Below are 50,761 nucleotides of genomic sequence, written 5' to 3'. Positions count from 1 at the left end.
CCCGTGAGAACGTAAGCTTATATTGCCTGTGCAATGTGCATTACAACTGTCAATAATGCCTTGCCTTGTTTCCATTTAATCGTAAGTGTCGTGAACATGTCAAGGTGGCTTATGTGATAGAATATTTCTATTTGTGTGCAGTCAACAACGACCGTTTTAAATACAGAAATGAAGACAAATATACATCCGGACTTATCCGGACTATTTCTCATCGGTGAGAATGACTTGTTCACGACATTAAGGAGTAAATGGAAACCGAGTAGGCTTCACCCGAGCTCCGACTGACACAGTCCAGTGATATATGAATAATTGAATAATTGAGTATTTAAGCACATTAGTGACACGTTTGTCAGCGAACTGATTATCAGTGACAAAAGCGGGAATTACAAGAAACTCACTTTCAGAGAAAGAGTGCAACAAATTACGGTAAACGTGCTAAAGTTAACAATTAAATTCTGTTCATACGATCGGATCCAATTCACTTCTGAATGATGTGTCATTGAATTAAGAGCCTGTATGTCAGCGGTTTTTGCATACTATATGCTGTATACAGTATACATATAATTTGCACATTATAGGCTACGTTGATTTGCCCGCTTGGATTTCACCCATCGAGATATTAACTTCCAAATAAATTCAATTGTATATGAACAAAATATATTGCCTAGTGTTCAGTGTATTCCTAGAGTTTCAACGTGCAGAAGGCGAGTCCACGTATAAGTGTCTATGATTAATGCTCTTTAGCTACGCTTTGGAACTTGAATTTCTTTGAATCGATCAACATAAAGAAGAAATTTCAACAAACTTTGTCATTTTCCGCATCTGATACGACATGAGCATTTCCGTGATCGTGACCATTTAATCCATTTTATGCATGAGCTTAAACCCAAAGCCTCATATGCACTAGCTGATATAGCCTGCATGGCAGGCAGTTAGCTGCTGTATAGCCTGCATGGCAGGCGGTTGGCTGATGCACTTTGCAAACATACATGTCACTCTTGATTACTCGTCGTCTCTATATGTGGTCAATGTTTACAAACCCATATGCATGCCCCATAGAGACGAAAAAGTCCTTGCAAAGTTTTATTTGCTCGTGTGTAGGGGAAAAGTTGACAAAATTTCCTTGACCAGGAGCCATGTTCAAAAGCTAGTCATGCCAGCTTTTCAACAAGGAAAAATGCTCGGGCGTGTGTGACGGCCGTCAAGGAAACTTGACAAGGAATTGCGCTGTAGGAAACAGCGCAACAATCTTCGAGCCAATCGAGTTTTATCATTTCTGTTTTTTTGTTGATTTGGTCGTATACTCATTTTATCATGGCTGAATATACTCATAGTGTGATAAATCTTGTTTTGGTGTTCTTTACAATACAATACAATACAATACAATAAACTTTCCAGCTTTAATCTTAATAAAATCAAAGCTTCCCAGCCTCGAAATGATTGATACAAGCATGATGCGCTAGCTTGCAATACCGAACACCACAATTCGACAAATGTTGTCTTCCGTCTGGACACGAATCACTGGTTTAGCTTGGTTTAGCGGAAAGGCGATCGAGTCCAAGTGTCTAACATTCTTTCATTGTTGTCACATATGCAGCGATTTAGAACCCGAATTGGTTTGACTGAAATATTCTCTGATTCGGCAACTTGACTTGAGCTAAATTTTCGTGGTCTAAACGCATTTTCACGAAATCGTGACTGGAGGTACTCCAAGTCAACAGTTATAATAGGCATGGATTAACTGGCTGAAGACTTGCCGAAATCCGTTACAACGCAAAACTCACGGAAGTTCACACGCCTAGTTCAAGCGCCTTATTAGATTCTTATAAAAACACGGCATCAGCTGGTTGAATTTCGAAAGGAAACTTAAGAAATTTTGAAGATGAAACTTTTTTGTCTCCTTGACTAATATATAAATTCAAGATTAGTTATTTACTTAAGCAATGGAATTTCCATACCTCTGAAAGCAAGCGAAAGTTTAGGATTTAAGTCGATTTTCTTCTCCTCTTCTGATGGTTCCGCCTCCGCTGTTGTCGCCGGTTTCTCGGTGACATTTTGCAAATCTTTTACAGCGACTTGGGTCGCAATCAGTCGAGACATCTCTACGTCGTAGCTAGCTTCGTTACGGTCCAAATCGCTGTTTACGCATGTATAAGCGAAAACAAAGCCAGGCACTGGATCGCACTTATTTTCATTCAAATTACGCACTTATAGCCTGCATTAACATTTCAATGTCTCTGTCAATTACCCGCGGTTGAATTGTACATGCCCCTCGATGCTGGCTAATATCACTGGAAAAGCCAGTGAAGCGATACGAAATGGTATTGGATGCAAATTTGGTATGATTTACATGACTCTTAAACTGTATCGAACATAAGCTTGTACTCGTCATTTCGTCGTACTAAACATCAAAATATCATGTCAATAATGAGCTATGATTAGATTACATTCGTATAAAACTGGGCCGTGGCTAAAAGCGTACGTATAGCTTGCTTGGATGCATGCACATAATCATACATTCGTCCTATGCTCGACTGATTTCTCTTGAAAGCGATAAGGTTTTATAAACAGCTGAACACAAGCTCTTGAACATAAAAGATGTATTTTTAGAGGTTTTCATTTGTTTTGGATGAACTTTCGTTTCGTGGCTGCCGCGGTACTGTAATTTTCTTTCTCTCAGAGATTGCTAAAAGTATCTTTCGTACCACCCAACCAGAGCGGGCGTAACTAGAGCGATAATTGGGGAGATGAATATTAATATATCCAGTTCTGCCCTACGGATTTCTTTTGTAAGTGCAGTGCAATAGCTTACAATAAAAAATTCATCGGGCAGAACTGAATATGTGAATATTTATCCCCCCAATCATCGCTCTAGTTACGCCCTGCAGGCGACAAAGGCCGGGCAACACCGAGCGTCGGGTTTTACGATTGTAACATTTTGTGTTTTGTAACAATCGTTGTGACACTTAGATCAGTTTGCCTGGCGTCTGTTGGAAAATAATTTTCCTATAGATATTATAAACTTTTAACCTCTAAAATACTCGCCGCGCCGCTTTATCGAAACGAAGCAGGGTATCATTTGCCGAATTGCTCGGTCGAATGGTTTGGCGTCTATCGTTTCGGCATTTAATCCGGATGGTTGCAGCCGAATAATCAGCTGAAACAAAGCTGTAATTGGCTTCATACAGGAAAAAAATGCTTGTGGTAAACCGACTTTAAGAAACCATTATGCGCAGAAATTACTGAAGTAAAGATTGCAAAATATTCTTGCTTCAATCCTAGAAGGACATTTCGATCGAATTTAGTTTCTTTCGGGTAAATTTGTCTGGTTTAAAGCGAAGAAAATGATAACAAAGTCTTTGTTGTGAGTGTAACAACTAACAATTATACCACGAGTTCGGGTGGTATATTATATTGGCTGATAGCCGCTGACGAGTTTCGTACGTAGCTCAGCCAAAAGCATGCAGCTTTCTTGTTCATGCAGATTTCAAAACGTATATTTAACAAAAAGCGCTGATTTTTGACAGGTTCAATAATCCCAAAAGATTTTTCTTCTATTTTGTTGATTTCAATGTACTTTAAATCTATTGACAAAAGTGTTTTAATTTCTTCTTCATCAACTGAAGTTCGCAAAACTGTCGGCCATTTTGTTTTTGCTACTCACCCTATATTGGCTGATATACAGTGGATATCTCGACTAATCAGATTGCAGAATAGCTTATATAGGCTACAGTGAGTAGTTATATTATAACACAACACAATATACAGCTCTTAATCCGTACTGTATAAAAACGCGAGTGAATTCATGTATAACGTAATGCCATCATAGGCAAAAATAGGGACCAATATTTTTCACACGAATAACATTTCCCCTCTTATCAGAGGCTGTCTACATGTCCCCGGTTAACGGAGATTTTATTTAACCAAATGATTTTACTTCAGAAATCTTTATATAACCAAACAAACACATGATATTGTTGTGATGATTACACAACTGCCAGGATCATGTTATATAACCATTTCAATACCTGAAAGTTATCACGCGCCTTGTTGAATCTCGGCTAAGAGTGACCATATAAACAGCCCTTATATATTATGCTAAGGGGGCTGTTCATATGGGCAAAATTAAGTTTCCGACCGACCAAATTGTTTTGTTCGGTTCTGAATCGACAGAAAATCACCCCGGCAAAATGGCATGAGGAAAAACGAAACATATTCTCTCGCTTACCGAGATCTCGGAAAGTGGGAAAACTAATAGTGACACATGAACGCAAGCAAGTTTTTGGTATTATTTGTTAATAAGCCGAGATCTCGTTTGAGAATTTGCCGAAAATTTCCCTCGCTAACTGGGAAAATGTTGTCCACTTGAACAGGCCCGAAGTCTTTACGTGCCTTCCAGGAATTTGCAACGTGACCGTTATAAGGCAACAAACTGCCTTGGGCACGTCAAATCGTCAACAGCCGCGAGTGACGCCCATATTTCTTTCGCTATTGAGCAAATCACCCTGAATTGGGCAAGGCATAAATGAAAAAAAGAAAACACATGAATTTTCACAGCATGTTTTATTGGCAGTGGCCACGTTTTTTCCGCATTACACTTTGTTACAGGCAGCTGAGAATCCTGGTACCCACAATACAATTCTAATCACTACATAGTACGCAATCATATCCACAATTCACCCCACATGTACCCAGTGCATACACGAGGAACCCGGATCTTTGGCAAGGGTGAAACACAACTAAAAGGATCCCACGCGAGACATTTGGTATTGTGGCATGACGTCATCGTTGCTTACGCCAAGTCGTTTTTCACTAGTTGTAGTCGCATTTTTCTGGACTAGTCGACAATTTCCTCTGAAGTATTACTGACTTAACTATAATCTATATTACAACTGGACTCGTTGACTATACTTGCCAAAAATTCGGGTTGGCAGTCCAAAGCACGATTAACTCTAAACTTTTTTCTAGTCCTAAAAAAATTGATTTTATCGTTTAAGTATTTCTCATCGGGTGTTCGTTTTAAATTTTAAATCAAAACCTTTATAGATAGTTTTCACATGACCTCAGAGTCATCTCTTCTTAAATTTTCACCGACAAGGCGGATCTTAGACGTAAATGAGAACAATCTATCAGACCAAACCATTAAACATATCTCACATGATTAAAAAGCAATAGGTAAAACACAATCTCCAGATTCGTATTGATAACCCTGAGGTAAGCTAATCGGCTTTGAACCATCAGAACCAGAATATTTAAGAATTCTAGTTTGGTAATACAAGTTGTTATATATAGGTCCGTTGGGGAGACCTCAAGCATAAAAAAAAATCCCACAGTACTGTGTGGACGTTTTAGATCACAAAAAGTTTTTTATCACGATTTTTTTGGTTTTCATGAAGTTGAAATTATTAAAGGTTCTTCAATAGGACACTTCCACTTAACGAAGGTTATTAGCAGGTGACCAAACACCTCCGCACAGTACTGTTTGAGTAAAATTGAAGACGCCAGACCTTAGAATAGGCAACATACCCCATAAAAATACCCAGGAATTAAAAAATTCCACATGTCGGCCTACAGGTGCCACTCTGTGCATATTCTATTTACAAACCGTTGACAATTCATTATCATATTGAAACAATACACAAGGACCAATTATTTGAAAGATCTCTTCGCAGTGCCTAAAGAGTGGGTAACCAGGTTTTCAGCTTGCAGGGGAAGGTTAATGCTTCAGCGCACCACCGTCACCCTCACTGACGAATCTCTTTCTTCCCCTAAATGCAAACGATGGATTTATGAGTTTATACTGACTCCGGGGCAGCTTGTCGATAAAAACTCACTATCCACCGGATAGTGATTTTTTCAACCTCTGAAAAAATGCCGGAAAGCACTAAAACAACAGGGCTAACCAACATTTTGGGCTAACAATGGGCGACTTGCGTTTTAGACTAATTTTTGACCGTAACTAGAAGTAACTAGAAGAAAATAAATCATCACAGCTAGAAAGATCTTACTTAAATTAGTGCAAATGCAAAGTTTGGCTGCGAAATTTTGTAAAATATGGAAAATATAGCCATGCGAAGTTGGCAAATTTTGTATACTTTTGTATGTGTAACTAGATTAAACCGCATTTACACTAGAGGCCTAGACCTGGCCTGGACAAGTCTAGGAAAGTGTGCTACGTTCACACTGTCTTTCTTGTTGATGATAGTCGTTGTCACGACTTTAATTGAGATTGATTTAAAACCTGACGGAAAACTAAAACCCTAAAACTATCAAAATACATAGACACCAGTATAAGAACTGCTAAAATGGTTTAAAAACTAACATTACGTTTTGCCTCCTCACCAAGAGATATTTTAAGAAATTTACACTGGGGGGCCATTAAGCTCAAAAGAGCCCGTCAGGCGTGAGCCATGTGGAAAAATTTTGAAAACTGAAATCTCCGAAATGCTATTTGACGCAATTTAATACAATTCTTGTGATTTTAGCAGTTATCTGATCGCCATAGTTCTTTTGTTCTTGAAACTTACAGTCTTACAAACACCCAGATGAATCCCTAAAAATCTTTGCCACCATTTTCAAAAGTACAACAGCCTGCATAAACCTAGAGACGACCGCACGTCGAGACCAAATGGGTCCAGGAAGTGGCGGGGCCAACAAGAGGGCCTGGGGGCTCCAGTATATAGTTAAAATATGCCATGTCCCTTACCTTGCCGGCATTTTTCTCTTCAATTCTTCAGTGATGACATTCTCCCGAAGACAATCGCTGCAGAAAGACTCCAGAATCTGATACGCGTGAGGTGAGTCCAGACTCAGATCCTCCATCGAACGATAGATTCGTTCAAATCCCTATGCAACAAAAATGAATTAAAACAACCTGCATGCGATACCCACACAATAGGAGGTTCACAACATGCCTCTTAGAGGGAAGAGCGGGAGAGTTTACCCCAGGCCTAAATGGGCGCAAGGCTTAAATGGGGCAAAAATGAGGATATACTGTAATTGTATGCAATAATAACGAACTGCCCATGGGGGAAAGAGTTCCCTAAATTGACATTTTTCACGGACCAGAAGTTTCCCTGATTGTGGGTTAAATTTGATCCAGGATTACAAAGGAAACTTGTAAAACTAATTTCAACCTACCGAAGTGAATTGATCAGGTGTGACAATATTACTCAAAGTAAACGCTTTGAACAATTTCACCATTTTCTTTCCAACTCTTTGGTCCTCTTTGTCAAGCAAAATGACCATGGCCTAAATGCAAAAATGCAAGCAGCAATTAGATTTGAGCTAAAAGATTGGCTGAGAAATATCATGACGTAGGTATCAAATTATAAAAGAGGGTCTCTTAAAGCCTAGTTTCAATTTTGTCCTTCGTAATTGCTTTAAACAATTTTTCGTACAGGAGGAATATTTCAGTACATAAACCACCTTGACATGCTCACAACTAAATGTGAAATAAGCTAAAATGTTTTAGGAGAGTAAATTTAACAGAACAGGAGCTAACCTCGTAGATAAGTTCATGGTGGAAATGAGGCACCTCCAGTTCCTCCAAACAACGACTGGCCTGCAAGGGTAAATACGCTTCCATAACTTCAAAATACATACAGTGGAAAGGCAGACGTATATACTTGGGGGGGGGGGTGTTAAATTCCTGGTTTATAATTTTGTCTTTACAAATGACTGGGGGTGGAGTACGAAAAGATGAGTGAACTGTTCCTCAAGCAATTCTTACAACCTACATAGGCTAGATAGCCAAACGATGTAGATCATTGATTAACCCTGTGGTTGATCATCTTGCACCCACTGATCTCTATAGAAGCCTGAATGTATAACCTGAATGTTTCTCAAGAAAGAGCATGGTTACCCATGCTGGTTACAAAATTACCTCTTCGATGTCTTCAGAAGAAAGATACTCTTTCAACAACAACACCATTTTCTTAATCAGTTGTTTCACTGGTCGCCGTCCACCTCCAACGCCCCAAACATTGTCGAGTCTCACCATACCATGTTTCATCTTGAGCAACACATCAGCTCGACTCAACGCTTTTCTCTGAAGTGATTCGGCACCAGTGTCCTCGGTGTAGTTCTTCACAAATGCTGGAGGAAGACAATCATCTGCCACAGCTCTTGCTATGAACTTCCCCAACACCTGAATAGAAAAACCCCGTGAGGAATTCTGAAGACCTTTAAACCATCATTTTACATCAAGTGAAGTGTCACAAATCGTAATTGATTTACAATGGGTATAGATTAACAGCGATCAGTATAAAGTTACTATACAATATAACCAGGGAGCAGCGTGGCAGCGTCTTCAAATAACTTAGCATCAAATATGGTAAAACAACTGCCCAAAATAGAAAAAAAAACAACTTTTTGATGTTTCGACCTAAGGGCCTTCGTCTATTAACTTTCCTGACGAAGGCCCTTAGGTCGAAACGTCGAGAAGTGTTTTGTCTATTTTAAGACCCATTTACACTACGCGATTTGTCGTTTATGATTCGTACCCTGGCGTATGTGAACGTATGAACACACGTACAAACGTGACACTTTAAATTCCATTGAACAATATGAATGAAGATTGTGGCATAGGCCCTCTTTTGCATCCGTCAGAAAGTTACTATGGGCTATCATGTACTGCGAATTCTGATTAGCTACGCTAGTAGTACGCTACTAGTAGTAGGCTGCCCAAGTCCACAATCGAAATCATCCTTTTGAAGTATGGTTTTTGCAACAACAACGTTTGGCACGAAAATGGAGAATTTTGTGTTTACTCCGAAATTAAACCAGAGAAAATACTCCAAAACCATTGCATAAAGTATTGTATATGCCGTCCACATTTTAACATTTGAACTGTTTAAAGTTTAAAAATGTTATTGAAAGAGTTTTTCAATTTTTGCACGAATTTCGGTCTGACAATAAATGTGTTTTTAACACGGGCCGGCGAATGAAGTGTGCAGGTAAGGTTGTCGCTAAACTAAAGACGTAAAGACTAAAGTGAAGATTTTATAATGATAATAATAGTTAAAGGATATTTTATTTTTTTTAAAGCAAGTAAAAAGCGAGTAGCTAAAGTGAAGCAGGCGTTAAATTAAAAAAAGTGATTTTTCTTACTTCTGGGGCATCAGGGGTGTCCAGGGTGACATCTTCCAAATCATCCAAAACGTCCATAAACGCTAAAAGTAAAAAAGTGCTGTGTCTAGTGGCGATAAAAATCAAAGCAACTTATCAACAACAGTAGCTTACAATAGTGCAGTCTCAATAACAGCTAGCAGTAGACTATCATAGTACAGTCTCATTAACAACAGTAGACTACCACAGCGCAGCCTCCTTAATTATAACCTACACAGACTACCACAGCGCAGTCTCAATAACAACTGTAGACTACCACAGCGCAGCCTCCTTAATTAACCACAGACTACCATGTAGCCCAGTCTCAATAACAACAGTAGACTATCATACTGGAGTCACATTAACAACAGTAGACTACCATAGTGTAATCACATTAATCTACAATAATGCAGCCTCAACCACAGTAAACTAATAAGACCACAATATTCCACTTACATGCATAATTGCCTAAATGATTCTTCGGTGTAGAGCCAAAAAAGTCTGAGAATGGGCTAGATTCCAGGAATTCCAGGAATTTTTTACTATGTCTGGTACATATGATTTACCTTGGGAGATTTCATCTTCTGTCACGACCTCACCATAAAGATCAGATATCAGAATGGATGCCATTTCTCTTTGAGCATCCTAAACCACAAAGGGTACAGAAATATCAATATAATTAGTGAACTGGATAACAAATACAGGTCTATTACAGTATTTTTACATTTTAAGCTCTCAAATTACAAAGTCATAATATCAAACTTGTAAATATGTTTCTGTTTTACAAGCAGGTTTCTAACTGGTATAGCTTTTTTAATAATAACCTTCTTTTCCATTGCAAGGGTCACTGCCAATGCTAGGGTCTAAAAAAGAGAAATAAAATATGGTATAGATCTTTTTTGTAATTTGATAATAATCCAATGATATCATTTTTGTTCAAAATAAGCATACCTTGTGTTTCATAGATGTGTGGATGTTCAGTTCATTCAAGGATAACTGTTAATATAATGGAAAGGTGAAAAGAAAATTATCAGCCTAGTACCAAAAATGTTAAATATTAATTGCAGATCAAATATAATCTTGGTCTCTATCTCAGGCCATCTTGCAATGCTATCAGAGCAGGTGAAATATTGTAGGCATTAAAGAGGCTATATATAAAATAATACTTCAAAATCCTCCAAGCTATGTAATAACTCAATTGCAAACAATACTAAATTGTTGTGGCAGGCAAAGCCATTATACCAGGTGATTAAGCAAGGTTTAAGTGGTAGGTCACACAATATGCAATTTCATTTTCCAAGTACTGGGCATCTAAAATTGATCAAAAACTTACAATAACTTCTTCTGTGTCACCATGCTCATAATATTCCTAAACCAAGAATATTTGAAAGAAGTTTAAAGGTTCATGAACTGTAATATAGCATTAGCATACGCAGGTAAGAAAAATAATAATTATAATTATAGTTTTATGGATAGTATTAAAAAATTTTGGGAAACGTCTTTAGAAAATTAAAGGTCAAAATATAACAAAGGTCATTGCAAGTAGTCATAATGACTTTGCAGAGTGCATTCGCGTTCCATTTGACGAGACACCAATGAATTTGACCAGAAAACTTATCTTTGTTCAACTCTTATGCCGCTGTCTAAACATTGTAGAACCAAAGTTCATGAGTCTCAAGACCATAACAGCAGTGCCTTATTTACCTGAATAATAGGCTCCACAAATTTGATAAATTCCTCTTCGGTTAATTCTGGCTTAAGTTCTTCAAGATATGGTTCCTGCAATGAGTAGTAAATACTTGTATTTTTTTAGGTTATCTCTTAGAAACTACCCCTTTCAAACTCAAACTTCTCATATCATTATTTACAAATACTCGAACAAAAGAGAGAGCATTTTTGAAACACACATACAATGTAACCATATGTATCTGCATGAATATCAAATTAACAACAGTAAATTATAGTACCTCGGCTTCCTCGGAGTCATAGTTTGGGTCTTGTTCATCATTTACCATGTCCACATCATCATAAACTTCCCCTGGTTTCCCCCATGTCCCTTTTCCACCTGCACCACCTGAGATAATTCAATTGATAAAATACTACAGTCATTTGGATGTTTTGAGGCAAAACTTTCACTTAATTATTTTCCTAATATTTTCACATTTATTCAATATTAGTTGTTAGATGAACATAATTCCTGAATTTCAAAAGGTTTCACTCAAACTGGTCCCCAGGGTTGGTCTCCTGGTCCCCATTATCAGGCTTAAATTAAAAAAAAGTATACATATAGACTGAAAATTGAAGGTTATCGCTTAAATATGCTTTTAAGTTTGCCGAGTTTGTATCTCCATTTACATTGCTCTCCATTTACATTGCTCAAGAAAGGCCAAATGATGACTAAAATGACTGGAAACTGAAATGATGCACAAGTTTTGGCAATAAAATTGGTTTCTTCCAATAATCCATGGCCTCTGTAAGGATTCACGTATGTAAAAAAATCAGTAGTCATTGGCTTACTCAAGCTGTTACTATATTAATATATTCAATAACAAAATATGAATTAATTGCTATAACAAGCATTTACTGGTATTTTTTCATTTCTGTTAAATTTCTAGTAGTTCAACTATCACTTTTTCAGCAAGAAAAATCTTAGTTTATGAACTTTCATGATCCTATGAAATTTTACCAATATATCGGAATTTCCAAATATGATCATAGAAGTTTAGTTATAGCGGTCAATATATTGGGCCTTACAGCATTGGGCCTGAAGTATAGGATTTAAAATCTAAATAAATTCCCACTCACATGCTTTAACTCCCTAGGGGAGAGGAAATGACTGGTGATTAAAGGGATAATGTTTTTAATGTTTTTACAGGAAGACACAGGCTAATAAGATACAAAGAGAAACATTGTTAACGCAAAACTCACCAAGTTCAGTATGAAAAACAAATATCGCTTTTATAATAATTTGAATAAAACAACAATAAATTGGGTGTAACCACCGTACGAAAATCATGTTTCCATGCCATCACATTGTCAATTCAAACATGTAAAGTCATCGCCGCCTGCACAAATGCACGTTTTGCAAGAAAGGATTTTCCTAGGGTGAAATATTCGATTCAACTCTAATAAGATTGAAAATTTCAAATTAAAACATTGAACTGTTGCGATATTATATCAGAATTTTGAATTCCTCACAGCATTACAGCTAATTTTAAAGCTGTCTAGTCTAGGACTAAGGGTAATTGATTGATTATGTAAGAGATAACATGTACAGTAGCTCATATTCAAAAGCCATTTATCGCTTATCTTTTTTCTCAATATAGAAATGGAAAGTTTGGAGAGATGTGTTGTTGACACAGAAAACGACACTCGACACACTAGTGGAAAAATAACTATCGTTCGTATCCAAACCACAACGAATGACTTGGGTTAGAAAATTTGCATCAAATTAGGCGATTGTTAAACACGCAAATGTAGTCATATCCTCTTTGGGCTCGATGACATTGTCACAAAAGGTTGCAAGATATATTACAAAATATGTCAACATCGAAATATAGCAGCATCTTCGATTAAACCTACCTTTCTTCGGCTCCCCCTTTCGTCCGCTTCGTGATTTCCGATCGTGCTGTTTGTCCTTCGCAGATTTCACGAAAAGCTGGTTATCCGTCGTCGTTTTAATGCCGTTCAACTCTTTGCTGTTATCATGTGAAGTTTTGACTTTCTTCTGCTTCTGCTTATGATTGTCCACATGCCCATCGGTCTGCGATTGTCCATTTTTCTGTGGAGACCTCGGTTGCAGGGTCGTTGCAGTTGGGAAGGTATCAGCCATTTTCCAGCAGTTTCTCTACGTAAACCAACCCGAATTACTTCCAAACTATGACTCCGAGTTCATAAACACCCCCAAATGCAAATACACAAGCCTTTCGCCCCGCTTTTGATGTAAAAACTTTTCGCTTTCTACGAGCAAAACAAACTAAGCACCACGTTTTGTAAATTCGTTCTCCTACTGTTGTTGTTTCTCTCGATCGTCTCACGTGAGCCCGTTCCAACTCTGATTGGTCAAGTGACCTCAAGCAGGAGGGGTGTGATTCAATATTGCACCTGCCGTTTATTGTGCTGGTCGCACGTTTCTGGTAGCACTTTCACGGCATAAACAGCTGTGATAACATGCATTTATTGCAGAATAAATTTTAGTACAGTACAATGTTTGAAGCCTCATTAAACGCGCTCAAATCTCTTCATAGGGCCATGGATTGTGAAGGGAATTGTTTATTTTGCTATTTTTTACATAGGACACAGCATGATGCAATATCAGCCGTCATATTACGTCATTACAAATCTTTATACGTTTTTAGTGGCTTTTTTTTATATGGGCAACCGGAAATCTGTCCCTGACAATAACCACAAGTCGATCATTTATTCTTCGGTTTCATATATATGGAAAACAGCCGGTTTTAGTTCCTGGCCCACTCAAAAGTAGTTTCAAATTTTAATATCATGTAATAAAGGTAATTTACGACGTTAAGCCGGTTTTCCACTAGCGATATTTTTCGCGCGAAACGACATTTTACTTTTGTTGCAGAGCTCTCAACTGCAACCATCTGGAACAAATTGCTCAAATACAAAGAAATAAAGTCGCTTCGCGCGAAAAATATCGCTAGCGGAAAACCGGCTTTAGAAGCGCCCAATTACATATAATAGGAAGTTGAAACTAAGTCACCCCCAGTCTTTACACGCAAAAAGTCAAAAACAAACACGGGCAAAACAAAAGTTTTTTATTTTTATTTCGTATTAAAAATATGATAAAAACAACCAAAAATTTTTATAGGGAGATAAATAACTGATTTTGTTAGTATTTCCTGGCAGGTGAGACATTCTTGATGTTAGTGGAATGCATTTTATGGACCTATTTTTGGAAATGCGGAGTAAGACGTTCTTTGCTAGGAAAATGCGTAGAGCCTCGGGGCAATGATTTGTTTTACTCTATAATTAATACAATTTTTTGCCATCTAGTCACTTGGAATTAATTAAACATAAGTATTTTGCGATGAAATTTTAGCTTTAGGATATCCGTTTCGTACAAATATTGTTGTCGAAATTGCACTACTTGAGAATTTGTTTCCAATGCGATCGGCAACTCCATTACCTAAGGTATACTATATACGTGACCCGAGCTAGTGATGTACGTAATTCAGCGCGTGGTCAAAAAATATATTGAGACTGGCAAGAGTGTCTTGTTTCATCAAAAACCTGATTGTTGGGCACTTGGGCTACCTATGTCGTAATTTGTAAAACAGTTCACCTGGTTGAATTTAAGATTAATTCCATTATAATCCCATAAAAAAAACATTTAAAACCATGAAACGAAAAAAACAAAAGTTCTTTCAAATTCGCTCTGCATCTCCAGTGACACAGCCGATTTGGCCTAAAATATATTTGGCCTAAAAATATACTGCCTTCGTATACAAAAAATGGCCCATGTATACCCTTTTGCCACAAAATGCCATAAAATTTTCACTATTTTCTATATACCTTGATTTCTCAGTTCATAGTTCTAGAAGCCTTCTCTGAATCGCACTCCTCGTAGTTGTATTTCCCGATTTTTGTTGTTTTAATGGGTAATACTACAATTATATTCGATCAAAACGAAGCAATGTCGGATGTACTAATAAAAATTGTTGACAAAACGATGATCAAAAGGCCCTTGTCACCCGCGAATGAAGCAAAAAATTTGCGGGACTTTAGCGACTTTAGTCTTCAGGAAATTTTGGTTTCACGAAAACGATAAGGTAGCGCCGGTTCCTGTTATTTATAACAGTTAACCGAGCAAAAAATAGACATTATATACAATGGTAGTATATCATAGTGTCCATTTTTTGCATAATGTCTATTCTGTGCAAATGCCAGTTAAAAAATGGCGCATTCCAGTCTTCCACGTGATCATATTTTGCGTTAGAGGATAATAAAAATGATCAGGAAATCCGCAGCCATTGAATCCGCAGCTGATATTCTTAACCAACACTGGTCTCATAAATAGTCTGGAGTAACGATTGCTGAGCACAATTATTGTTAAATCCTATGAGTACTCTATGACTTTGATTAATAAACGCAAAACAAGGCCGTAAACGTTGATAAAAGAGTCTTGTTCATAGTTTTCTAGTGGAAACTCTTTCGTAGAGCTAAGTTCAATGCAAGGAAACATTTCAAACCAGGAAAACTTATTGTTAAAACCTAACATAAATTTATAAAACACAAAAATACCACCAAACTTTCCACTTGCATGTAAGAACTATTTACATCAAAAAATATTACCTCTCAATAATATGAACATAAACTTATGGACTGCTTTCTTTGGAGACTGGGCTCACTTGAATGAAAGCTTTGACTGCACATACAAGGTTGATTGAAGACTTAGAGATGAAAATAGGAGATAATTTCAACTATGGTCAAAACAGAAAAGTTGTCTTTACGTCTTAAAATTACTTGAAATTTTGCATATGACAAAACACATGCATTGTGTTTCTATATATTGCTAAAAAATTGACAGTCTAATTTAGTCTTTCAATGGTTTGATTGTACTCTTTTCTCTCATATGTGTTTCCTTTTTTTATGTCTTGTTAAATGGCCTGATCGAGTAAATCTCTTCATGCAAACATCACATTCATAAGGTTTCTCTCCAGTATGTGTTCTTTGATGACTAACCAAGTCACTACCATGTGAAAATTTCTTCTTACAAACATCACATTCATAAGGTTTCTCTCCATTGTGTGTTCTTTGATGACTAACCAAATTACTACGACGTGAAAATTTCTTCTTACAAACATCACATTCATAAGGTTTCTCTCCAGTGTGTGTTCTTTGATGACTAACCAAACCATTACTGTTAGAAAATCTCATCTTACAGACATCACATTCATAAGGTTTCTCTCCAGTATGTGTTCTTTGATGTCTAACCAAATTACTTCCACGTGAAAATTTCTTCTACAAACATCACATTCATAAGGTTTTTCTCCAGTGTGTGTCCTTTGATGACTAACCAAATGACTAACTTGTGAAAATTTCTTCTCACAAACATCACATTCATAAGGTTTTTCTCCAGTGTGTGTTCTTTGATGATTAACCAAACTACTAACCAGTGAAAATCTCTTCTTACAAACAACACATTCATAAGGTTTTTCTCCAGTGTGTGTTCTTTGATGTTTGACCAAACTACTACCCTGTGAAAATCTCATCTTACAAATATCACATTCATAAGGTTTCTCTCCAGTGTGTGTTCTTTGATGTTGAACCAAACTAGTACCATCAGAAAATCTCTTCTTACAAACATCACATTCATAAGGTTTCTCTCCAGTGTGTGTTCTTTGATGACTAACCAAACTACTACCACGTGAAAATCTCTTCTTACAAACATCACATTCATAAGTTTTCTCTCCAGTGTGTGTTCTTTGATGACTAACCAAACTACTACCACGTGAAAATCTCTTCTTACAAACATCACATTCATAAGGTTTCTCTCCAGTGTGTGTTCTTTGATGACTAACCAAACTACTACCACGTGAAAATCTCTTCTTACAAACATCACATTCATAAGATTTCTCTCCAGTGTGTGTCCTTTGATGTCTAACCAAATCCTACCTTGTGAAAATCGCTTTTTACGAAAATTACTTGTTTTAAATCCATATTAGCATTTAACGAGAATACTAAAAGGAGCAATATAGTAATTGTTCTGCTGCTTTATACTCTGAACCCAGAATGGCGCCTTCGGCTTTCAATAAATCATAAATCCATCTGTTCGATGATCACGTGTGACCACGTGATCATATTTTGAGTAACTGTACCTGGTTGTACCTAAACATCCCAGTATTCCCATTTGTCCCACAATATCAAGATCTCGTTTGTTTTGTTATTAAAATTTAAAAATATGTAGGTTTATAAACAAACATTTTGAGGCAAAAATTCCCTTTTATTTACACTTCATTTCATTAAAAAGGGATCAGATGTCTACAAAAGCAAAATGGCGAGCATCGTTTCAAAAGACAAGGTCAATTTCTCAAACATCGTTGAGCAATTCTTTGACTGTAAAATCCAGCCTCATGGATGAAGACGACCTGTCATTTTCCGATAACGAGTTAGAACAGTATTTAGGAAAAATGAAGGAAAAATCCGGAGTAAATCGACTAAATCGTTTATGGACTGGAAATACATTTGATAGAGTGATTGATAGGACACCAGATGTCTCAATTTCCTCTGTATCTGATGGAGAAGGTATAAAATAATTTCATTTGTATATAATTCACCGTAATCTCCGTTGTTGACGGTTGTTGTCGGTTATTAGTAGGACCGTAATCTCCAGCCGTTATTTTGGAAAAGTATTCGTATTGTGCACTCGTAGAGAACGAATGGTTTTCTGAAATAATATGCTACAGCGAATTTAAGTGTGTATATCTGTGAACATCATGCAATTAACTATCATCTCTACAGGTCAGTGGCGGGTCCTACTAATAACCGACAGCAACCTACAACAAGTTAATAATTAAGTAATTTAGCTTGTAGGTACACCATGTAAGTATCAGTGGGTAACAACCGAAAGCTTTGCAGTATTAAATTACAAGCTAAATTACTTATTGACTGTCACCATGCAAACATACAAGAATATTAAGTTAATAATTACTGATAGACAGTTTATAATCATTATTAACTTGTTGCTGGTTGTTGTTATTAGTAGGACCAGTCCGTGGCTAGTCAGGCCTGTTATTATACCACTAGTATTCATGATTAATATCATGCAGTAAACTACCTTGAATATAATAGATTTCCTGTATTTATTCTGGAACAATTACATTTTACATATTACAGCAAGACAGCACACAGAAAGGAGGAACATTAACTGTCAATCTAGTCACATGTTGATTACACTGCCAAGAATACCACATATAATATTGCATGCAACATAGTGTACCATTAAAAGTTAAATAAGAATAACTTACCCCCAAGATGTGTAAACAATCTGGACGAATCATTCCTGAGTTCTATATTCATACCATATATGCAGAGCAGCACACATTTAACCCAAGTTGCGCATTCTGTGTAGCATGTACATTATAATGTGTACATCTAAATACAAATGATTACATTGTTATGACCAAAGATCTTTGGTGTAGGCTACACATAATGCAATTTGGGTCAAATAAATGTTTAGCTAGCAGTGGTTGTGGACCCAGACTGAAAGCATGCAAATTTCACACCTAAGATTTTAAAACAAATGATAAATAAATAGAAGATGTTTTAAAAAATCTCTTGCCTGATTTCTTGGTTGTGCTTCCACATTGGTGAAAAAAAAGTGCAGTTGGCATTATGACAGTACACTAAGCATCCATTTAGGCTACAATTCCATGAATTAGTGATATATCTGTAATTTTTCTCAAGCAGGGAACTGCAGCCTAGACCAGTGGCATACATATCGGAGACAATAATGGGGGTGGGGGGGTGGGCACCTATTCATATATTCATGTTATCCCACCCCCCCCAATATAGTCTTGGCCTAGACTAGACTTGGTTTAATAGTAATCCAGGTTTTTTTAATATGCCAGGGTTTTTTAATATGTTTAGGCCAGGACAACTACCCATATTTAAAAACAGATTTTTTAACCGGTACAGGTCAAGGTTGTTTGCATTTAAAACAATAACTGAATCTACTGAATCTCAGCAATTAAACTTGTTTTGGCATCACTTAAGACTTTTTTGCCATAAATTTCTGTTGCAGTACTATTAAAATCTGTCTATGAGTCATTCATTATATTGTATTATACTTACTTTTTATTTTATCATTTGTCTTTTTGTCCCTTCATATACCACCATTATACTGTATATATATATATATATATATATATATATATATATATATATATATATATATATATATATATATATATATATATCCATGACATTTTCTTTCATTTATTCTGATCAATTCACAGTACATATTAACAGAGACTAATTCAAGTAAGAAAAATCAAACTGCAAAATATCAAGTGAAGTTGTATTAGTTATTAGAGAAATTGAGCAAGGAATGGATTGGCATACTCAACACTGTAATTGGCGAGCTAAATACTCAGTCCAGTGCATTCATACAGATCAGTGTCTGTGACCCACGTTTTTACTTAAGGGAACTGGGGATGAGGTAGATGTCCCTTATCTGATCTTTTTTCTCCATTAATGCATTTTCTTATACAGAAAGACTTACAAGTTAATATTCATTTATTGATTCGGGTAGCTCCAATTGACGAGGAAGCGGACAAGAATGAAGCAAGTGATAATGATTTTCTTCCAAACATTATGGCCCTGCCTTCTGTTGCAACAGAAGAAAACAAGACAGACGTCTCAGAACCGAGTTCCATCAGACCATTTCAAGCAGTGAACCTTATGCCGGACTTCGAGTTATCCGACGCTCCCCAAAAATTAACGAAAAACGTAAAAATGACTTTGAGCCAAGATGAATCAGAGGAAGTAATCGACAGATATGTTAGGTCAACAGGGAAGGATTTAACTTTAAGCAGCGCTGATTCTGAGGAGGTACACACTTTAGACGAAATCACAGAAGAAATTGAGGAAGATTTGAGTCAAGGCTCTAAACAAGATACAATATCAAGTAATTTAAAGAGGAATAATGAATCTCGTCGACAAAAGGATAGTCCGAAATCTGAGAGGGTTGTCTATGATGAAACAGACCAAAGTTTGCACAAAACTTCGTCGAAAAGTGGACACTCAAAGACGCGTAGTGATTCAAGACATTCTAAACCTAAGAGTAAAAAGAAAACTAAACGAAGCTCACAGCAAACGAGCGAGCACAGCCACAGCTCTCTTGATTCACGAAAAAAAAAGAGGACTTCCTCAAACCGATCCAAGTCGGACAGCAGAGGGCACGAAACTTCAAAGAAGTCTGAAGATTCCTACACAACTGATTTTTCTGATTCCGCAAGTCTTTCTAGCAAAATAAACGAAACTGGCAGCTACACTCAGTCTGGCTTGGACAAAAATTCAGTTGTTTTATCTTCTAAAGTGACCTCGGTTGCTGAAATAAGTAAAAAGACGAGTAAGGTCAGTATTAATTTAGTTTTACAAATTGGCACAATTTTTTAGCGTTTAGACTTTTTTAGCGTTTAAACTCATCTAATAATACACGGATGTGTGTTGGTATAATATCGCAGCTATACGGAACAAAACCGACGTCACCTGTAGCCCTAACCATTAAAATATACCTTTAGTCGTGAAGATCCTTCCTATCGCGGCAGTAACCTAACCACTTATTTCTGAAATACAGCATAAAATAAATGCGTGCTCTCACGATGTCGCTACACAAGTAAATATGGATGACGTCGGCGGACCAAAATTAGCTGTTGGTATGGCAACGCTCGGTCCATCACTTGGTCATCGTTATGTCGACCCCAGTCCTATCGCTCGCCATGCGGTCGATGCTGATGCCGTCGAAGGTACATTGTATCGTTCTGTCTCTACTCAATCACTCCAGTGTTTTATTTCTCCAGGTCCGTTAGTTTTCCAGCCTGCAACAAAAATAACCTTTGAGAATAGCACTAGATTGCCCGATGCACTGTACTATATAGAGATCACTGACGAGGAGTTTTTTCGGAATTTTACTTTTGAACAGCGGAACACTGGTTTTTAATAAGGTACTTAAGTGAGTTATGTCAATGGTCTTTCTATAAGTAAATCACCCACAGATTCACAAATAAAAGGTTTTTGCCGAATATATAGCGGAGATTTATCTATGTTTTAGTTTTGTTTATTATATCTAGCCGTTACTGCATACAACCCAGCGGTAATAGCCTTGACAGACATGCTCCGCCAACAGCTCAGTTTGGTTCAACAATTTGTCGACAACAGTCGACTAATGTACGAATCTTACACAAGAAACCTCGACACAACATACAGATATACGACCTTAGAAGACACTTTACAGGTATGCAACTAATATATGCGTGTTTCAGACAGGAATACCGTAAATAATTTTCGTCTATTCGGACGAGCACGGTTCTTCGTAGCTCTGTATAAAAATGTACTTAACTTTAGCTATATTAAGGGAGAGAAATGGACACTGTATAAGACTTTTATACAAGCGGTCTCGGGCCGTTAACCCAACTTTCTATTGTCTCGCAATAAAGCATTAATTACGACTAACTTGCATGATTTTGAGCTCTGAAATAAGTTTATGAATGTGGATCAACTTAAACATGGTATTGCCAAGATGGCCACACTGCTGCCTGAACCTTGCCCTTGTTTAAATGTAGCTAATACTCACTTATTTCAATACTTCAAATTAATTTCACGGTTCCCAATCTTGGGTAATCTTGGAGGATATAAACATGTTACCCCGTTGATTGGTAGCAGCTTTACAGCAATCGCAGAGGCGTAGCCGTAGGTTTAATTCCTGCCGAAAAACATGAGTTGCATTTCTCTCAATGTTTCTGATTTGATCCTAAAGTTTTCCTTCGGCTTCGATCAATCTTCTGACCAACATGTGAACATGGCAACGATGTACAAAAAGACGATGTTGCTGTTTCATAAATAAACCACAAAAATATTATCAAAATATTACCTTCTCTATATTATAGTACATTGATGAGAACAGAAACCGTCCGGATGAAACGTGAACCTGTTAATCAGAAATGAATGGACAAAGATGAACCAATCTCGCATCCAGGGGCATGAAGAATTGCTTCCAAACGCTTGGTGCGGGGTCATACTTGTCCCAAGAATCGGGGATCCATTATGTGTTGTCTATCCGATAATCACCGATTCTTACGATTAAACCAGGCGCACACGACACGATATGCTGCGATTTTCGTCTAGGTTAAATTATGGGTGTTCCAATGAGAGTTCTTATATCAGAGCATTCATAGCTATTTCCTCGTCTTCATTCATCAAAAAACGAAAATCGCGTGGATAAATTGCATGTGTAAAGGCCCCCACACACTGGACGTGATTCGCTAACGGGACGCGAATTTTTCATTTTCATACATAAATAAATTCAATTCTGAGAGAACGTTTTGAGAGAGTATGGTTACCAGACCAGTCAAAATACCATCAATCAGTAATTACCGAGAATACACAACATTGTCAAGGTTAGCAGCTTTTGAAAAATGAAAAATTCGTAAAAATCGCGTCGCGTTGTCGGATCGCGTCCGGTGTGGGTCTTTCTCAAACGGGTCTTTGGTCGTCCGATTTTAGTTAGTATCTTGGTCAAAGGATTTTGCCTCCCTGAATATCAATTGTTGAATAGAACAGAAATGTTATTTTTTTTAAATAAAGCATATTCTTTAAATTTACATTTTTGTCTAATTTGAAATATTTATGGTAACTCGATGCTAATACTTTTGCATATTTTCACATGGTCGTCACTTTTTCCCAAATCCCAACCACCAAAATGACATAACATCAAGGCAAAACGCCCTAACATTAACCCTAACCTCAACCCAGAGCTATATTATATCTTAATACCCTAACCCGCAAGCCCGCGAAACCGAGCATATAAATTAAAAAGACGCCATGTCATTTTGGTGGTTGGAAACCGGAAAAAACGTTTTCACATGGCTCGCATGAGAGTAAAATTTGAAATCCATTTCATTTAAGATAGTTCAAAATTGAAAATGCCAATGTTGAAGAGGACTTTGAGGTATTGAAATGAGTCTTTATGCACAAGCACATGCTATTGTTTGGGTGATTATACGACTGCCAGGATCATGTCATCTGCTCATTTCAATACCTCAAAATCATCTCGCGCTTCGTTGAATCTCGGGTAACCGGGCTCATGTAAACAGCCCCTTAGACTAATTTTTGATCGAAGTAACAAGAAGAAAATAAATCCCCACTGCTGGAAAGATCTTACTTAAAATTAGTGCAAATACAAAGTTTGGCTGCGAAATTTTGTAAAATACGAAAAATATAGCCATGCGAAGTTGGCAAATTTTGTATACTTTTGTATTACGTGCGCTAATGTGTAACTAAATGTGTTACACACACTTCCGACCGTAATACAAAAGTATACAAAATTCGTGAAGTTCGCATGGCTATATTTTCCGTAATTTACAACAATTTGCAGCCAAACTTGGCAGTTTTATTTCTTTTAGTAAGCTCTTTCAGAATATGTCCTTGTTATCGCCGAGGAAAGAAATTAGTCTAAAGCGCAAGTGACGCGTCCATGGGCGTTTTCCTCAACAAAAAATTTCGAAATAGTCACGTTTAAAAATGAGAAAGGAATATTCGGAACGAAAATAGCCGTAAGAATTAGTATCACGCGCTAAACAACGATGTCACCGTTCACTACATGTTTCAGGTTCAAAATTTAGTTTCATGTGAAAATATTGGTATTCTTAAGACACCGAAAAACGGACCTTAATATGGGGCAGTACCCGCCTGCGTGTGTAGTAAATGCAGTTTATTATATAATAATTCGATACTCTGATAAATATATCTATCTAAAAATTCTACTTTAGTAAAAATATTTAAAATAGAAAATTTTCCGTAGACAAAACTATGCTTTATACAGCACCCCCAATTTCGGCACCAATCCTCTGTGACGTCACAACTTTCAAGCGTCTACCATGCAATTTGAAACGACTCCAAAAGATAATCTGTAATATAGCACAAACTATTGGAACATACACCAAGACTTGAAAACATCCATATTTAACGTCATTTCCGGTTCTATCGTGAAAGTTTTTCTCGTCCAAAAATAAATCAGAGCTGTGAGTTCCCGAGACCTCGTCGGAGTAAAATATTGAGTATCCAGTCTGTTTGGCCAGCAGCCATGTTCCCAAAAGAGGCGCAAGTGTTTGGCCTGGTTTCGAAAGTAATGCGGAAGTGCCGAATACCAGCGCAGAGATGCTTTGTTTTCTATGATGTATGACGTAATCTTCGTCAACCAGATCACTGATGACAAGGTTGAGAAGCTTACAAGTCCCTTCCGTGAAAACACGATTACTAAATTTGCAAACAGAATAGACAGAAAATGAATAAAAACTGAGACTCGTAATGAACTGCAAAGTACGGTGTATAAGAAAAAGTTTGCAGTACGCTATGTAAGAAAAGCTCAAATTCACGACGCCATCTTGAATCATAATTAAAATTATTTCATGCATTTTGTTGGAACCATGCAAAGTAATTATTCCATCTTTTAGAGGGGATGTAAATCAAATATGCGTGCAATGCATTTCATGCATTGTTCTTTATAAAGTGTTTCTGACAGACAATTTGTCGTATAGTTTCTCAATACCACAATAATTAAACGGTGTTGTTATATAGGTGCTGTATATTTAAATGTGATTGGTTCGTTCGTACATACATGACTTAATAAAAAAATAAATGCAATGTTTCCCGCCAGGGAAACAAGTGAAAAATTGTTGCCAGCTTCTTGTCACAACAAAGTTTTTTGAAATGAAATTGTCGTGTAACATGTATGTTTTTGTTCCTATATAACAAAACACGTTCGCTACACCTCGGGAAATAGTGAGTTTTGTAACTTTGTTTTCCTTCGAGTCTCAATGTTTCATACTCATTACAAACATTCAGACTCTTGGGAAAACAAAACTCACTATTTCCCTCGGGAGCATACATTAAGTGTATAATGTAGGCTATACGGGTGAAAATATTGCTTTTCATAACATATAAAGAGAGATCCAACTCTTGCATCTCATATGAAAAAATTCCTGCAATCTGATCGGTTTAGAGCAGTGCAATACGCATCTTCAAAGAACAACCAGAATCCAAGCAAAAACAATCGAGACAAACATAGCAATTCTAGCAGGAAATGCTGGTTTTGTGGTTATGCAAGAGCATTCAATGTCATAATGCATAAGAAGGCATAAGAAGGTAAACACACTCACCTTGCGATAAAAATACATAATAATGTTGTATAATCAGGGCCCAGCATTAACATAACCAAACTCAGCGCGAGTTTGACGTAAAACAACCACCTAATAACTATGTAAGCACCGAATCGACGACACAACGTTAAAAAGTACAGGTTATTGATGTGAGGTGTCACAAACGAAAGACCAAGTAAAAATGCGGCTGACTTCGGTGAAAGTGTATGACCAAGCAATTTGTCCAAAAATAACGGGAAAAAATTGCTGTTAAAATGACAGTGGAAGACCTGAAAGAAATTGCACATGCGGTTATATTTTCGGATTTCGATGGCCTAATTGGATAGCACTTGCAAAAATACTTGCTACAACATTTAGTATGAAACGATAACTGTCGGTTACTTGACCGCCTTCTTTGACGCAGAATTGGGTACCAATACCAGTACCAATACCAATATTTCTTTCAACTGCTTGATCGGCGCAATGTTATTATAATTAATTATAATAATTTATTAATTATTATCATTAATAATAAATTATCATTACTAACAATTAATAACAAAAACAAGGAGGAATTTCGTTTCAACCTAATCGGCATATTAATATTTCATGTAAAATGGTAAATAATGTACATTCTTACCGGAAGTAGTCAAAATTTATGCATTCTAATTGGTTTACTGAAAATGTAAACAAACTTGCTGATTGGTCTTAAACGAAATTCCCCGTTGTTAATAACAATGATTCATATATTGCATTGTGAATAGCGATAACAACAAATGTACGATTATTCATGATAGTAACACAAGTGCGATTATCGTGTTTGATCCAACAATCAGGAATTAGGTATACACAGAAGATAACTTTTGAAGTTTTACATTATATATTACCCCACTTACCTGAATTAAATTCATAGCAGTGAACCACCAGAAATTTTTATGTCCCAACAGCTGCTTAACGTATCTTTTCAATGCCAGAGAGGACGAATTATGCCGAGTCGCAACTTCATGCCTATCATAAATAAAAATTCAAACTTTATATCAATCAATAAAGATACGATCAGCAAAAAGGTACCTTTAAGTTGTACTGTTATCTCATGCGCCCTGGGAGCGGTTGTACGAACGGTGGATAAAACACTATCTACCAGATAGTACAATTTACGTTATCGTCGCCATGTTGGATGACTTTTACAAATGATTTTCCTTACAATTCTAATACATTCAACATGGCGAGATTCTCTTGTCCTTGAATACCAATCGCCATATTTATTTACATTTTTCAGGGAAAGCCAATTAGAATGCCTAAATTTTTAATACTTCATGTAAAATGGTAAATAATGTACCATCTTACCGGAAGTAGTCAAAATTTATGCATTCCAATTGGGTAACTGATTGGCCTAAAATGAAATTTTTTTTGAATTCCATAAGAATCGCTGCAGCCTATAGCAATAGGAAATAGGCATCGAAATTTGATCGCGTATAAATTAGAACGTAACACAGAAGTAAATAATGCTTGCTGAGAAAGGGTGTTTAAAAATCTGTCGCAACTTATCATATTTTTAAGTATTACAAAAACATGGTTTGCACTAAAAACTACATTACATAAAGAAAAAGATTTGAGCAATACTGGACAACTATCACAACCTGTTTATCACAAACTGTTATCACAACCTACATTCTTGACGTGCATTTCGATTTTAGCGATTTTTGTTTGTCAGGACGATTTTTTGAGCACACGTACAATAGTACTGCGGTTTCACCCCATGCGAATGCGTAATGCTTCATATTCTCACTTATGTGCGATCTCAACCCGGGAAAGAATTTTCACTACAGCATAACCACGATAAAATATTGTTTACATTTATCATAATATAAACAAGATCAAGTTTTTGACACGCAAAATTGCCATTACTATAGTGAAGACTACCCAAGGGATGCCTAGGAGAAGATAAAGGCACTACGTGTATTCACGCGCAGCATTTCTTACAATTTGTAATACTAGTTTATTATTATCAAAAAACATGGTTTATGCTACGTTTTATGAATTACCATATCACATAAGGGCAAAAAGTAAAACAGGATTGAAAAATTTAGGTGTCATTACAATAGTTATTAAAAATGGTGCCATATCTCGTTATGTGTCTTCAATAACGGCATTACAAAAATAAAATAGTTGTTAGTATATTCACAAAACAACAACAACATATATTAGGACAATGTTAGTTAGTATTCCCGTGAGTGTCAATTCATTTGCCACACGAATGATGTTTTTTACAATCCCATCCGCAGTGCCATTTGTCACAACACAAACACACTTTGTCATGCTCCAAGCACACTTTACTTGCAAGTCTGCAACAACCTTTGTAGTTTCCACAACATCCGAGATCAGATCCTTTGAGGTACCCGCCTAGCGGATTATTACGACACTTACGACGTGAGCGCCCTCGTCCCCAAAGTCCAGCGGTGTTCATCACCGCCAAACACAGAATAAGACTCAAAAGGAAAACCACTCGCAAATTCATCATGAAAAAAGCTGCAATATTTTTTTTTATCTGTGACGAAAATACAAAAAGATGAACAATTATATTACTGTTTTTGATATCATGCAATACAAATACATATAAGACAACGCTTTGTTTAAAGTTTTATTTATTCGTGACATTGAATTAATTAATAAAAAGGTCAATAGGGGGAAATAGAATAGGGTTGCTGAGGAAATGGAGAAATATTCTTACGTAAATACCACTTAAGCAATATCAATTATGCACCTTCAGTTTGTAAATGGATGAAATCAACAAACTCTCAGCCTTATCGCTTATTGACTGCATGTGTATTGAAAGCACAGGATCATAAAATATTCGTAGAGAATTTGTTTTCAAAACCGGATAGCCTTTGTTTTGTAATTCAAGGTTAACAACAACAAGGTTATGCAAATTGGAGTTAGACTGAAAGTGCTTTCTTTGTCTGGAACAACAACATTTGTAATTATAACACGTTCAAGCAGGATGTAGATCTATTTGCATCCATCTGAGTGAAAATTTCTTCCTAATATTGTCTTCCAACAGCTTCGGGTATGCATACATGCACGAAATTAATGATTTTTTATGTAACAACAACATTAATTTTGTAATTATTATAACACGTTCATGCAGCATGTAGATCTATTTTTATCCACCTCAGTAAAATTTTCTTCCTAATATTGTATGCCAACAGCACTGGATATACACACATGCACGGAATTAATGATATTTCATGTGTACAACAAAAAAATTGTCAAACTCGGGCCGTGAAGACCAAAAGCGGACGCAATTTTCCCAAGTTTTCGAGTGTTTGGAAGCAAACAAATTTGATTTTGTTACAATAATCTTGAGGATTCTTATAACAACAGTACATTTTCATTGATATTTGTTGTCAAAACTCAGCTTCACGACTTTCTTTCAAAATATAATTTATGTGCTTACGAAAACTGAAAATTTGGGCCCCAAGCCGGGCAAAGACATGCATGCATACCGGACGTGATTTTTTCAACACAAGAATCTTTGTGCATGATTGTCACTAAGGATATCGTTGACCACCATTTGCCTTTTTGAAAAATTAAAAACGCTGTAACTTTCAAAGATATAATTTCCTCGTATGTTATATTGGTTATTTTCTATTTTTTAGTCAAAATTAAACAGAAAATGGTTGCTACATGTTATGTATGAATCGTGTCCGGTATGTGATGGCCCTTGATAGCTTACATGAAATGAAATACTAACATATCTTACCTGAAAAAAAATTTCCGATTGCCAGCCAACTATAAAAAAAAACAATAAAAATTCACACTTAAGACAACTTGAAAAAAAATATGTAATAACAATAATTTAAACCCTGACTAGCAATGAATATAAAACTTATAGCAACAAAAAATTAGTGCAGTTCATGGCCCAGTCCCTAATAGTAATATAGCGAGAGGTATAACCATAGTGACTGCTTCCCTGGCAAGAACCATGCGTGTAAAAATGCATATCGCGTGCAATTTAATAATTCTTTCAAGAGCTTACCTGAGGACAGGACTTTGCTATGACGTTCAGGCCAAAGACTGCAACACGATCTGATCACTTTTATCAAAGTTTAATGATTTTTGCCGTATATAATAAAAATCACGATGCCGGTGTGCAAAATGCTCGCAGGCCCATTTTTAGGCTGGAAAGAGATCAGCAAGACAGTAACAAGGGGGAATTTCGTTTTAGACCAATCAGCAAGTTTGTTTACATTTTCAGTGACCCAATCAGAATGCATAAATTTTCATAAAAAGTACAATATAAGTATGCAAATAATGTTAAAAATTTACAAGCCATGATCAAAACAAGTTTTCGAGTGTCTTTATCGGCAGGAGATAAGTAACAGCAACAGACAGTCGTCAGTATTGATGATGCATGAGTACATGAATCGCAAACGCGAATTAAACTCCAATCAGAGAAAAATAATGGATACAACATATGAGCGTGATTCTAATTTTTATTTGGCTTCGCTTAGTACTCCAAAACAAGTTTAGTTTTGATTAGGTTTCATTATCTAATATAACATGACATAAGGAAAAACGAGTAAAACGGGAAATTGGCATTGACGATGTTCGTATATCAGGATATTATACTTATAAAAAATGTCATCACATCTTGATATGCTTTTAATAACAGCATTATACAAAAAATTTATACTACGTTAACTAGACAATGTTATATCATTCCGTATTCGCCAAAGGCAGTATTTATTTGCCACACGAACTATGTTTCCTACAGCCCCATCCGCAGTGCCATTTGTCACAACACAAACACGCTTTGTCATGCGCCAAGCACGCTTTGCTTGCAAGTTTGCAACAACCTTTGTAATTTCCACAACATCCGAGATCAGTTCCTTTGAGATACCAGCCCAACTTATTGTACCAATGATGACACCTAACTGCAAGGCTTGAGCGCCTTCGTCCCCATAACCCAGCGGTGTCCATCACCGTTAAACACAGAACAACACTCAAGATAAAAACCAATCGCAGAACTCCCATCATGAAAAAAAGACGTTGCAATATTTACCTGCGAGGAAAATTTTAAAAAGGCCTCTTTAAATACTTATACTGCATATACATACAGCAGCTATATACACGCGAGAAACTTGGCAAATTTCAGCAAATTGTATGCGTCGTGATTATGTCATGTTGAAACCTATTGCATGTTTATGTATGACAGCTATATATACATTATTTAAAGTTTGTCCTTAGGCTACAAAAAATAACCCGATATAAAGTACATATATAGTCAAATATAGACATTATAAAAGAACACCTCTTTTAATGCGTTAAGTTTAAGTTGTTTGAATCCTGAAACAGTATTCGTATTTCTAGATTCCAAAGAAAGCGACCATGCAGAAAAAAAAAGTTGCTATGATATATAGCTAGTTTCATTTTTAGATTTTTGGTTCATGCTCGCGCGTGTTTGATCTTAAACTTAGAGCTGAGAAACTCTGTTTCGCGTTATATTGTACATACTGTTTGAGCTAGCTTTCCAATTAATCATCATGTGCTACCTGCAGTCTTTATATATTGGGGTTCAAGGGGTTCAAGGCTTTTAAGGGTAAACAAAGTCTGAAGTGGTTTCTTTGAATATACACTCGGCTCAGGAAAAAGGTTTTTTGCACTTTTTCGACTTTTCTTTGAACACTACTTCATCTACGGCTGTGAGCATGCACGAAAGGAAGACGTCACAACCGAGGCAAAACTACAAGGTTTAAAAAAATGCAACAAAGTTTATAAAAAGTAGGGCTGTCGATCACAAAAGTAAAACCCTGGTGTTTCATCTCTATACGAAGCTAACTATTTTCATCCTGCTTTAATTGATTCTCAAAATTTGTGGTAGCGGATTTTTCTCATCTGGCGTTCATAACTCCCAAAAGCTTCTTTTTGGAGAGTGACCACTATAATGTGATGGCCCTCAACTTGCAAATTTAGGTGCTTGTAATATTGCGATGGATATAACTCATATGAAACATTTTGAACAAGATAAAATTCTAAAAACACATGCATATCACCCTTCATAAAGGTTTCTATACTAAAGCACGGAAACTATATATATAGCTATAGCTATGAGAAAAAAGCACAATAATTAGCACTTTTGACTATAGTTGAAAAACTAATTTAATACCATGTGAGGATATATATTTAAGGAGGGATGACTCAATATCGGGATGGTCTGTTTAGAAAGAAAACTTTTCATAGAGTTTTATGAGAACTTACCTGAGGACAATATTCTGCAGTGGCACGTTTACGTTGAGGACTCCAATACGATATGATCAAGTTCTTAACAAACACTAAGTTATAATTTTCTTGTATGATTGCATGCAAGTATTTAATACTTACATGGTGTACATGTAGTACATGTAGTACATGTACATGTACTTACATGTAGTTACTTACTTTGCAGTATTTAATACTTACGTGGTGTACCTACAAGTTATTATAATAAACACTAAGTTTATGTCAATATGCTCGCTGAACCATTTTTCCTTACCGGAAAAATTATAATGAACCGGAACATGTAACCGATGAAACAAAGGTGGTTTTTGGCGAGAATACAGAAGATTCATTCAGAAAATTGTTTTCGCCAAAGTTTATAAGAAAATGGACTGCTGAAACACGAGAATAATGAAGAAAACTTTTATAGAACGGAACGTGCTAGGCGATTTTTATTTCGCATCATGCTATACAAGTCGTTTTGCAGGCATGCATGATTCGTCGTTAATAAGTAATATTACAAGTGAAGAAGCAAAAGTGACATTTTCTCCTTCAATCTGTTCTCGAAGTGATTTCTGTTTAATCTTTATATGAATGTTACAGGGTTAAAATGAAGGAAAAAAAGTTAGAAAAATTATTTGCTTGGTTTGAACAGCATGGCGAAATGTTGCTGCATGCACGCGACAAAGCGGAAATTGGTTATACCCAGGCTTCAAACTTGGTGAGAAATTTATAAATATTCAACAAAAAATGTCTTGCACAAAGATTTAAGCCTGCACACGCCTGAAACATGTAAAATTTAGATACATCATGCAGTTTATATTTAAACTGTAGTGATCCACGCATATAGTTTCCAAGGATGCAAAAATAGATTTCTATAGAAACAGTCGATAAAGCATATGTATATATTTCCAACACCTTTGTTTGGTGAGGATAAAATCCTAATTAAGAAAACGTTTCAGTTGAAAGAAAACTAGTGCAAACTATTTACTTTTTATGCCTTTAATAAGAGTATTACAAAATACCAGAAACATCGATTGTACTACGTTCTATAAACATCACATTAAGACCATGTTAATACGTGAACGTTAATTCATTTACCGCACGAACTCTCTTTCTTACAAGCCGGTCCACAATGCCATTTATCGCAACAGCGACACGCTTTGTCATGCGCCAAGCACGCTAAACTTGCATACCAACAGCAGCCTGCGTAATTTCCACAACATCCATAGTCAGAACCTTTGAGGAACCAACCTTTAGGATTGTACCAACACCCTCGACGTGTACGACGGCGGCGACGCCGCTTCCACAAGCCGTCAGTGTTTAACACAATCAAACTCAGAACAAGACTGACCACAAAAATCAATCGCAAGGCTGCCATCTTAGAAAAAGCTATAATTATTGAAAAATCCGTTCAAAATTGCACCTTTGACCTAAGAGGAAAATTTTAAAAGTTTAGCTTAAGAGTTAAAGCAATTTACACGTCGTTTGAAGTTGGCATGCAAATATAAGCAAATGTAATTTTAAAACTTATATTGTGAATAATATATAGCTAACCACAAATGTTACGCTCACTACACATTATAATTATACAACATTTAAAGTGTTTGTATACATTACAAAGAGTCTAATTATACGAATTAATTGAATCCCTCCTCAAATTTGTGATTTGCATGAACATATAAAAGTAAGACTTATACGCAGTAGACAAAAGGTTTCACTAAACAACTTACCTGATGAAAAGATTTAGTATATTTAAGAAGTATATAGCACGTTCACGTTGACGACTTCAATCTCCAACACCATTTGATCAATTTAAACCCAAATACAAAGTTTTATCACATTGGTGTTTTAAAATGTACAAGATGCTCGCTGGCACATTTTCTCATACCGGAAAATGACCAATATGTAAAATGCAAAGCTACTTTCAGCTCGGCATGTTGATCTGCCAATCAAATTAACAAATGATCTTTTTATCTCAAAGTCACGATGCTTCCAATGCGGCGCTGCTATGATTTCATTCAATCATTCTGTGTCCGACTTTGTTCACCTAGTTTTATTCAGAAGACACGAGAGAAGATATCAAGACGATTATAAACTAGTGCTCGATATATGCATAATCAACAGCCTACATGCTGGCCAATTTTTTTCACGAAAATGATGAACAGGAAGATTGTACTGATTAGGTAAATTAGGCGTTGTTTTATTTGACATATTAAAGTGATGCTTTTATCTTACTCAAAAGTGATACTTCTTCCGGTCGTTTCTTTATAACTTGTTGAACAGCTCTCATGCATGAGTAGAACAACAATAACCAAGACATCTTTCAACCTGTAAAGGCAGTTTATTAAAAGACAAGCCCCTTTGAATTAAAAGCCTTTCCTGGCAACTTCCAATTTGGCTTTCGGTATAGTCCTAGAAAGTAATCGTTATTACCATTATTTTTTTGGTGACTTACAATTTGAAAATAGTTACTTAATTATGGTTAACCTGCACGAAAGATGATATGCGTGGTTATTTAATTATTTGCTGATGAAAATTATAGTTTTATACACGCAGGAATTTTTAAAGCTGAATGACTGGTTCACCCAACCCATCTGACATTTATAGCTTCCAAGATTCAGCAGTAGAACATACACGTCGAGGACTCCAACACGATCTAATGAATTTGATCAGGAACACTAGGTTTTGTAATATGCTCGCTAGCCTATTTTACGTTTCGGGAAAAAGATCGACGGGCACAGGCAGAAATTAGTCAACGCAGTACAAGAAATTGCGGGCGCGTTCGAAAAAAATCCTGTTTATCACCGAGCGGGCACGAAGGTAGAAATGTAACCAAATGACTGAAAATATTCACATTTCAGTGTTCAAATTGTGCACTCATCTTAAGTTAGAATGAACTATATTGCAAATGCTGTAAAAACAGCATTTCTTAATGACCCTAAGCTGACTTGCTTTATATGGCAATTTAAACAGATACTTTTCCACGTTTGTGGATTTTTGTGATCGAACACTGTGAATGTTGCTGACATATCGTAGTTAAACAGACGAGACGTGAAACTATAGAATAATATGTCTGGATTACGTAGTTCATCAGGGAGGAAATTCCATACACGCGACACTCGTAGCATATAGCTGTTCTATTATAGCTATAATAATTATACTCGATAAAATATAGCTAATAGGCCGATTTGAGTTTTTAACGAAGAGTTGCTGCATGCATCAATTTCAAGTTTAATACAATATTATGATTATTGAGTGCTGTTTTTAGGAAAAAACAGTTGAGTCAGTAGGAAAAATTAACTTTTACGAGAGTTTATGGGACTGCAAAGACGATTTAAACTGTAATCAGAGAATTATGAGGAAACTTTTCTTACCATGAAACATGGGCGAAATTCTATTTTCCTTCGCGATACGCTACATGATTTCTTTTACTAAATAATCATGCATGCATGTTCGTTTTGAGCGTATTCAAACTAATTATTGATGGTTGTAAATTTACATGTTTCCTCATTGTAGATAACCCTCTTCCTCCCTGCTCAAACTCTCCTCAAACAAAATTGAGCAATTTTCGACTGGACAATAGTCATCTGTCTAGAATGCTGTCACAACTTGTTATGCTTTTAATAATAGTATTACAAAAAACACGGTTTTTACTATGTTCACTATTAGCTATCTCCTTAAAACCATGCGTCCATTAATTAACGTATAGGCGTCTATCGTTTCATTTACCGCATGAAACATGCTTTTTACAGGCCCATCCGCAGTACCATTTATCACAACACTTGCAAGTGTTCCACCATCCATTGGCCACCATCGCCAAACTCAAAACAAGACTTAGAATGAAAACTAATCGCAGAACTCTCATCATTTAAAAAGCTTAAAAAGAAAACACTTTGGAAATCGATAAAAACCATACAAGAAACGGGAAGAAAATTTAAAAGGTTGAGCAAAATCCCCTTTTTGCTTTCAAATGCATAAATGGTTAGATAGATAACTGATAAATCTAGCTTATCTTTAATGCAGTTATATAGTATTGAGGCAATATATTTACGTATAGTTCAACTAAAAGCTCCTTATATACACGTAAATAAAAGAAATGATGAAATAAAATTTACTTTTTAATTCAGTGAGACATTGTTTACCTCGACAAATTTTTTTGGCGGTTGCTGAAAATCTAAAAAGGAAAAAATGATATATTCACACTTTTAGTTACTTGAGAGAAATAATGCATTACAGCATAGAAATCAATAGATAGCCATGCAACTTAGACCTCAAATTGACAGGTTATTAGTTCGTTCTGTTTTTTCTATATACATGTGTGTTAGACAGGAACAAATGGAACAATCCCAGAAATGAGAGGTATTTCAACGAATTTCATAGTTCGTAGCCCTGCCATGAATTTGAAACCTCCTAAAAAATATCACGGTCATGCACTGTGTGTGAAGATCGGTTATATGACTGCGGCATTGTGCAAGGTAGGCAAAAGGTTTACTACCTAAATTTTTGACTACAAAAAAACCTACCTGACAGGATTTTCTAAGGACACGTTCACGTTGTAGACTCCAACACGATCGGATCAATTCAAGACCAAATACAAAGTTTTATCACATTGGTGTTTTGAAATGTACAAGATGCTCGCTGGCACATTTTCTCATGCCGGAAAATGACCAATATGTAAGATCCAAAGCTACTTTCAGCTCGGCATGTTGTATCTGCCATTCAAACAAATGATCTTTTTTATTTAAAGTCATGATTCTGTCAATATGCGGCGTTTCTGTGGTTTGATCTAATTAACCTGTGTCTAATTTTGTTATTAAGATTAAACAGATATAGTATAACAATTATTCAATTACTTGAGTAATTGAAGTTAGTAAAGATATCAAGACGATTGAGCTATGCAGTGCTAGGATTAAGAAACCTAAATAACTAATACGGTGTTACAATGAGTTGGGTGAAGTGTAATCCGCCAGCGTGCTATTTCGAAGAGAAAGAATAATATCTAATTACGCCGCCGTCAACAACTGTTCAATATATTTGTGCTTATAATGACTTGCATCCGCCATTAATGACCATATTTCACCTGAAAAACCGGTCAAAATCCCTTTTTGGTTGAGATACTATGATCTCATATCTTACGTGTTCTCTTTACAAATTAAGCGTTGTTGTTTAAATAATTATTATATGGCTAATTTATACCTTTTAAAACAGTTTTCCACTGTATTTTTCGCGTGAAGCGCCATTTTGTTTTAGTTTTGTCTCTATGTTAGATTCCTAACTGGATTCTCGTTATGAAAACTCGCCTTATAAAAATAACGCTGGGGCCAGGCTATACTAGCCCACATAAACTATATACGATCCTGTTTCAAATGCATTACGTCAACATTTAAGGCTATACAACAGTTGTCAGTTTATATATTGTGCTACATACAGCGCTATCTTGCACACAGGATCACTAAAAAATAACGCATTTCACCTGCATGATGCATGTACAGAAAGTTTGCACTGCTAGCGTTGTTTCAGCTTGATTCAAACCTAGACATTGTTTTATCTGACATTTAAAGTGACGCTTTTGTCTTACTTTGAAGTGTTACTTCTTTCCAGTCGCACCTACTGTATTGCATAACTTGTTGAATAAATAACATGTCCAATTAAGGCAATTTAGTAGTTGAGATTTAACATGCCCGGGCAGTCGAGTATAGAACAACAATAACCATAACCAAGGCTAGCCTGAAAAAGTCTCAGCTAGCTTTAAATTATTGCTTAAGTTGAATCTTTCGATAAAGGAGTTTTATTTTGGTAATTTTTTTTGGCATGGTAAAATTATCGGATGCATTGTGATTGGTCAAGAGGAACACAAATAATTCATGTACCGCAGTTCCATTAGTGATTTTGATAAAATAAACAAGATAGCGGAAAGTTATTGTACTTTCCAATACGATGCCCACCATAAATATTCTTCTCGGGAACATACTTGGGCACCTGGAGTTGCTCTCAAATTTCATGCAGCGGTTAAAATCGATAAAATTTATGATGTTTTGGACGTGGACAAACATGATTCCTCAATTGTGGGTTGAGTAAAAAGCAAATTTTAATGGTTCCCCACTCTTTTCTTAGAGGCGACTTCCTAAATTAGCGCTAAGTCGCGCATGCTTAGCAAACATGTTGGCCTATACATTTTTGACCAAGTAGCAAAATATATAAACGTGCGACTGATATATAGTGGAAAGGTCAGGGCATATACGTAATGAGTGCATTTATGAATTATAGAGTAGTATACACAGTTATAAAAACACTACTGATAGCTTTCCAACAAAAACATCATTTTTCCTCACCGAAGCATCCGCACAACTCGCTAATATATGCCCATTGAGGCTTTGATATAACCAGTTTGTTCCTGATCGTATACCCGTAAAGTAAAACATGCAAAACAGTTTGTTTATAATCTGGCTGTATCTGTATTAAATTGTGTAGTTCGTTGACAAAATAGCCCACACGCCTAACGGCTTACCGACCTGCATTTCTGACCATGCATACAGTGCATATATATTGCATACAGGGTCACTAAAAAACTAATGCATTACAGACTTTGCCGTGAGCTTGTCATGACTGGCTTTATTTGGCAATTCACTTGTATGCATGTGTTCAACAGGGCGCAGTTGAATACATGTACTTTTGCAGACATCGTTTTATCTGACATTTTAAAGTGACGCTTTAATCTTACTTTGAAGTGATACTTATTTCCAGTAATTGCAATGTTCATCCCAGCAATGTTCATAAGCATGAAGTTTGTTATTTAGTTTTGTGTCATATTATACATTTCAGTCAATGTTTTTTGTTGGTAAAATTGTATCATATATTCAAAATTTAGTTGCCAACCTTATCATGCTTTACTACATACACTAAACGAGCGTGCGTCCGCAATTGCACTGACCTCACTGTATGAGACTGAAATCACATTCTTCTCAGCTATCTAATTGAGGTATATGAAAGTGGACTAGTGATACAGGTATACAATACATGCACCCGACAGCTCTTATACATGTACGCACACCAGTAAATTTGATCAATTTAAGCTCAAATACAAAGTTTTATCACATTGGTGTTTTGAAATGTACAAGATGCTCGCTGGCTCATTTTCTCATACCGGAAAATGACCAATATGTAAAGCTATACTTTCAGCTCGGCATGTTGCATCCACCAATCAAACAAGTGATATTTTTTTATCTCAAAGTTACGGTGCTTCTAATGCGGCGCTGCTATGATTTCATTCAATTAACCTGTGTCCGACTTTGTTGACCTAGTTTTATTCAGAAGACACGAGAGAAGGTATCAAGACGATTATAAACTAGTGCTCGATTGACAAAAGTAAACACAGACAGGTTTTATCATTATATGCACAATCAACAGCCTACATGCTGGCCAATTTTTTTCACGAAAATGATAAACAGGAAGATTGTACTGGTAGTCGTTTCAGCTCGGTTGTAAATTAGGTATTGCTTTATTTGACATCTAAAAGTGATGCTTTTATCTTACTCAAAAGTGATACTTCTTCCGGTCGTTTCTTTATAACTTGTTGAATAAATAACTTGTCCAATTATGTCATCGACATTTAACAAGCTCTCATGCATGCATGTGAACCATAATTAAGTAACTATTTTCAAATTGTAAGTCACCAAAAAAATACTCGTAACAACGATTACTTTCTGCGATTATACTGAAAGTCAAATTGGAAGTTGCCATACAGGAAAGGCTTTTATTTCCAAGGGCTATGTCTTTTAATAAACTGCCTTTACAGGTTTAAAGATGCCTTGGTTATTGTTGTTCTATACTCATGCACGAAAGTTAATATGCGTGCGTGGTTATTTAATTATTTGCTGATGAAGATTATAGTGTTATACAGAAATTTTTGATTGCTGAGTTGATAAAGCTAAATGACTGGCTCACTATGAATAAAATTATTCCCTAACAGCGAAAAAGCTAAAATATTGTTTGGAACTAATTGGGAAAAATTGTTGATGTTAGGACGGTTCGAGTGAACCTGGAGCTGGAGTGGCTAGTTTTCATACAAACTGATGTGGCAGCTTCGCTTTTAATGGAAATCGAAAAATTTAAAAATGACATTTTTCTTTGTTATATTGTTAAGAACATGGCCGTAAATGAGAGTTTTATTTCATTTAGTTTGCTCGCAATAGGTCCGTAAAGTAGGCTAATTTTTGCGCAAAGTTGACTGGTCAGCGGCATGGGCGACCGCCAAGCTTTATAAAAGTTCGATTTACTAGCTTTACGACGAGTTTTTGTAAAAACTAAATAATGGCCATTCGAGAGAAAGCTTATGAGAATATACTTATACTTCTAACCTTCTTCTAGCTTGCGAAACCACGACAGACAATTTCTTTAAAGTCTAGCCGTCTGATTTCAAGCACGCACTCGTGGCATAAATTTAATCCCTTCGCGAAGGCAACTAACCCGGTTTCTGCAAATTTTCGTTTTTCCACTTAGGTTTATTGAACTGTAAATGTCATATCATCAATGCTAACAATTATTCGAATACTTTAAACCAAAAAAAAAAAACCCTCTTCTGTCTGTAATATGTTACGATCCCCGAGCGGGCACGAAGGTAGAAATGCATGTAACCAAATGAGTGAAATTATTTAGATTATAGAGTGTTGAAATTGTGCACTCATCTTAAGTTAGAATGAGCTATATTGCAAATTCTGTAAAAACAGCATTTCTTAATGACCGTAAGCTGACTTGCTTTATGGCAATTTAAACAGATACTTTTCCACGTTTGTGGATTTTCGTGATCGAACACTGTGAATGTTGCTGACATATCGTAGTCAAACAGACGAGACGGGAAACTATAGAATATGTCTGGATTACGTAGTTCATCTGGGAGGAAATTCCATACACGCGACACTCGTAGCATATAGCTGTTCTATTATAGCTATAATAATTATACTCGATAAAATATAATAGGCCGATTTCAGTTTTGAGTCATTTCATAATAAATGTTTAGGTCAGGTTAGCTCCGGAAATTGTGTACTTGGTTTGAAATAACGAGGGGTTGTTGTATGCATCTATTTCAAGTTTAATACAATATTATGATTATTAAGTGCTGTTTTAGCACAAAAAACAGTTGACTCAGTGGGAAAAATTAATTTTTACGAGAGTTTTTGGGACGCTACATGATTTCTTTTATACTAAATAAACATGCATGCATGTTTGTTTTGAGCGTATTCAAACTAATTATTGATGGTTGTAAATTTACATGTTTCCTCATTGTAGATAATCCTCTCCCTCCCTGCTCAAGCTTTCCTCAAACAAAATTGAACAATTTTCGGCTGAACAGTAGTCATCTGTCTAGAATGCTGTCACAACTTGTTGTGCTTTTAATAATAGTATTACAAAAAACACGGTTTTTACTATGTTCACTATTAGCTCTACTGAGCTACATCTCCTTAAAACCATGCGTCCATTAATTCATGTAGGCGTCGATCGTTTCATTTACCGCATGAAGGAGCTTTTTTACAGGCCCATCCGCAGTGCCATTTATCACAACACCTGCAAGCGTTGTCATGCGCCAAGCACGCTTTGGTTGCTAATTTGCAACAGCCCTGGTAATTTCCACAACATCCGAGATCAGTTCCTTTGAGATACCAGCCTAACTTATTGTACCAATGATGACATCTGATTGGACGGCGTGGGCGCCGCCGACGCCACCATCCATTGGCCACCATCGCCAAACTCAAAACAAGACTTAGAATGAAAACCAATCGCAGAACTCTCATCATTAAAAAAGCTTAAAAAGAAAACACTTTGGAAATCAATCAAAAACATACAAGAAACGAGAAATGCGAGGTATTTCAACGATTTTCATAGTTCGTAGCCCTGCCATAAATTTGGAACCTCCTAAAAAATATCACGGTCATGCACTGTGTGTGAAGATCGGTTATATGACTGCGGCATTGTGTAAGGTAGGCACAAGGTTTTACTACATAAATTTTGACTACATAAAAAACTTACCTGAGGACAGGATTTTGCAAGGACACGTTCACGTTGTAGACTCCAACACGATCTGATCAATCCAAGACCAAATACAAAGTTTTATCACATTGGTGTTTTGAAATGTACAAGATGCTCGCTGGCACATTTTCACATGCCGGAAAATGACCAATAAGTAAGATCCAAAGCTATCTCAGCTCGGCATTTTGTATCTGCCATTCAAACAAATGATCTTTTTTGTTTAAAGTCATGATTCTGTCAATATGCGGCGTTTCTGTGGTTTGATCTAATTAACCTGTGTACAATTTTGTTATTAAGATTAAACAGATGTACAGTAGTATAACAATTATATTGAAGTTAGCAAAGATATCAAGACGATTGAGCTATGCAGTGCTAGGATTAAGAAACCTAAATAACTAATACGGTGTTACAATAAGTTATACAATTAGGTGCATGATAGATCTTATTCAATGAATGAAGTGTAATCAGCCTGGCGTGCTATTTCGAAGAGAAAGAATATCTAGTTACGCCGCCGTCAACAACTGTTTAATATATTTGTGCTTATAATGACTTGCATCCGCCATTAATGACCATAAAAAAATGATTTTACCTGAAAAACCGGTCAATATCCCTTTTTGGTGAGATACCATGATCTCATATCTTACGTGTTCTCTTTACAAATCAAGCGTTGTTGTTCAGTAAATAACTATTATATAGCTTTTAAAACCAGTTTTCCACCGTATTTTTCGCGTGATGCGCCATTTTGTTTTAGTTTTATCTCTATATGTTAGATTCCCAAATGGATTCTTGTCAGGAAAACTCACTCAAACTATATACGATCCTGTTTCAAATGCATTACGTCAGCACGCATGTAAGGCTATACAACAGGGGCCGGTTGTATGAAAGCCGGATAGCGCTATCCACCGGATAGTGATTTTTTCAATCGCTTTAAAATCGCCCGTTGTTGGATATAACTTTGATCAAATCCTAGTATTCCTAAATTGAAGATCCTCTTTAACAATAGTTGGTTACAAAGCTGACATTTTATTGCCATTCAAGCATTTTTAGAAGGGTTGAAAAAATCACTGTCCGGTGGATAGCGCTATCCGGCTTTCATACAACCTAGACATTGTTTTATCTGACATTTAAAGTGACGCTTTTATCTTACTTTGAAGTGATACTTCTTTCCAGTCGCACCTATTGCATAACTTGTTAAATAAATAACATGTCCAATTAAGGCAATTTAGTAGTTGAAATTTAACATGCCCAGTTGAACCCATACCCATATCGAACAACAATAACCATAACCAAGGCTAGCTTGAATAAGTCTTAGCTAGCTTTAAATTATGGATTAAGTTGAATCTTTCAAAAAAGGAGTTTTATTTTGGTAATTTTTTTTTCGGATGGTAAAATTACCGGATGCATTGTGAAGATCTTACTTTGAAGTGATACTTCTTTCCAGTCGCACCTACTGTATTGCATAACTTGTTAAATAAATAACACGTCATATTAACGCAATTTAGGAGTAGAGATTTAACATGCATGCCCGGGAGGTGAGTAGAACAACAATAACCATAACCAAGGCTAGCAATTGAATAGGTTTTAGCTAGCTTTAAATTAGATTAAGTTGAATCGTTCGATAAAGGAGTCATTTTACTTCTGGTGAGGGAAAACGATGTTTTTGTTGGAAAGTTTGAAGTTTTGTTTTGAGTTCTTGCAAACTATCAGTAGTGCTTTCATAACCGTAATTTTTACTCTAATTCATAAATTAATTGACTCGTAGCTATATGTGCTGACCTTTCCACGTAAATGCACTGAATGATGATAGTTTGTCATTTTTAGTAACAAAAGGGTTGAAATTGTATATACTATATTTCTATTGAGTGCGCATTGGAACAGGAGGGTGGTTTAAAAAAATAAATTCAAAAAGAACATCAGGGTATAAATATCATGTATAAATATATGATATATAAATATATATGATTTTAACTTACAAGAAGTTTTTAATATGGGTAATATAACGCTTTTAGCACGCGCTCCTTCACTTTGGTGTTGTTGAGCACTCTGGGAAAGCTATAATAGGTGCTAATTAGCATATAATGCAAAGCTCACTTCCATTGTGGTCGTTCAAGCACTGTGGCCCTACTGCATGTCTATACACACGTACAGACATGCAGTGGCTCGATCTGTGTTGAACCACTTGCGGTTAGTGAGAGCAAACATACATGCGTAGATACGGTAGTAATCTCGTTTGTAGATGTACCAAGCTGCGCTGATGAGACGCTAAACACAGCTCAAAACAAAGTTTCAAGCATAAAAGTTTACAATTGCACGCCCTTCCCCTTTCAAAAAGAAATCGAATTTAAGAGAGTTACCCATGTGAGAATGGACGACTTGCGCTTTAGACTAATTTCTTACCTCGGCGATAAAAAGGACATTTTTTGAAAGAGCTTACTAAAATTAGTAAAACTGCCATGCACGTTTGGCTGCGAATTGTTGTGAATTACGGAAAATATAGCCATGCAAAGTTTGTATACTTTTTTTATTACGGCCGGAAGTTTGTAACTAATTTAGTTACACATTTCCGCACGTGCATGTAATATTACAAACGTATACAAAATTTGCCAACTTCGCATGGCTATATTTTCCGTATTTTACAAAATTTCGAAGCCAAACTTTGCATTCCCACTAATTTAGGTATTTATTTTCTTCTAGATACTTCGCTCAAAAATTAGTCTAAAGCGCCATTGGAACCCTCGCCTTATTACAATTACACACGGCCCTATTATTTATACGGGAATAAGCCCCATTACGATTACTGGTGAACAGGAATATATCATACATAAGCACTCTGAGAGAGTAACCTTGGCGCCAGCTATGATAATGCCCGCCACTCTCGGCGCTGTTTTGCAACTAAAAATATGGAAGAAGTCTTACCTCTCGTTTGTCGAGGTCAGGACAGATGAGCGACTCGTTTTCTCAAAATAATGCTTCAACGTCGAGGTGCTCAGAACAAAACCAACGAATGAAAAAATTGCCAGGCAAACGCAGAACGTCTGAAACGTGATAATAAATTCCTTGTCCCAGAAATAGTAGGATATGAACACTGACGTGGAACCGATGGCAGAGAAAAATGATGAATAGCTGTTAAGTTTCGTTCGTTCCTCTTCACTAAGAGCGAGGTCAGCAAGCAAGGCTGAGTGATTTAGGTCGATAAGTGTTAAAAATGCATCGTATATACAAAGACATATCACAAATTGTAGCGAAGGTTGCAGCCAGCTGAACCAGAAAGATAAAAAACCCAGAACAAATACGGGACTAAATTTCATCAGCGCTCTAGAGGGTGATTCAAAACAAGAATGGATCAATACGCAGTTGTTTAAAACCTTTCAGCTTAAACCAAAGAAAACTGGGTTATAAATGCATTTTACATCCCAACAGCTTGTTCACAGTGACAAATTGATCTCGGATGTTTGAATCGTGCAAGAAGAAACAGGCACGCCGGAATGGTGCGAGGGTAAAGTGGGGGGGGGGGGATTTTGGTGAAGTGGCATTTCTGTAGCAGGGCATACTAGAGAACGTTTGTAGAACTTCGAACTTCGTTAATTTCATCGCGTTTTAGCTTCAGAATGATTTCAGCAGCTAGGAGTTTGTCGATTGTCATGTTTTTTGACAGTAGCGTAGCCAGCCTGTCGATTTGTCCCGCTATGCTAATATTTTAATGTTTACTGACTGTGAAAACAATAGATTTCTAAAGACATGAATAATTATAATAACTCGAAATTTACATAGCGGGACAAAATCGTCAGGCTGGCTACGCCACTGTTTTTTGAATTGTTGGTTGCACTTCTACAGTTCTACTTATGATAAAATGTAAACCTTTAAAGTGAAAGGTAATCTTTGCCCCCAACCCCCCTCCCTTGCTCCAGCTGTCAGCATCCCTGAGAAAAAATTATATTTTTGTCTACATAGCTCAAAAAGTTGTGGAAATTGGTGGGAATATTTTTTAACATATTAAGCATCATAATAAAATCTTCACAGCTAAGCAACTGTACCTTATTCTTTTACGAACAATTTCAATGGAGCCAACATGACTATAAAAAATATCACAGTGCATAAGCACTACATGAAGTACATTCCAGGTATACAGGGGGACCCCAAATAGTGCAAATAAATAATAATAATAATAAAGGCCTGGCATGGTCCAATGCAATGTCTCAACACTGCACAATACTCTCCTAAATGACTTAATAAATCAACTGTGTCATTCTTTGTGACAAAGTTGCCTAGGCAATACCATCAACCAAAGTGCATCAACTTACATGTTATTTTCTAATGATCCATGGTCACTGATCCAGCCAAAAAGTGGATCATTCAATGAATTCCAAACAAGAAAGACAGCCTAATAGAAAAATTTTCCTTTAAAAAATACTTATTTTATCAAATCAAAAACTATTTACATGCAAATACAGGGGTGGAGAGGTTATTGCAACTCACTATGGTATTGCCAGATATGCAGAATTCTCTTGTTAATACCTCACAGTCATGCAAAACAGTGTTAACACTAGCAAGGATATTTTATGTAAGCATGTACTTTAATGGAGCTAAAAGTTTCTTCATAGTTTCCATATCCAGTGAATTATGAGATCAGTGATTCACTGTGTCACAGACAGGTCACTCGACAGATCACAGTTAAAAAGAAATTCAAGTGAAAAACTTTGCTCAGTCAAAAATTTCTTATAAATCGTTTACTTCCTCTGCCCATCCTGAACTTGTGTTAATCACTGCCCAGGTATTAATTAATTGTTATATATAGGTGCTATGTATTTCAAATGTGATTGGTTCATTCATAGTCACATGACTTTAAATAAATGCAATGTTTCCCGCCAGGGAAACAAGTGAAAATTTGTTGCCCGCTTCTTTTCATAACAAAGTAAAGTGGTTTTTTTTTAAATGAAATTGTTGTGTAACATGTATGTTTTTGTCCCTATATAACAAAACACTTATTAACGTATACACTACCTCAGGAAATAGTGAGTTTTGTTTTCCCTTGAGTCTCAATGTTTCCATCAACTTCCTCTCGGGAAATATTCAGACTCTTGGAAAAACAAAAGTCACTATTTCCCTCAGGATCATACATTAGGTGTATATTGTTGAACAGTGAAATGTGATGTATGAGTTAAGGAACAAACCACTAGAACTTTAATAATTTAACAGAATAGACATAAATTGCAATTTTAATATTTGCAAAGTTCTGATTTGGGCAAGTGTATTCTTGCTATAGTATTCTTTCAAGAGACTATCAGGTGTGAGCTCACATACATACACCACTGTGTTCAGTGTGCACCTATTCAGGGCATGCAGCAACCCTGAACATTTTTCAAGCAATTTTCTTTCTTGGAGTGATTGCATTTTACATTTTTTTCCACTGCAAAATAACCTAAAAACTACTACAAACTCTTCTTTTATATAGGGCCTGCTTCAAACATATGTGCTTGAGCATTTAACTTTAGAAGGTAAATGCGCTGGAAACATGACAGGCCAAATATTAATTGAAATAGTTATACCTAATGTATCACAATGCTATGTAATGACTTGCACCAATATAATTCAAATAATTTAATTTAACTTTCCCACACAACAGGTTGAAACTAAGCAGTTGTCGAGACAAGTCCAGAGATTAGCTTCTGCGGCGGGAGACATATGTGTAAATAAGAATTCCACTGTTAAAAGTACATGTTAAAAGTACATAGTAGTTCTTCAATCAGAAGGGTATTAATAAATTCTCAAAATCTGAATTCAAAGTTTTTTTGTAAAGGAGGTGATATTAAAGTTCTTTTACACATACAGATATAAATGTTCTTTTACACATACAAAGGGATTTCTTGGGGATTGCAAAACTTAACATGCTAATTCTATTTTGGACAAACTGCCCTTGAGAGAGCCAATCAAACTGGAGGAACCTTTTATGTGCATCAGCAATATTGTAATTAATAATAATATATAATAATATTAAAGCCACGTATATATTGAAGGTTTTCCTACACAGCATTAGGTCTAGCGTATGGTGACAAGTAAAAGTTTGTTTATTTCTTTCATGCTTTAGCGATTTTTAACAGGTGTATATCTTTAGAGGCAGTTTTTTAATACATCTCATTCTTTAATAAAAGATTTTTATATCAAGGTTAAATACGATTATTGGAAGAAGAACAAAATATCTCAGAGTTAAACAATCTTACATACGAGTTATTTGAATAGAAATAACGTGTCTTAGTAAATAAAGAGCGCAGTACAAACCTCGCCAATCCAAAACGACGTCTTGTCTATCTTGTAGACGGACACGAATATCTCAACATAGTACAGGAGAAAGACATTGTGAAGTATCGACCAGAAGAGAGCGATAGAGCCGTACGAGATACGGACAACTTCCATGGGCTCCATCGCGAAAAAAATGAAAAGAAAACAAAGATTTTCCTGATCCTAAATTGAAAGACGGCATACCGAACAAAAACACTCTCAATGACTTCTAGTGATGACTTCTGACTATTATATTTAGTCTCCTCTCCATTTCCTGTTTCACTAATTTTGCCTCATTAAAATTCATGTTAGAACCGCTCACCATGACAACTGCATGTTCACAGGAAACATTCATGATCCACTGAGCTGTATATAATCACTGGAGGAAATGCAACTTTTGTAAAGTGGTATAACAACCCCCTAAAATAGACAAAACATATATAGCTATTTGAAGACGCTGCCACGCTGCTCCCTTGTTATATCATTAAAAAAGAACGGACCATGTTATCTTCAGTAGCGTAGCCAGCATGACGATTGGTCCAGGTATGCTAATATTTTGGTGTTCATTGACTGTAAAAACAATAAATTTTTAAATACATGAATAATTATAATGACATGAAATTTACATAGCGGGACAGAATCGTCAGGCTGGCTACGCCACTGTTTATCTCAACGTTCATTAACAACTTTTTGGGATGAACTTATACCTCGGATAATTCATTACTATTCCCTCGTTTGTCTCTATCAAAAGTAGACAATCGCCAGCGCAAATTTTTCGAGTACTCATTGCGCCACTGAAAACAGTGCGCGAAAATCTTGGAACGAGGATGTAATTTTGTCTAACACCTCCACACGATGTACGCGAAAAACCTGCCGTCGAGGATGAGCACTTCCAATCTCATTCTCCTTCCCAGGTTTTTCGCATACTGGGAACGAGGATGCACGCAACAGTAACTGTGAAGCTCAGCGGGCTTACTAACGTAATGCACTCGAATTTGTTTTTATTCCTTTGTCTTCTATAGACCCATTTTTATCGCATGTTTTGACCCTGTATACTAAACATGTCTCTTGACGAAGGCCCTTCGGTCCGAAACATGGGGAAGTGTTTTTTCCTAGGAAGTTAATTGTTATACCACATTTTTAATACCACTTTTATTTTGCGCGTTGAGTTACAGGTGTCCAATATCCATTCATGTAAATTGATGTATACATGAAGTCACGCAATAAAATTTCCAACAGTTTGCATCGCACCTCTTTTGTAAGTCAGCTTTTTTGCTGAAAGAAACTAATGTGTCTACGAAAAATGAAACTGAAAAAAAATTCCATGACAGCTAGGACCAATTTCTCACGCTGATCTCATTATTAATGAGTTGAAAGCAGTTTCTCACCGGTTCACTAACAAATGAGTTTTCCAACTAAGTTTTCCTTGAAACCAAAAGCCCGGCTCTCTTTGAAATTTTTTTCCGTGCTCTTGAGTGCGAATTTCTTTTCAAAACAGATATCGATGCGAAAGTGTAAAAGTTATCAATGCGATCTCAAAAAGTGTCTAAACCTGAACTTCCTTAACTTACCCGCTTGATCACATTTTTTGAAAGAATAAAATCGCCCAGCGTGTAAACAAAGAGGAAAAAACAAGATCTATATCGCGTGTCGAAAAAATACTCCAGTTTGATTCAAAATAGTTTCGTATCGATTAAAGATTATCGAAATGAAACAACTTTCATTAGTTAGAGCAAGGGCTAACTTAGATTTTAATATCTTATGCTTGCACTTTTTAAAATCGCTACATTATGCAAAGTACTCTGTATTTATGAAATGTTAATTATAATTAATATTGCTGAACAGGAGGACGCTTGCACTCATTAAAACTAGACACTTAACATACTGTTGCAATATATATATTTTTTAAAATAATTGGTCAAAGCCCGTCTTCCGATGTTGTAATTTGCGTATGGAAATCAAACTTGGGACACTACCTTGTTGCTGTTATTTTATAGGCAAAAGAAACTGGCTGTAACACAGTTTCTCACGACTGACATTGAAATATAAAACATTCCCGATGTGGCCTCTATTTTCATTTGTTTGTTTCCGATATTCTGTTTACTTTTCTTGTATGATTTTTGTATTATTAGCCTGTTTCTTTCTGCATGTGTTCTTCTTTCTTAAAGTAAGTTCGCTATATTCCGCGTTTCATTCAAGCATCGTACTGAATGCATGCAATGCAATGTTTATTAACTTATATCATGGCAAATAAAAGTGGCATATGTTGGCAATTATGATGATTTGAAAAAAGGTGTCGTGCATATTATTTTAATGATGAATATACATCGCATTAATACGTCTTCGTTCTTGTTTTCAGACAGGCAGACCTGGTGTCCGAACAGGTCTTCTGTTTGGAGTTGAGTTGCCTCTTTATAGAATTTTGAGGTGGATAAGAAATATCGAATTCTATTAAAGATAAGAGGTTTCGACTGACGGTAAACATGTCGCTTGTCCAACAAAAACAACGAGTGAATATGGAATTGATTTTGCAACCAAGACGTTTGCTTCGTGCATTCGTCAAAGTCAGTCTTTCGTTGCTGATATTCCTGAATTTTCAACCTTTTGGATATTGTCTTGATTTTTGCTTTCAAGGACCAAATGAAGGTGCGTATTAAAAAATTAATATCTTAAAGTTATTCTTTAACATTGCTAACAATATATATGCAGTTATATCTGTGCATCAAAGAAGTAACTTGCACAAAGAAAACCGCTGTGTGGAAGCAAACTTTGCAAGGACTTTACTGCGTAAGCGTATAGTCAAGAAACTATTAGCTACATGTACAAATGTTTCACTATTTCAGAACAAAATTTGAATATACCCGTCAAATTTAGCAACTATATCAACAGCGGTTTCAAAATGACCTTTCAGTTTTTGAAATGCACATTATTTGGTTCAAATAAGCGAGGGATTCTTCATCAATGCATTTCTACTTATCTACTTGCGAAGCTCTCACATTAGTAATACGCCTTCATTAATATTTAACTAGGTGTTATAATTGCTTCCTTTTTCGCTACAAGAAGTTTCGATCAGAAAAATCAACCATTTTGCGCTTGTTGTAAAAAGTATACCTGTTATTTACGTATTTTCACTATTCCAAAGGTCGTCGTTTGAACAGAGAAGTGATAGAAAAAGTCCACGCAGGAACGGGAGTAGAATGCATTTACTTTTG

The 50,761-nt window shown here is 36.1% G+C and overlaps 3 protein-coding genes and 1 long non-coding RNA gene across 4 annotated transcripts; 1 reads left to right on the top strand and 3 right to left on the bottom strand.

Moving 5' to 3' along the window:
- Positions 1-5,674: 5,674 nt before the first annotated feature.
- Positions 5,675-13,135, bottom strand: LOC114535771 (programmed cell death protein 4-like). Its single transcript, XM_028557090.1, has 13 exons — positions 12,691-13,135; positions 11,076-11,182; positions 10,813-10,887; positions 10,442-10,477; positions 10,060-10,104; positions 9,933-9,971; positions 9,675-9,753; positions 9,112-9,173; positions 7,886-8,149; positions 7,505-7,564; positions 7,141-7,251; positions 6,707-6,846; positions 5,675-5,768 (listed from the first exon to the last, which is right to left on the bottom strand). The coding sequence occupies exons 1-13, from the start codon at positions 12,938-12,940 to the stop codon at positions 5,717-5,719; spliced, it is 1,320 nt and encodes a 439-aa protein (XP_028412891.1). The 5' UTR covers positions 12,941-13,135; the 3' UTR covers positions 5,675-5,716.
- Positions 13,136-17,001: 3,866 nt separating this feature from the next.
- LOC114535773 (uncharacterized protein C19orf44-like) lies at positions 17,002-22,316 on the top strand. The gene is made up of 5 exons (XM_028557092.1): positions 17,002-17,376; positions 19,385-20,208; positions 20,432-20,600; positions 20,925-21,088; positions 21,741-22,316. Exons 1-5 carry the CDS (start codon positions 17,109-17,111, stop codon positions 21,777-21,779), a joined length of 1,464 nt encoding a protein of 487 aa, XP_028412893.1. The 5' UTR covers positions 17,002-17,108; the 3' UTR covers positions 21,780-22,316.
- A 762-nt stretch (positions 22,317-23,078) lies between these two features.
- On the bottom strand, positions 23,079-47,817 carry LOC114535769 (transmembrane protein 180-like). Its single transcript, XM_028557089.1, has 7 exons — positions 47,550-47,817; positions 45,575-45,654; positions 45,308-45,346; positions 44,190-44,588; positions 25,886-25,997; positions 25,011-25,279; positions 23,079-24,108 (listed from the first exon to the last, which is right to left on the bottom strand). Exons 1-7 carry the CDS (start codon positions 47,691-47,693, stop codon positions 23,667-23,669), a joined length of 1,485 nt encoding a protein of 494 aa, XP_028412890.1. The 5' UTR covers positions 47,694-47,817; the 3' UTR covers positions 23,079-23,666.
- On the bottom strand, positions 26,934-29,276 carry LOC114535770. Its single transcript, XR_003688357.1, has 3 exons — positions 29,029-29,276; positions 28,753-28,781; positions 26,934-27,537 (listed from the first exon to the last, which is right to left on the bottom strand). It is a non-coding gene; the product is annotated as an uncharacterized LOC114535770 (long non-coding RNA).
- Positions 47,818-50,761: the final 2,944 nt, after the last annotated feature.

Source organism: Dendronephthya gigantea, unplaced genomic scaffold (assembly GCF_004324835.1).
Source record: "Dendronephthya gigantea isolate DGI-Jeju-01 unplaced genomic scaffold, DenGig_1.0 000123F, whole genome shotgun sequence".
Taxonomy (NCBI): Eukaryota; Metazoa; Cnidaria; class Anthozoa; order Malacalcyonacea; family Nephtheidae; genus Dendronephthya; species Dendronephthya gigantea.
The sequence above is the reverse complement of the archived record's forward strand: the minus strand, read 5'-3'. Positions and strand labels throughout refer to the sequence as shown.

What these genes read in the sequence shown, in the direction of transcription:
- LOC114535771 (XM_028557090.1), bottom strand. Translation starts at nt 12,940, where the DNA reads ATGGCTGATACCTTCCCAACTGCAACGACCCTGCAACCGAGGTCTCCA. An exon ending in ACACATCTATGAAACACAAG is followed by an intron (nt 9,972 to 10,059) that starts GTATGCTTATTT and finishes TCTCTTTTTTAG; the next exon opens with ACCCTAGCATTGGCAGTGAC. An exon ending in ACCATGAACTTATCTACGAG is followed by an intron (nt 7,252 to 7,504) that starts GTTAGCTCCTGT and finishes TTTTGCATTTAG; the next exon opens with GCCATGGTCATTTTGCTTGA.
- LOC114535769 (XM_028557089.1), bottom strand. Translation starts at nt 47,693, where the DNA reads ATGGAGCCCATGGAAGTTGTCCGTATCTCGTACGGCTCTATCGCTCTC. An exon ending in ATTGTTCGTAAAAGAATAAG is followed by an intron (nt 44,589 to 45,307) that starts GTACAGTTGCTT and finishes ATCACCCTCTAG; the next exon opens with AGCGCTGATGAAATTTAGTC. An exon ending in CTGACCTCGACAAACGAGAG is followed by an intron (nt 25,998 to 44,189) that starts GTAAGACTTCTT and finishes TATTTATGATAG; the next exon opens with GCATGAAGTTGCGACTCGGC.
- LOC114535773 (XM_028557092.1), top strand. Translation starts at nt 17,109, where the DNA reads ATGTCTACAAAAGCAAAATGGCGAGCATCGTTTCAAAAGACAAGGTCA. An exon ending in TAAGTAAAAAGACGAGTAAG is followed by an intron (nt 20,209 to 20,431) that starts GTCAGTATTAAT and finishes TCTGAAATACAG; the next exon opens with CATAAAATAAATGCGTGCTC. An exon ending in CCTTAGAAGACACTTTACAG is followed by an intron (nt 21,089 to 21,740) that starts GTATGCAACTAA and finishes TCTATATTATAG; the next exon opens with TACATTGATGAGAACAGAAA.